This window comes from Mercenaria mercenaria, chromosome 1, assembly GCF_021730395.1.
Source record: "Mercenaria mercenaria strain notata chromosome 1, MADL_Memer_1, whole genome shotgun sequence".
In the NCBI taxonomy this organism is placed as follows: domain Eukaryota; kingdom Metazoa; phylum Mollusca; class Bivalvia; order Venerida; family Veneridae; genus Mercenaria; species Mercenaria mercenaria.
Genome location: NC_069361.1, coordinates 50,767,439 through 50,839,527, shown reverse-complemented (window position 1 = coordinate 50,839,527; position 72,089 = coordinate 50,767,439). Strand labels below are relative to the sequence as shown.

Here is a 72,089-nt window from a genome sequence, read left to right as displayed (position 1 = left end):
CCTATAGAAGAGACACACATTGAATTCAATTTACTGCACTTTATAAATAACCATTATAACATTTATTTTTCAGGGTTGATACACAGAAGAAGGAATATGCATAAAATTTGCGCAATGTAAAGTTTTCTTCCAAATAACTCGTAGATTTTACACAGCATCCAATTACATGTTTCATGTTACAAAACTACATTCCTAAAAATCATTAAAACTCAACCATCACTAAAGCTCGGCTCTTTGTTACAATTATTGGCAGTGGCAAAGGCAGAAGCTTCAAATAAGCGTAGGTACAACAGCATCAGCAACAGGTCGGCAACAGCAACTGTAGAAAGTACCAGTAGTAAGTAACGAGTAGCAAGATGAAAAGGTTTCTATACTAGTGCAATATAGTAGCGGTGGCAGTAGCATTAATTATTAATACTAATAATTAATCACTGATACTGACCATTTTAGTTTTAATTATTTAGTGACAGTATCAGTGAAAAACAACGTAGCAGCACCTTAGAGGAAGCTTTGGTATTTTAAATCAGGAATCACCACATTTTTCAGATGTACGTGCAAGAAAATTTTTTTGGGAAATCATCGTCGGGTACACACGGGTGTCTTATTATTTCACCTTTCATCATATGTAGAGTAGCGTGATAAGGAGTCAGTTGGTATCCGGCGATACTGGGAAGCGAGGGAAAAGTAAGTTGACAAATTTCTCCTATTACGAAACAATATATGAAAATGTTATATTGCTGCTTGAGCTGATAGAAAAGACGTATCGTAATAAATTACAAATGACTATTGCATGTAACACTGTTCCCGTATAGTAGCGAAAATCAATCTCTGCTTCCTTTTTGTTACAATGTGCTATTTCTATCATGTCTAGACATGATATCACAATGGTAGCTATTAGAAATATTACCTAGTAGTGGAAGCAGCTTCTAACTCTGAGAGATCGCACGTTGAACAGACATAAGTTCGTCAGCCAAGCAGATTTAAGATAAATTATTTTTTATCACTTATTTTTACATAATGTCCTTGAATTGACCTTTTCAGAAATTTGTAAGATATTGTTACTCTTTATTCTTATACATGTTTTGGGTTACATTTATTTTATTACCACCTTGTCGGAGTTATCTGAAGCTGAGTGTTTAAGACTTCTGAATTAGGATAATTTGCTTTCCCTTGCTGTTTGCTCGACCTTGCGCTATTATGTTTGTTTTACAAAAATACAAGGTCTGAAATGATGTAAGCATGGACATATAGGTAGTCTCCGTCAAAATGAGTATAATAATGTAACATGGCATTGACAGCGTTACACAGTGTTTTTATAAGGATTAATTTATTGACCAAACATTATTTTTTCACTTCGGAGAAAAACGATACGTCTGAAATTGTTAGAAAAAACCGCCTTCATCAAGTACATCGAAACTGCAGCAACAACAAATCCTACGTTTTCTTTGTTGTCTTCAACATCATTATCATATCATCATCATCATCATCTTTTTTACCGATTGTAATTAAGAACTTGAAAAATAATCATGATCATACTCATCCTTATCATCGTCATGATCACCATAATCATCATCTTCATCATCGTCATCATCAACAACAACAACATTCACTTATTCATCATTAACACTTTTGTTATCACTGTCATCTTTATTTCAGTTTCCCCGTTTTGTTATACAACAAACACAGCATCATGACTATACTTTAGTTAATATACTGATGTAGATTTTTACACCAAAAATGTAGACATCGGTCCAAATGCACAAATAGTGACTGTCAATGATCTTCCAGTATGTTGAAACAATCAATTGACAGTAGGACACTTGTTTAACAACACTTAGCATTTTGCTCAAGGGAAAGTGTTTTATTGTCAAATTAATAACTGCAATTTATGTGTCATTACATTTAAAATAATGTGACAGTTTTTTTATGTAACTAATAATGGCCGACATGCGTAAAACGCAATCGTTCATCAATCTTTTACGAGAGAAGATGTTTTAAGATGTAAGCGATGGTAACTGCCTATAATATGTGTAATTCGAATAAAAAAATAAGTAAAATGCTATTAGAAAAATCATATGAATATTAGCAGTGACCCTTTCGTTTGCTTCCTGCAATGCAATTAGACTTGGACCTTTGCTATTTATTTTTTAGATTAAATGCTTTTCATGTTGATCTGATAACAGATATTTATATGTACCTATCGGCGTATTGCCATACAAACATAATACGCAATATTTTGGTTACCAGGAAAGATTTTGAAATCTAGTTTGAGAAAATCAATATCCATCTCGCGCTGGGTAAGGGACGGCGTTCATGTCAAATGGATGTCAGTTTAGTTAAATGCTGTTCTATTCAATTTAATTTTATTTAGCTAAATTGTTGAGAAAAAAGTAATGGTCCACTTTATGGTAGAAGAATATATACAAACATATGTTAAAAGTTTGATAGTATTACGTCCTGGGTGCGTACCTGTGACCAGTAGATTTTTCTGTTACCTTATTTATCAAGAATAAAGACAACAGTTTTATAATGATAATTATGGTTTAAAGTAATATTTTAACTACAAGTCAATTTTGAGACAGGGCGATTTTAAAGATTAGGAGGCCCATTCTACATTTTAAAACGTATTACAGGAAAGTGGTGCGCGTTTCAAATCTAATTAGGAATGTATTAGATCAAATTACTGTTAACCGATTCTTTATTAGATACGTACTACAGTGACATTCGGTTTATGTAAACAAACATAATTTTCAAATTTTGATACATCGAGAATCCGCGGGCCTAGCAGCCAAGTTTAAAACATTGTCATGACGTCACTCCTTTGTTCTCGCTGTACTGTATTTTTAATATTGGACTGCTTTCAATGGGACTTAGTACAGTATTTTCCACGTGGAGTCCAATATTATTTTAATATTGGACTGTGCATCTAATATTGGACTGCACGAGGAAAACGATTTATATACAGAATTAATGTTTTCGTGTAGTCCAATATTTATCAATACATGTAGTGAAATTCCATATAGAAATATTATAATCAAATGCAAGCAGTCCAATATAATAACACAGTACTGATAATAAAAAGGAAAATTAATATCAAAACTAAGTTTTATGTATAGATCTAGATGCATAATATATATGGACAAAATCGCAAAAAGTTAAAAATAGCATTATACATATTTTGCATGCATCAGCGTAGTCTTACTCCCTAAACAACAACTTCCTCGAGCAACAACTTCCTCAATATTGTTCACGTTTCCAGTTTCAAGAATTGTGCAAGAATATATTGCTCTCTGTTTAAAAAGCAGTTTTATTAGACCAATCATGATAATTCTTTGAGGCCGTACTGTCAATGGCTTATTTTGTGAAGTTTACATGAAATGTCATAATACTTTTCAAGTAATGCTCCGGACAAGCCTTATTTTGTATAATAAAGGTTGATAATTCAAAAGCTAGGTAAGGTAGTGTTATGGTCCTGTAACACTCCTCTTTGTCTCAATGGCCTCTATGATTATGTAAAATTTTAATAAAATGCCGTTAATACTTTTCAAGTTATACTACGGAACGGGCGGACGGACGGAAGGACGGACAAAGTGTCAACTATATTCTCGCCTTTCGGGAAGCATAAAAATAATAGTAATAATCATTTACGATTTACGAAAGTTAAGTGAAGCATTACATCCTCGTATACATAGCTCATTTTTGTTATGTCACAATCCATTTTTTCCGAATTTATCCATACATCTGTACATAGAAAGTGAGACAAAAATAACTTTGTTGCCTTCAGTTTTGGTAGAATTATTTCCCCTTTTCAATAGGATGGTTTTCGCATGGTGCAGCTCATATTTTTGTTGTGGGTATTGATGGTTACAGTTTATGTTTATTTGAGTATTACATTCGTATTGAAAAAAAATGTAAAAAAAACAGGATGTTCATAAACTTTCAAAATATAAACGTTTATAGCACCCTACGAAGAACAAATTGCCTTCATTTCTTGTGTTTGAAGCCAGTATGAAGCATTTGTTCACATTTGTTCAGTCTATGAGACTGCTTATTGGAAAAGAAAAACAACACATGTACTTACATGAACCTTAGTTTTGCCGAAATATCTTTTAATTTTGTACTCGTATATTCTATTTCTGCTATTTTTTTATGAAATACTGAGATTTTAGTGAAAATAAATCTAATAAATTCAAAGTGAATGATATCAAATATATTTTTCAGTACTCCAGTTGGGACCACATTAAACAGGTCTAGTATATTCCCCGATTGGTGCATCATGCACCGATCGGTGTATCATACACCAATTGGTGTATTCAGCGATACACCAATCGGTGTATCAACACGTAGGATGCTATTTTAAAACAAAATATTTCGAGAACCGGAAAAAACCGCATTCTGATACCTTCACATGTTGTTGATAAGATCGGCCATTTTCTGACGCCACAACACTTTTTCTGACAGACTGCTGCGTTTCTTGCGTTTTTTACATTGAATGCACTGTCACATAATTATAATTCATTGACAGATAAACAAACACCATTTAAATACCCCAACAAATGTGATTTTTACCCACATTTCCTTCAAAAACATTTGCCTTAAACAATCGCAGCCATGTTAGATTCGGATCTACGCTTATAAAGCTACACAATTTTCCTAGCATCCCAAAATTTGAATGACATGCGTATTACCTTGAATATATATGGTGTACCTGTAGCGACATAATGAAATATGAAATAAATTTTCACAGTATCAGTTTTGAAACCTCGTAATGTTCAAACTTAATTTAACAGTTGTATTATCAATAAGAAGTGATATCAAAGTTAGTAACATGTTGGTTTATTAATGATATAAGCCATTATGTTATATAAATCAAGAGTGGATCAAGGAGTTTGGTTAATAATTATCTAAAGCTTTAATTTCTTTAATTTCAATATTATCTCTCCTCTGTGATGATTAGCATGGATTTAGTGACATCAGACATGTGTCATTTTCTGACTTGCTTTCCCTAGTTTACAATCTGCACAATGGCATGAGTGCATTTATTATTTCATCTTGTAGCTTATACAACACTTGCTTAGATATTTAAAAAAAATCATTATTTGCGGTAATTCTATATTTTGGTTTATGTCATTTTTTGGACACCATACTTTAGTGTAATGTTCTGACAGATGCTGATTTTTCGAGCGTTCAGGCGCCGAATCAAGGGGAAATCACTCAAAATTACCCGGATATCAACATGGCGGAACACATGCTGCAGTGGCATTGAGAAATCTTAAACAAAAATGCTTTTTAACACTATAAATTGTTGTGTACGACAATAAATAATATGTAAGTAGTACATGTAAATGTTTTTATCATTACGTTACCTAATACAATTCAAAAATAATGAAATAATTTGAAAACTTCACCTCGGAGGGTTGTTTTTTAGTTTTTCCCATGATGCGGAAATATCAAATACATGTGAAATAACGGTCAGTTGATAAATTTTGTTAGCCAATACACTGATCGGTGTATTGTTGAATACACCAATTGGTGCATGATACACCGATCGGTGCATGATGCACCAATCGGGCAATATACTAGACCTGTTAAACATCCATTGTGATAATAACTTAAATAAGAGTAGCTTAATTCGAGTGCATAGATAAAATTCATATTGAAAGCAAGTTTTCCTTAGTTTTCAGCTTCCGCCTGGCTGTTATGTTCCGTGAATTAACCGGTTTAAAGGAACGAAAATAATATCACAAGTTTAGAATGGTTTTGACTTACCAGTAGCTGTATCCGATAATATATTAAAATTGTCTGTTCTGTATAAGTCTTCTTGCACTAAATTTGAAGATTTTCGGGCAAATTCATGTACAACCCAACAAAAACTGTCATTGAACTAATAAATCACAACAGTGTATTGCCAGGCGTGTAAACAAACAACCCATTTTCTCATTTAGTGCACATGCAGCAATCATTTTCTCCAGCTGTCCGATTCCAACTACGCTTTCAGTGAAACATTATCAGTGATTATCCTAATTCGCCATACCCATGTAAATTTTAACTTGACAAAGCAAGTTTCCTTGCTCACACTTAAATAAAAAGAACATATTAATCACTTTACCCTTGCCATGAATTAAAATAAATCCAGTTTTTTTTTGTCTCTAAAATGTCACAAAATTTCTTTCCTCCAACCGCCACTTGTGATAATACTACTGCTTATTCCGTACATGTGTAAACACAATTAATAGCATCACGAGAATCCCGGGCTAAAGAAAGTCCAATATTACGAAGGCGAGAAACCCGAGAAAAACGCAGTCATGCATTATGAGAAAAACGTGCGTAAAATAGTCATGAGGTTCTACTGAGTATTTCATAATCATATAGCAACTGTTATTAAATGCGGTAAAGTGAATAAAAACCGAATTAATTTAAGAAAATTTAACGTCAATGGTTTATACGTATTTTTTTATTGGTTATGCCATAAAAACAATGTTTTAAGTAAGATATAAGCCTCAAACGATCCAATATGTAAAATACTGGACGGTCCTCAGCGCTAACGCGCTTCGGACAGTCCAGTATTTTACATATTGGATCGTTTTCGTCTTATATCCTATACATACACATTCTATGAAATCGTAATATTATTAATAATGAAAAGATAATAATCATAATAATACGAAGAACATGAATTGTAATAATTGATAGTTAAACAAAGCAATACGTATGAGAACTGGAAAGGTTATAAATATGTATATAAAATAGTTCAACATATTTTTGGACTGACATGTCAACTGGGAAATGTTAACCAGGTTTAAATCTCTCAAAATAATCTTTTTCAAGGAATACATTAAAAAGAAGTTTCTCAGGGCATTTTCCCCGAACTACTTTTGCGGGGAATTTGTACTTCCATGTTTTGATTAATAATTTACCCATTTTATAGTTTCTCATAGGTGAGAAATATAATTGATATTTTTCACTGTGAAAATACCAGAAATATTGCACTGTAATATATCAATAATTTCCCGAAAAACGTGTAAAGAAATATAGTTCTATTTCGCATTAAAGAAAGGAATATTCTTAATTTGTTTTAAAGTTTCATTTAATCATATAGCATTATCATCTATTTCAATTCTTCCCTGTTATGATGATTTACCTCCCATTACCCATAGCGCGCATCTCATTAATGCATGACAGTAGCTGTTGAAAACGTCAGTTCGCGATTGATAGCCGGAGTGCAAAGACGCACTGTGTATTCTGTGTCGCGCTGTCGTTATAATTACTTTACAAGCAGAAGGAGCTAGCGAATTGATCATACGATCCAGTGTCGTCTGTTGTAAATAAATTTGCGAGCGTTTATTCATTCTTTGCTAAAGAACTGAAATTATTAAAATTTAGGTATAAAGGAAATACAAAATGACTTGTGTTCTTCCAGTGACATCATTTCATACAAACACATTCAGCGATGAAACCAGTGTGGAGTTTAATAATAAAGGATGTGATAATTATGATTTTGAATGGTTAGATATCCAACATGTACGTTCTGGCTTTACAAATGGTCACAAATGCACCACCACATGTCGAAAAGAATCGAACTCGGATTCGTCGATATCGTGCCGAGTGAAAATCTCAAATGGAATAACTACAACCGTCGGGATATTAGATGTGCGATACGAAAACGATCAGGAGCCAGTGTTTAATGCAACAAATACGGAAAATCTAGAAAATGGTAAAATATGTTCTATCTTTATCTTTTACAGCTATCAAATAACATCAGTGAGCACATTCGCTCCCTTGAATTGATTTTACTCGCATTAAATTTCATTCATTGCACTTCAAAATAATAATTTGCATATTATCTGCATTTATAATGTCTGTTCACAAATTAAGGATTAAGCGGTATCAATATTTTATGCATAATAGTAAATAGAAGATTATTTGTCTCATGTAGGCATGATAAAGATTCTGTAAAATGTACTATTCTTAACAGAAAATCGCCGCTAAATTGATGCCATCAACGGAACAAGTGACATGTCCGTTCAGAATAGCTCCAACAGGTGTTTATATAAATAATTCCTTTTTCTATTAGTCGCCAATTTATCTAGTAAGATTACACAACTGTTAAAATTTATTGTCGTGATGTTTTTTTTCAATATCATTTCGAACTCTTTGACTTTTTATTTCTTTTAAAGACTGCTTTACTCTAGACAGTGTAATGACATTTTCACTTGGCAAAACAAATGACTCATCTTCTTTTATTGTACCGTTTTGTTGACTTTGTATTTGTTTAAATTATTTGCGGTTCAAATCAGGTGACACGCGTCTCGTTTTATCTCTGAACTGGATTTATTTCATTGTCTTCTGTTCCCTATAACCTTCATTTACCATATTGGTATTCTTATATCTTTTATCTTTATACACTATTTTGGAATGTTTCAACAACAATGCTCTTCAAGGTTTAACACTTTTCACATGCCGGATTCAAATAAATCATAAATGAAAATGTTCTATCTCTTGCTGGTAGAGAAATTAAAATCGGTTATCGCACTCATAGCATGCATCACATGTTTTAGAAATACTTGTCTCTTTGAGTATATCATTTGATTCACGTAAAGTCTTTATTACCTGGTTACTTGATGTTAAAGTATGTGTTTGTATATAAACACAGCTTATCTATATATTTTAGCTACGGGCCATATTTGTCATTTATTGGACCGATAGCTATTTGACAAGAGGTTTTCTAATGTGATGCACTAAAGTTCAAACAAAATCATAAGAACTAAAATGATCTTTCCTAAATATATTCATTCAGTCTACGGTTTTTTCAAAGGTCACATGCAGGTTCAGGTGAAAACGACCTTATTAGTTTGTTTAAAAATATATAAAGTTACCTGGGAAAAAATGAAAACTCATAGGATGTGTTAAATATGAGACATCATCAATCAATATTTGTTGCACTTTGTGCCCTTTGTAAATTCGCTATTACACATTTGAATTGTCCCATCAGCTGTGTTAGTTCAGTGTCTTACTTCCGATTGCGATTGGTGAAGGTTAAATATTCCATGGCCGATGTCCATTATTTTGGACATGCCAAGCGTAAAGAAGACAGTATAAAACATTTTACTCTAATGGGAAACAGGTGTACTAAATGTCCTTACTAAAGTAAATTTTCAACGATCGGCGGTCAGATTGTTCCTAGACCTGATACAGTTGGTCACGGAACTGGTAAAGTTGATCCGATAATTTAGGGTCATGTTGAATCATAGTCTGGTTCGATTGGATATGAGATACATGTAGTTACTTTTGTTCTCTACAGTGCTTTGTTCTTCATATATTTTAATCAGTAAAATGAATAAAAATATAATTATGGTCGAATCCAAACTTTTTGCAAAGACGTTATAAGCATGTTATAAAAAGGATCGTGTTTTCAGTACTCAAATTCACCATTGATTTGTTTCATTGAGCAATTGTTATACTCGGCATGCGATCTTGCTTGATTAACTGGTATGGTAATTGTATTTGACGGAGAAAAGGCTCTGTAGAAGTTTTCCAGTCAGCAAAGATAAAATGTTATAGCCTCCTTATGTCTGTACATGTTAAATGCAATGCTGTCTTTCTTGTGGTGGCGGCTGCTCAAGGTTATTCAAAGGAAGCCATTGATCAACATTTTAAGGCAAATGTTGAAAGCAATGTGTAATTAACTTCTCTGTACAAATGTCTTATCTTTTAAAACATTATATCATTTCAATAATTTCGTCACTCATTATATTCATTTTAATATCAGAAACGCGTTTATCATTTTCATAAGTTAACCAAGTAATTATGTATCCTTACGTCAACATGGTGTATCACATTCTTTTGCTTCTTATTCCATAGGTAAACAAGATTTGAAAAACAAGATTGAAATGTTCAACAAGACAAACGGAGAATCTGAGCTTCCGAGCACAACGAAGCACGGACACAAACGAAAACCAGACAGTACTGAGTCGGAAAAAGTTTATATTCCATCAAAACGAGTTTCGCCGTTCTTAAACACAAACAAGGAAAGAAAAGACGAAAGAAAGAAAATTTTGAAAATTTCAGTCAGAAAGTTAAAAGAAGTAAATGACCCCGAAACATTTCTTAGAAGAACAGTTCTTGTTAATAATACCATGAAGCGACTACAAATGGAATTACGAGCAGAAAATCTTAGAACTAAAAACAGAAAATATTTCAACGGATATCGGACGTTGAACAACAATTGTGTGTCAAGCTCTTATCTTTTTGACGATCCCTTTCTAAGTGGCGTTCATGAAAAAATCACAGATGATATGACAGACACACTTATTTATAACGTGTTTCATGATACGCAAAATGACAGGACTAAAGAATCTAATACTGAGGAAATTGACAGTGTAAAATGAAATTGAAATTCTAAACACAAGGCCGTGTTGGTTTAAGTCTTTCAAAATCTTCGGCAATACAAACCATAGTTGTATTAGCAATTCCAAGAAGAACATTAAACAGAATACGGTCTTCTAGTCTGGTAGAACAGATGTGCCTGTAATGTCTGTTGAGGATTTCTCTGGAAAAACCAGGGACAATACAAGTTGTATTTAAGAAACATTATATGCTACGGTGATTGTGAAACAGCACAGTCATCTTGTTGGAAGTCCTGTGGAATGACTATTACAAATAAACCCCATAAACAATGAAATTCCTTCAAGTGAGGTGCAAGTTGTTTTAAAAACGTACGGTGTGTGAAAAATTACATGAAATGAATATTTAAGGCTTGAGAAATGTCTACTTGCTGATATAAATTGTACAGATACAATTCCAGAGTATTTTCTCATAGATAAAAAAGATAATTGTACTTTACTTCAAAATGTGAAATCAAACAACATTAACTTCTTTAAGAAAAGGTTTCTTAGATAATTTGGAAGTTCATTGTCGCGTTCCTTTATAATTACGGTCTGTAATTTCCATTGGACATAAGTCTTGTTAAATTAAAATGAAACTGAACTGAGGTGTATTATACAAATTTAATAGCAGAAATTTAATATCCTGTACATTACTGAAACATAACGTGTTCCAAACGCCAAAGCAAATTGATTCACAAGAAATGACATTTTATGTTACGAATTATCTATTTCCTTGCATTTGTTTAGTTTTCTTCTACGTGTTACTTGATACTATTACACGAAAGTTCATTTTACGAAAACAAAAACGTTTATTTTTCTTTCTACAGAAAACACATGGTAAATGTAAATGTTTTATGTTTCGATTTCATAAATTTAATCAAGGATTGCTTGCAAGCATATAATTCAATTAAAGAAAACCGGTGCAGACTCTTTTTCATTGTCTATTTATGAAAAGAATGAAACACGCAACACCTTACTCGCACCAAAGATACAACCCGTATTAACAACAGAAACTTTTCTTCTCCTAATAAGGTAATATTGTCTTTTATTGCGAAACAGACGCAAGGATTCAGCCGATAACGCCAATTGTCGGTGAAACACCCATACATCTATTTTTGTTCTTTTCAAGAAATGTCATGTCTCAGAATAAACATAATTTCTTTTAATCCTACAGTTGTCCAAAATAGTATAACGTTTGCATTTTATGTGAGTTTTATTCAGATATTTGCAAAGTGTTTATGTTTCTATTCAGCTACTGTTTCCATGTATTAACTTAGAAAGTAATGTGGCAAAAAATACTTCTGAATATATTCTGTCTTTGTCAAGGTAAAATGGTAAAATGCGTTATGTTTTGGTCATAACCCTTATCATGCTGGTCATGACTGATTCTGCCTTTGCGACCAGTGCAGATAATGATCAGCCTGCAAATCTTGATCATGATCTGCACTTTTCGCCCTTCAGTCAGTATCTGTCTGGTATGCCCCCGCCCTCCCCCACTTTTTTCACAGTTAATGGTACTGTCCAAATTGAAAAATGGATGAGTTCATTATAGAAATTTAGCAGGGTAAAAAAAAACAAATGTACGTGAACAGACCATATCAATGATATCTGCTTTACTTTAAATAATGTCAAATAGCTTTTGTATTTTGCAAAGAGGGTATTACTAAATTTATTGTCATCTGATATGCCTTTAATACTAGTGTTTTAATGTCATGGTATCAAATAACAACCTAATTTATATGTGACTAGAAATGAGAAAATACATTTGTGCGACAGCTTTACAAAGCTCCTATTGTTATGCAGCTTTGTTATGCAAGATAAAATGACGGAAGAAATACTATTCCTACGTTTTATCGTCTTTTTATCCTTAAGACCCATATCATCGTTAAATATGGTAATGCAAAAAGCCTAATGCATTTTGTATTCACAACAATCTTTTGTGATTTATATTTTATTATTGTGTTCAGAAAGAATATAAACTTACTCTTTATATTTTTGGAAATGTCTCTAAACAGATCAAACAAAAGTGACAAATAGATTATTCCTGCAAAACATACAGGCCAATTAAGGGAATAATAGGCTTACCCATCATCAAGTTTTGAACCCTCTGCACCCAAAGCTTTTTATTTACAATATCTAAATTTTATTCATTAGTCCTTGCCTAAGGGAACGGTTTCACATGGAAAGAAATGACTTGTGTCAATTTGATTAACTTGTGTTAATGGAAAAGCGGTATAGCCGCCTGCCTTGCATATAAGGACACAAATAATTTTTTAAAGACATGTTTCAATACTCTTTGACATGAATGGTATATGAAATTCTGTAAAACATTTTAGATACAGGGGTGGAGGTATAACCACATGTATAGCTCTAACAGACCATTTAAGGGAATGGCAGTGATCTCTTAACACAACTGATTTCTTAATACATTCAGTCAACATAATTTGTTTTAAGCAACACAAAATGGAACTGAATAAGTGACTCTAAATGCTTGTGGTCTGACGTGGTCTCCCGAGTACGATGTTTGTACTTTCTGATAAAAATAAAAACAAAATATTTGTAATTTACTTTTATCATCAACCTACTTATATCACCAATTGAATTTCGATTTTTAAGTGACCGTTACCAGCACAATATTTTGGTAATATGGCGACTTTGCACCCGATAGGCAATCGCTTGAATCATATTATGAGCAAAAATAAGCTATAAATACGTTGATTATCTCGGAAACAATACTGTAACTAAAAACATGACATATAATTGTTTGCTATTGTTACTGGAGCATATTTGAATGCGTATTTGCTTTAAGGACTTTCGCAAATGAGTATGTGATGCAAATTAAACGAAGGCCAGAAGCGAATTTCGTAGTTCCTTAGCGGCGGTCGAGTCTAAAACCTGACCCGATTTGTCAAAAGTCACAGTCGTTCATCCATGTAGATCGAAAAAAAGTAAACGGACATGTGATGTGACACTTTTATATCCTATCCAATGTTTTATAAACACAGATCTGCTTTAGGGCAGCAGTCATTTGCAGATAACAAGGGACAGGTCACATAAGTTCGGTCTTCAGACCGTTTTTAGTCTCAAAAGTTATTGTCCTGAAACCGACATACATAACGTATAACGACTGAATTGACAGGCAGAAAATACCATGCGATGAAGAGCTATTTATATGTTATACGTTCGTTCTATTCTTACTCGACATATATCAAAATTGTAATTTTATTATTTTTCTTGCACTGGTATAAACGCTTTCTTGCGGAATTTTCAATCTCCCAGTTCTCCTCCAGTAAAATTATATTGATTAAGGTATAGGTCCATGCTTCGGAGAAAAAAAAGTTCAAACGTCATCAAAACATAGAAAGAAAACATTGTTTTACATGAAAATATAACAGCATATAAAACATTTATATTATTGTACAAAACCATTGTCAATTTATTCATATATGTATTGAATTCCGGAAAGGGACTACTTGAAGGGTCACACTTCTGGACAGTCCAGCGCCTTTAAAAACTCAACATTTTTAAAAAGCTGTTACATCTTTTCGTTTTGATGCATTTGCAACATCGTGCGAGTGTTTAAACTTTACATAACTAGGTAAAACATCGTTTTGACAATTGTTTACATTTATTTCTTTACAAATGGCATTCTTATTTAAAGGGGGGTAACTCATTTAGAACATTTCAAGTATCCAACTCTGTGGAACAGAACAATAAACATGTATCGGACAGATAAGTTGTGTGTCAAGATGCTGTTCATTCTCTAAAAAATATGTTGTTTTGTGATATACTGCTAAACCTTAACTGATGCGGTAACCATTTGATAATGTGTATTGCTATTGTATTTGGACTTTGCATGTTATGAGAAATAAATACTATGAAATCATATTGAAATAATTGACGACAAAGGTTTCACAAAATGACTTGTGTTTTATGTATTCAACCTATTAATCTAATCCAATATGGAGTTACAAATTAAGGAGATATGGCCATTTTGATTAGATAAATGCCCAAAATATAATTTAGTAATACATATTACTTCGACGTGTTCCACCGGACAGAGACAAGCACGTGTTCATCAATTTAATGCGAAACGGAGATCTCAAATTCTCATAATAAGCAATGTTGGTTGACAGATCTGAAACGATGTTCAAATAAAATTTTGTTTTGTCGTATCATTTTTGTGTTTTGTGAAATATGTAAATTGATGCGCTGTTGATTCACTTACCTATAGTAGAGACATCTATTGAATTCAATTTACTGCACTTCACAAATAACCATTATAACATTTAATCTTTCAGGGTTGACAAATAATTTTCGCATAAAATCTGTGCTAAGTGAAGTTATCTGCTAAATTGCTCGTAGATTTTTACATTGTCAAGATGAAATACCTGTACAATCCATACTTCGTGTCACAATATTACATTCCTAAAAATCTGTAAAAGTGAACCATCACTAAAGCGCGCCTCTTTGTTGCAATTACGATATTATTGAATGCAAACACACTCAGTTACCAATGTGTCTGAAATACACGACATGGTTTTAATCATATTACTATTAATCACTGCCATTTCTTTATCACAGATGTTTTAAAATCGAATTATGTAGAAATAATAACATTACTTTTAAGAATCCTACAAAAGCCTAAGCCTCTTTAAATACATTTAGTTTGCATTAACTCTTTTTTCATTTGTCCTATAGTTTACATTGCTTTTAAGTAACTTTTCATACTTGTAAGATAAAGATTTCATAAGATAATTTTGTAGTTTAGGCTATAGAACATTATACAGAACATTAATTGAGCCGATATCTGTCCAACAAACATTTTTTATATCAGTGTCTTTACGTCAGTTATGAAACCCTAAATGTCACTCTGTATTATATTCTAAAAAATCAATCTGCCAAATATATTGCAAAATCAACACGTCAATATTAGCAGGTTGGTTAGGAAATAGAAAGGCATGGTATCCAATTCGGCAAACAGGACTGGCTTAATTATCACTTAATGCATCTGTCGATAAAGACTTTATACTTTTATCCAAGGAGAAGCTACAGACGCCGGCAATTGCACTTATCGATAACTCTTACCGTATAGTTAATGGCTTACAAGATAGCTGCATCTTTTTCGACACTATTTAATACGTTTAAAGACGCTTTTACTAAAACGATCAAGTAATCAGTACATCGATTTGTTTCATTGAGCCACTGTTGTAGTCAGCATGCAATTTTGCTTGATTCTCTAATATGACGAGTGTATTTGGCAGAGAATGCTCAGTAATAGATTTTTTATCAATGAGGATCAAGTCGTGATAATGACAATTCTCTCCATTTTCTTTACATGTTAAATTCTGTACTCTCTCGCTTGCAAGGTCTGCTATTCATTGGTTAGGGAAATCCCCTGAGAGATCATTTAGATAAAAACAATCAGTGGAATAGTTTTGATCTTAAAAGACAACGGGACCGCGTTATGCAGACTACATTCAGGTTTTCACCTTTCCACAGAAATCAAAATGTTGAAACAAAAATTAGAAATATTTAAATTTGTTTATAATATTCTATAGGATATATAAAGGTTCGTTATTTTAGATCTGCTCTGCATATAAGTGACGTTGGAAAATGTCAAAAAAAAGATGCTGTGTGAACATTTCAGCGAACCACTAAAATTAACTCGTTGATCAAGATAAAAAATATCTTTAAAGGCACCTTCGTCTGTATAACGTTAACAAAGTGGCAAATATCTTTTTAAATGTAGATATTTTACCGCCGAATAAAGTGAGTACTCAATATATAATAACAATTAATATGCACAACAGAAAATTTGTCAGCCACGATATTAACATTCCAAGGGTATTCAGAAAATTGCTTCAAATAAAAGTTGATATTTAACAAGTAGGAAGAATATTACGGTACTGAAGTTGGTTTAAGTACAAACGTCTGTGTTTATCAGAACTGTAACGAAGGAAGATGCTGTGGCATCCATTTGCTGCTACTGGTAACCAATGCACATGGGCCAAAGATTAGTGTCGTGTTACAACCAAAAATGCAATACATATTAAATTTTGTTAATGGAAATGTACTTGCTCAGATAAAAAAAATGTTTTTCTATGGGTACAAGGAGCATATTTAAATGTAAGTAGGTCCATATATGGGACTAGTTAAGTCAGGTTACTCGAATGATATATAGATAAGGCATACACACCAAATGATGACAGGTTCTCGTGAAGAAAATTCTGATTAATATTTTACCAAAGACTATTTCGAAGGCTTGCAAAAGTAGAATGAATGCTATCACTTATACGAGTATCCCATTAGTTTTACTTTACCATGAAAATTTCTTCTTCCGTTATAACCTAGAGGTATCTCGATTTCTTAGCGATATCTGTAAGTCAAACATGTGTGAAAAGCCACAGGCCAACAAAATGTGAAGACCCGCAGGCCAATAATGTATGAAGACCCACAGATCAACAATGTATGAAGAATTGGAGCAAGTACAAGTACATTCGATATGAATAGCAGTGCAGGCGATTTCCAAAACAAAATTGTTATGAACATGGTGATATTGTCCATCTAGGTATAAGTGCTACTTAGACAAAAGAAGAATGAATACGTTTGAGTGATTACAACAAAAATCAAGGTACCGATAGAACAGTACTGATTGAAGGTGATTTATGTTACTACATGTATGAAAAGAACTCATTCTAAAAATGGCACAAGCGCTCGCTTTGATAGTTAGAAACCCAATACATACAGGATTTGATTCGGCTAACCATATCATCAATATGATACTGCGCTTTGGTGGTAATAACTGTTATTCATTCAAACCCCATGTAAAGTAAAAAGATGTGAAGTAAAGGCATGCAGCTGTAAATTACTGCGCCATTGGTATATATTCAAAGTATGTTGAACTATGTTTTACTGGGCATGAGTACTTGTAAGTCTGTGATCAAGTCCACGGCTGTCTCAAAGGTGGTGATAGAGTAGGCCAAATGTTCCGGTCTGTAACGATAATGACGTCGGAAGTGGTAAATTATTCCGCATTGAACTACATTGTACAGCGGATAGATACGAAATAGTTGTGAGACAGTCTATTCTTGATTAAATTCTGTGCGGTTACATAGAGAAGGTGATCACCTTCCAAAAATGATAAACTACACCAGTCGAACTTACTAGCGCTGAGAAATCAACAGATGTTCAAAGGAAAACTCCTGACGCACATATGAAGTATTCACACTCAGATAAAACAGTTAATACCTTACTTCAAAATGTGCAATTAATGTACTTGAAAATTGCCTAGAAATCGACTGCATTATAGATATGTGGGACCTTGATTAAAAGTTGGCACATACATCGTTAATGCATTCTTTGAACAATTCTTGAAATACCTATTGTTTCGACAGTGTGAATTATATTGCACTGAACTTATGATGAGAGTGATATGGAGAAATGGCGCGCGAGAGAGAAAGAGAGAGAGAGAGAGAGAGAGAGAGAGATGCGGCATTTTATATATTCTAGACAAACTGTTTGAACGTATTTATTTAACAAGTTGGTGACCTTTCTAACAAGTATTTAATACATTTTTCTATCAAATAAAAAAAACAACCTTAAAAACTGGACGATCTAAGATGGATTTTTTATAACATTATGCATTCGCCTGACTTGATTGTATAATCTCTGGAAATTATAGCATACAGTTATATTATTAAAGGACAATTCAATGAAAGGTATTTCAATACATGCATTACTTCTATTTTCAAAAAGAAATATGTTTAAGAGTTTGTCAACCACATACGTTTATGACATAAGCACAGCAGCTCAATTTTTAGTGCACATGTGGTTCGCTTGACCATAATGTAGTTCTGTTACGCAAAATTTATCTTTTCATATGGCATATACTTACTGAGAAACATAATGGCTCGGCTTTTAAGATGAATTTATCGCGTTACTCATCTCCAAATAAGGTAAAATTGACTTTTGACTAAGCTGACACAGCAATGTCATTAGCTTTCTATGCAGTTTAATGTATATTTCTCTTTTTATAGTTAATGCCGAGAAAAAACACTATTTCTTTGTGCTTCAGTTGATAATATGATTGAATATATGCTCAAGATGTACATTCCGGATTATCTAATACTTACAAATGCTCCAACATGTGTCGGATAGAACCAAGCGCGAGTTCGAAATATCTAATGTTCAAAATGAGAAATGTTGTAAATTGATAGAACTTAACGCTGTTGCTTTGCAAACGCATGCTCCTTCTAATTTTTACTGTTTTTTCCTAATTATCCAAATATAATGTTAAAGAATTAAATGATATCTGTCTGTTTAATCAATTTTATTTATCACATGCATTGAATATTTTTTAATTGAAATAGTCACTAAGACGGTACTGAAGTACTGTTTTATTTGCTACTTTGTTCGCTGTTACTACACCACAATTATGCGATACCAGTGTCTTTTCAATGTGGTAAATACAGATTACTATAGATCTTGTGTCTTATGGTAAACCACAGCTTATTTCGTTTTACATAGCTTTTAAAGTTTCAAAGTATTTCAAAACCACCATCGGTCGTACGCGCGCAGGGTAGCGTAAATTGAATTATTTAAACAAATCATCTATTTATATGCACTTCACAAATCCTCATTTTGTATGTGTCTGTCGCACAAGCTCATTGTCATGATAATTTAATTTTCTAAACTTTGCCCGCTGCATGATTTGGGTTTAAATGGTTGTAATGACCTTTTCACTTCAAATACAGCGTAAACGAATCTGCTATAAATTTCTATTTTTTCATCACTGATATGTTATTGTCTATACAATACTGAAGGAACAGATGACCTTGTCCGATTGCTACTTTTCATATGGATAAAATCGTTTAGTTTGAGCAATGATATTGTGTTTTATGGACAATTTGCATTTGAATGTGCCTGTTGCCATAGAAATATATTCTTACATATGCCCCTGTTTATATACAGAAATTCATCATCAGCAAACTATATAACATGCACTATTAATAATGGTCATACTTTGTAGTGAAATCATATTCTACACTACTTTTAGCAATAACAACAAACAGCATGCATGCAAATCAAAAAAAGAAAATTTTACTGTGAAATATTAATATACACTATCTTAGATACTTACTATATATTTGTAACAAAGCAAATGCCAAACTATTATTAAAATACATATGAGAAAAAAAATACAAAATGTGCCTCAAATCTTAAATGAACTCACATGAGTTTATCTAAATGGCCAGCTGGAAAGCAGTGCTGTAACCATGAGCTGAAATACCTTTTCATTTATGGATATGATATAATCCAAATGGTCAGCGTGAATGTAGACCGGTTAAATTAAGGCTGCTTGATAATTGATAATTCACCGTTTTGTGTTGCGTATGAACAACTTTTTGATGTGATTAGGAATGAAATTAAGATTCTGTGAGTGTCAGAAATACACTTTTTAACTTTGGCAACGGGTAATCTCCTACCTCACTCTCCCCCACCCCAGCCAAGAAAAGACACATGTAAGACTCGGTGCAGATCCAAAATATTAGTATGTTTAAAATAGAAATAAATGCTTTCGGGAACAAATGTTTTAACCGCGTTTAAATAGATGAAATACCATATATCGTCTTACACTTTGAAATCTTTTCAAATTTCTGTTATACGTTTTGCTGAAGACAGTCGATTTAATTGGAAATTATTTGAATTGTTCGAATCAATTTCGACATATTAATGGACTGCATATAATACTTTTGGCTTGTCCGATAACTTTGGACTCGGTACCCGTTTAAAAGTAAGACAGGTAATGTAACTCATTCGGTAAACATGTCTAGTAATCTCTACAAGTTTCCAAATGTTCGTGATCCAGAATTTGCAACACTCGACGTAGGTCAAATAGCGCTCAGGCACGACACAGCTACCCAAGCAGCACGACAAATTTGGTATCACTTGGTCTAGTTATCTTTAAGTTAGGTACAAGTATGCATTTTCTACCATATGATTTTCAGTTAAATCGGAATGTATTGCCTCATCAACACAAATACAATGAACAAAAAAAAAAAAAACATGCAGCATTCACACTAGTGCCATACTAAATAACTGCCAAAGCTAAGGCAAATATGTTATTAGGCTATCAAGTTGTTTCAGTTTTAGAGTTTCCCAATCGATTTGTTTCATTGAGCCATTGTAATCAGCATGCGATCTTGCTTGATTAACTGGTATGATAATTGTATTTGGCGGAGAAAAAGCTCGGAAATAGTTTTCCTGTCAGCAAAGATCAGATCTTAGTGAAAACTATTGTCTCCACATGTCTGTACATGTTAATATAATTTTCTCTCGATTGTGATGGAGATTTTTCAGTGGTAATAGGCGAAAATCCCTTGAGCAAACATTAAGATAAAAACTAATAACAGAAATCTTTTTGTTGCGATTAAGCAGCTGGCCCTGCTTCTAACAGAAAATAGTTAAGTACTGTCCGAATTCTTAGGAAATTCTTTTATTCAGTATGAGTAAGTACAAACAATTTAGTGACTGAGTAAATTGATGTGAATAAAGAAAAGCAAGATGGAGAAGACGGAGAGAGATATATAGTTTTGTCAACCCTTACAGGTGAAATATCAATGAATAAAACTGAAACTATCTTTTATAAAATTAATAAATAATAATTTCATTTACATCCACATACATTTGATAAGAATAGTGATTTACAAATTCTTGAGTCTTTAATTTATTGATTAAAACATTATATTGCCGAATTAAGAGCAGGCTTAAAGAAACCTTTTCAAGAATAAATAGATATATTTTGTCCGTCAAGACGGCTAATAACCATTTTGGGACTGCTTGCAAACCATGTATGGTTATGCACCTAAGTAGCATTCAATCCTTATATTACATTTTTACAAATCCTTGCTATAAATGTAAGTGGTTTGCTTTCGATGATTGTCTGGAAATTTAAATATGTATCGGGATATCGATGTTTTCAACATTGTGAAAAAACAGCCAAATAGACCCGACCATATTAGATCGTAATTCGCTTTACGATAAAAATACAATTACTCAAAATATTCTAAAATCCAGGGAAAAAATCATACAGTCGTGTCGATTTAATTTTGACATCTTCTGTTATAAAGTTAGTTTTAAATACAATTTAGTGTTCTTTTCTAAGATTTTGGTGTCCAAGTTTGAAAGATTTTTTCAAACGACATTTTATTGATGTTATAATTATAAATGGCCTCAGGTGGCGCGTTTAACTCGTGGAAAGGGCCTTCTTTGATGTTATTCACCTATGTTGTTCTGTACACGCACCCCCCACCCCCCACACCCCCACAAAAAAAAAACAAAAAAAAAAAAAAAAAAAAAAAAAAAAACAAATAAGGATGAATATCCAACAGATAAAGTCACTTTCCAAAAATGCATGATATGATTAAGCGTTATTTTGTTTGATATATACTTTTAAGTTTGCTTTCGTAACAGCTGAGATATGTGTCCAACAATATAACTTCAAGATACATTTAACTTCACGCGACTTGTGATGTTACTTTTTTAATGTCAAAACATTGTATAAAATATTCTTACTGAAAAGCAAAGCTATTGAAGAATACAAGAAGGTTTCTTTAGCTTCTGTAGAGACTTCGTTCGTCTAATGTATCCCCAAATAAGGCAATATTGACTTTTAAATACGCATAACTGACGCATTAATGTTTTCTGAAAATGTCAAGCAACTGCTGTAACTTCTCACAATACGCCAGTCCTTCAGCAATAGTAATAAGTGTTTCCATATTTACATTTCATGTCTCAGAATAACACTTATTTGCTTTTTGCATCATCAGAATATGCAATACTATACCCAGAAATATAAATGAGCCGTGCCATGAGAAAAACAACATAGTGGCTTTGCGACCAGCATGGATCCAGACCAGCCTGCGCATCCGCGCAGTCTTGTCAGGATCCATGCTGTTCGCTTTCAAAGCCTATTGCAATTGGAGAAACTGTTAGCGAACAGCATGGACCCTGACCAGACTGCGCGGATGCGCAGGCTGGTCTGGATCCATGCTGGTCGCAAAGCCACTATGTTGATTTTCTAATGGCACGGCTCAAAATAGTGAAGTTAATGATATGATATACGTTGCGTACGATACGATGCTTTCTTTTGATAACACAATACTTCGCTCTACAATAGTCATGTAAAAAAACAGTTTTCCTTACTTTACAATTTGATTTTTCTGTAACTGCATCTTCCTCAAATACACGCACATGTACATTCAATGATGCTAGAAATTTGTCAGATATGCAGTCATTTAGGAAGCGGCCATGGAAAATATTCATTTAAGAATAAATTGCTACTTTGATGCGTTTATACAGGTATATAACATAATGGCACTTCTTACAAATCAATTAATCACACTATCAAGAAGTTCCATTGCAGTTCATTGCCAAGTAAGCGCACATGAAAATAGCAGCCAAACCTTATATATATATTTTAACAGTAGCTTGCCACAAAATAAGTGTTTTTTTTTCTCTCGTAATTATCAGAAAATTAAAATATATGTTAGGATATCGATCTTTTGAACATTTAAATAGTTTAAAAAAAAAACGCTTATGTTCAACTGTAATTCGAATTCGCCTTCCGTTAAAAATACAGTTCCAGGTTTTTATTTAAAATGTCCTTGAAAAATCATATAGTCGTGTCAATTGAATTTTGGATCTTTACTGTCAAAAAAAAAAAACAATAGTTTACCTACAATTTAATGTAAATGGCTTCCTGGCACTGCCCGAGTCGATGTGCACCGGTCTTGTGAAATAGGCAAATCGGAAAATCATATATTTTCTTGCGATACAAAGTTGGGTTAATACCAGTAAAGACAGAAACATACTGCAAGAAATATTTTGCTAACTTATTTGGAACTGGCCACAATAGAAAGTCATAATAAATTGGGTATTTTTTTGCAGATATCGTGGCTGGCGTACGCCGAAGCGTTCATTTATCAATAAACCGGCGAGGATTTTTTTCTTGCCGCTCACGTGACCGGCATGTCCCGGGTTGAGAGAAACGAATTGGCCCACATTCTCGCGGAAAGTATCATCTGTGATATTATCACACTAATGTTGTTTTTACGAAACTAAACTTTTTTTCTTTCCATACAAAGTATGATATAGTGAATGTAAATATAATGAAATAATCTTCCTTTTGTAAAGCTTACAAGACGTAAAGAGGAATACTACTTTCAATAGGTCCCTGCGTAGCAATTACAAAGAAACAGTTAATATGTAACAAATTAACATCATTCGGCGAAAGATTTCCTACAGTGACCATCTATAATCGAGATACAGCTAATCGGACTTTCTGGAAGCAATAATCTTGTGCAGAATAATGTGTGTTCCTCAGATGTATAAACCACTTGAAATAAGTGCACTTAAATGGTTGATAGATGTCATTATTATCTTCATAAACTGTCAAATGAAATGAGTCCTCTCATTCACTGTTACAAGATCACATTCGCTCTCATGCACTGTAAACTTTAATGATCATCTGCATACGAATATTTTAAATAGAATAAATGCACTCAAATTATTTATATTTACAATATCTTTCTCGAAATATTCCCTTTGTTAGGCTTGAAAATAAAGGGTACCAATTTGATAAAGGGTTAACAAAAGTCATTAACTTTTCTTATCAATGAAGTAAACAGATTCTATCCGTAGTCTTATAAAATTGTAAACAAGATACCTAATCACATTTGAAGACGTTAAAATAGCATGCATCAAACGCACTGACTTGGAACTTCAGCTTCTTCTCTGTCTCAATCCTATGTTAACTAAATATTATTCCTTTACTGAAATTTATTCACATGTTATAATAATATTTTATGCGGCCCAGAATAGAAGACCCTGAGGCTGTTGAACATGGTTTTATAACATCTTGATATTAGAGAAGCGTTGAGAAAAGAATGTTTGGATTAGCACACTTGAAATTTAATTCGACTTCAATTGATTTGTGATGGATCCGATAGAAAAATGAAATCTAGAAAGCATAAAATGCAACCAAGCAAAGTTATAGCAGACTCGGTAATGAATTGTGCAGTACCCCTCACGCCCTGTAGCAATGGCTTATGAGCGGGATTCCATTACAAGGGTATTAAAAAGACTTCATGATCGCAAGCCTTAGTTTTGTAATTTGGCTATAACATGAAATGCAAGTTTGAGGCTTTTGTTGTGTTTGATCTCATCATTTATCTTCGTTTAACATCTATGGATGTACCAAGGTCAGGTCAGGAATGTATCAGGTTCGGAAAAGGCTATATGGGTTGAGTATTACTTTAAAGATGTTTGTAAAACCCACGACATAACACATGCAAACATCTATCTTCTGAGAAATTGAGAAACCTTTCGTGTGTATATTTACATGCATAACCTTTCGGGATTTGTTATCGTGATATGATAATTAAATGGTTTACAAACATTACGTCTTAAGCAATAACAAGGCAAACTCAACAACATAATAATAAATGAGTGTCTGGTTTCTCTAATTTTCCTTGAATGCTACTAAAGTCAGACAAATTTAAAAGTCAAGCAGGTGGTCTTGATCGAATTCATGTTTACTCAAACGAGAGAAGAAATTGAAATTGATCGTTGAATGATATTCGGAAAGATAAAAGACCGAGTAAAAAGACGTTAAATTACAAAAAGAACATACACGTATGCAAGAAAATGATCACAAGACTTCACTACTGAATTTATAACTAAAAATAGTTTTACAATAGTCTAATTATACATATGTTCTACAGCTCTTAGATACACGTTGAAGTATTCATCTTTAATAATGCCAAGTCAAGGAGGATGTGCCTGTCATGTACATTTGTTACAGTGAATGTTTTGATACACGTATACAGGTATTGCGTATGTTACTGGCAATATCATAGTTTTATTCTGTAGAACTGTTTTACTCAGATAATATAATTATAAAAGAGGATTTGGAATACATCTCCTCGAGAAATGAGATAACTTATATCGTCTGTTAAAAACCAGAGGGTGGTATCTAGCAAATTTTCTGAAATTTGGGTTTTCGTATTTTCTGTTTTTTACATCGAAAATAGGTATTGTGTGAAAATTTGAGCTCTAGATCTTTATTCGTTTTCGAGTTATTGATCAGAGATCAAATGTCGTATCTCAAAATATCGATCTTTTCTTCAGCCAGAACCAAGCATACATAGATACAATGATTTTTTTCAACTTATGTGGCAAACTATCATGCCAGATTGTATCATTCACCCATACAAGGGTTTGGTTTTCATTAACATATGAGTATATGAAACATACATTTAAACCAGAACATACCATTTGGTAGTAGTATCCTATGGCATTTATCAGAATGAATTATAATTATTTTCTCAATATGCCACAACCTAGCATCTGGAAATGCGAACTGTTTACTAGTCAAATATTGCCATATTTTGTCTGCCAGACTGTGATACATACGGCTAATTGTTTTTGGTTTTGGGAGATTAAGGACAGTATCTGCAATTTTCAAATGCCAGATTGTCTCAGTTGTCAATGATACATTTTAACAGCTCTCTTTTGAACTCTAAAAGGGCTAATTGGTGTTGATAACATGGTATATCAGATTTCAGGAGTGTATGTTTTGTTTTCAAGAATGACATTTTTTAGTCATTTTGTGATTAATAAGGGAACACAATTATTCCGAGTTGTCAGATTCAAGCAAAAAACGTTACAAAAAGGAAAAACTGGTGAAGAAATCATGGAATGAAACTGTTCAGAAATTAACTTCAAAGAAAATGCCACACACAACCAGAAACCAGCGCAAGGCAGTATCAAGCATTCATGCTCATTCTGATAGAGAGGCAGATGTAGAGCGCTTGAAGACATTGAGCTATAATGAAGAAATAATGAGACAAACGTTAATAGCAGCAAACGAAGGGCGTTTAGACCGATTCTTAAATGATGAAGGACTTAAACAGGATAAGGTTCCTGCCGATGGGAACTGTTTTTTTCCAAGCAGCATGCTATTCAGACCTTATATCAGAATCACATTCTCAACTAAGAAACTCAATGTGTACCCACTTAGAAGAAAATGCAGTGGAATATATGGGGTTCTTAATAGACAAGTATGGTCCTGAAAAAGAGGAGGAATTTGTTGCTGAATATCTCTCTGAAATAGAAAATATTAAGAATGATGGATATTGGTCAAGCAAAGTAGCAGATCTCTTACCATTGGTACTGGCAAACTAAGCTAACTGTTCAGTTACGATATACACTAGCAAACCAGATCAACAAAAGATTATTGTTGAACCAACTTAAAAGGCAAATGACGATCATAATGAAATAAAATTAGCATATATTTCAATCCCAGACATTCTAAAACATTATGATGCCTGCATAAGTCTTGCTCATGGTGACTCTGAACAGTTTGTAGCCACACCATTACCAAGTGCAAGTACTGACATACCTGATTCTAGCGTTAGCAGTGTGTCTGTGCAGCAAACCCCGAAAAAGGCTGCAAAATTTGTATCCCCAATGAAAAAGAAACTGTTCAGAAAGAGAAAATCGACACCGGAGAACTGGAAGAAAAATGTTAGGAAAAGACTTAGACTCAGTGGTGAAAAATATATATCCAGTTCTGGTAAGAAAATATCAAGAAAGTTAGTTCAAGAATGTGACTGCACAAAATGCAAATACAAATGTAATGACAAAGTTTCATTTGAGAAAAGGTGTGCCATCAGGGACTTCTATTATGGGCTTGCTTCTTATGAAAGGCAAAAGGATTTTATCTGTTCAAATGTACATGAGAAAAACACAAAAACATATTTAGACGATGATGGGAACAAAGTTGAGAAGAAAAAGCAAGTAATGAGGATATATTCTATGGAAGAAAATAATCACAGAGTTCGTGTGTGCAAAAAGTTCTTTTTGAAAACATTAAGCATAAGTGAAGCAACTGTAGCACATGCTCTTACAAAAAAGATGTCTGGACATTTTCAAGGAAGGGACGAACGTGGAAGACATAGAGCTCCGAATAAAACTTGTGAATCAAAACTGCAAGAGATCAGAAATCACATAGAATCATTTCCAACCGTGGAAAGTCATTATGTTAGAAAGTCTACCAACAGGCAGTTTCTTGCACCAAACTTAAATATCAAGAAAATGTATGAAGAATATGTTTCAAAATGTAAAGAAAATCAGTCAGAAGCCGCGAATTAGCCAATATATAGAAAAGTTTTTAATAACGAATACAACCTGTCATTTCATGTTCCAAAAAAAGACCAGTGTACTTTGTGTAACAAGTATGAAAATGCAAAAACAGATGGAACATTGGATGAAAAACTAGAAGAAGAGTACAAACTGCATCAAGAAAGAAAGAAAGTGGCTAGAGAACAAAAACAGAAAGATAACCATATTGCAAGACAGGATAGCAAAGTTAAAACTTGCACATTTGATTTACGGTCAGTCTTGTATACGCCATGTTCCCTTGTCAGCTTGATGTACTATATGAGAAAACTTTGTTGTTATAATCTCTCCATCTATAGTGCAGGTAACAAAAAAGCAACATGTTACCTATGGTCAGAAACAGATGGAAAACGAGGATCAAATGTGATATCAACATGTTTGAATCTGTACCTTTCGAGTTTGGAGTCACCAGTAGAGCATGTAATACTATACTCAGATGCATGTGCTGGGCAAAATAAAAATCAGATAGTTGCAACCTGCCTCCTTAATTCTGTCACAACAATACCAGGATTGAAAATCACTGACCACAAGTTTTTGGAGAGTGGACATACGCATATGGAATGTGACTCCATGCACTCGGCAATTGAATTTGCTAAGTCCAAGACAAAAATCTTTGTTCCAAGTCAATGGGAAACAGTTATATCAATGGCCAGGAGGAAAAGCCCTTACAATGTTTAAGTTTAAAATTCTATGACTTCAAAGATTTCAAATCAGCAAGAACAAAAGCAAATTCTAAGACTGAAAGTGGCAAAAAGCCAAGATGGAAACAAATGAAATGGATGCGTTTTATAAAATCTGAGACAGAGATGTGCTATTTCAAGTACAATTTTGATGAAGCTGAAGAATTCGAGAAAGTAAAGCTTCTTGGAACGAAGCGTCCAAATGAGACCATTCAACCTTTATATAAAGGGAAGCTCCCAATATCAAGTGCAAAGAAAAAGGACTTAATGTCTTCGTGCAAGTAAAGTGTTATTCCTATGTAATTCCATGATTACTACAAAGGATTATCTGCTAGCCAGGGTGTTAAGGAACGTCTGCCTGAACCAGATAGACAGGAAACGGATGATGATATTGACATGGATTAAGAACAGTATATGCTAATACTATGACTGGAACCAAGTACAATATACTTTCACAAGTACCTTACACTTAGGTACTTCACAGTACTTCATGTCAGTGCAGTCTTAAAATATTTACAAAACAGCAATAGCTCTTGTGTTGTAGATAATTACCTTGTTCTATTAACGGCTACAAACTCTTTTTATAACAGAAATATTTTATAGCAGAAGTATTTTTGTGGGTGCAGAGCCATCCGTGTTTTAATGAACTATGAAAAGGAAGCATGTATTACTTTTGAGGAGATGTATATGTTACAGTTTTTCTACATGGTTACATTTTTAATAACGGGCGATAGCAACAAGTATGATAAAAGATATTTTTGTGTAATGACTACGATTTGCAAGAAGTATGATATAATATAAATTTATAATGACTACTGACTGCATAATGTACGAATGCAATAGTGTCTTTTAAATGACTACTTACTGGGTGAATAATAAGGTATTCAATAGATGCCATTTATTATGTAAATCATATTACTTACCATTTATTATGTAACTCATATTACTTTTTGACGAGACCTACATGTTTATTATTACTAGTAATGGCACCAAGTATGATAAAAGATATTTCTGTGTAATGACTACAGAGTGCAAGAAGTATGATATAAATGAAATTTATAATGACTACTGACTGCATCATGTACTAATGCGATAATATCTTTTAAATTACTACTTACTGGGTGAATACCATAAGATTTTCAGTATATACCATAGGCGTAAACTACCCATGTATGTTACTTTATGTTAGATTTAAGTTCTGTGACACGTAATAAACTGTAAAAATGCATATTTACCTAATATGATGATTTCAAGTATAATGGTCTGAAATCAATCGTGAAATATTTACAGATTTGTTTGAAGGATCAAAGTAAAGTATCATCAAAGTCTTTTTTTTTTCAAGTTACTATGTTTTAGATCAAACTTTTTTGAATCAAAATAAATATGTATTACAACCAAAACACCGCACGCCAAGTTACTCTGTTCTGTCCGATAATCTGTGATTTTTTTAAAACAAACTGCATTGCCATATCAGTGTATACATAAATACTATTATATAGCACAATGAAAATGCGTGTTATGTCATCTTTTTATTAAAACCAAACTATGGCTTTGGTATATGCAATAGACTGGCCCCCAGTTTGCAAACAATATTCGCAAAAAAATGTAAAGCTATAGTATGTTATGGCCATATACTAGGTTCTGGCATATTATTCTTTATCAGATTTTCAGAAATCATGAATGCCAAAAACACGCATCTTTAGCTGAAATGTTTTGGCTGGAGAGGCGCAGAAAGAAAGTTTTATCTGCTTAAAGCCAAAACATATTATCTGAAAATGAGGTGTTTTGCCTGTAAGAAAATGCTGATAAAACTCCAAAGTTATAATGCCAAAACAAAATTGTCCAAATTTGTCCTAAGTTTAAGAGCAAATTAGTAGAAACATTTCCTAATTTCTAAAGAATGTGATTTGTCACCAAAGTACTAATAATGGTACAGAAATAAACATTTTTATACGAATGAGGAAGTTTTTTTAAGTTCCTGAAAAATTTCAAAAAAGTCAGATACCAGGGTCTGGTTTTCAACAGACGATATATTGTCACGTTTCTTTTTATTTCATGCTTTATTTCTATGAGACATTTTACGACGAATTTTTATCTCAGCCCTAGAAGATGACATGCGTAAAGGAAATTGCCGTTAAGACTTCTTGTGACATTATAAAGACCATTTCATTTCATCATATGCAGCATAACATTATGAAATTAAGAAAGGTTATCAGAACAAAGAATTATGCAAAAAGACCGAATTTACATGGTTTTACGACAAAAGCTAAAAAATAATAATCATTATTATACCCAACGTACAAGTAGATCGTCACAGATATCAAGCTACCTGCCTTTCTATTAATTGCTTACAATATTGCCTTTCAGAGATAAATTTTCCAACGGAAATTACCCATTACTTGTGGGAATTTATTTTAGTATATTTTCTAAATAACTAAAGAACTTAAAATTTCGTTCGCTATGCTTTTATAAAATTTCTATTATTTAAAATTGTATGCCCGTGGCTTGATCTGATGGTGTCGAATTACATACCGGAAACACATTTTCTTGCACTACATACAAAAGTGGGCACGCAAACGCGTATTTTCCGAAATATAGCAATATATTTTGTCATACGAGTACATGTAGAATCTTGAAAGCACAGGAAATAAATTTGGTTACCACACTGTTGAATACCCATGAACTAACAAATCCAGATGTTATTGACTGCCTGTCTGTCAAATGATTTTTTGTTATATATTTCAACCGACTGGCATTCTAACCTCCACTGGGACATTGTGGGAGGTTAGCCTGCCACTTATTGTCTCAGCCAGAAATCTTATCAGCAGAATTACATCTTTGTAGTCCACGTGGGAGACACGAGTATTTCAGATAATGGTGAAGTAAGTTCGGACTGTATTGTTGAAGCGGAAGCATCAAAGGGTCATCATTTAATGGAAAATTAATTTCTTTAAAAAATGTTTTTAACATGAAATGCTAAGTAATGACTTTCAATTGATATTCATCTTCATCTTTATCACGTAATCATTACACAGTAAAAGGTTTGATAAAATGTCACAAACGGATGTGAGAGTGTCGGTTGTTTGCATGGGGTTTGCCTTTGTGTATGGGTACACGAAAAGGTTACTTTCCTTTTGTATTTAATCATATCGTATTGCTTCAAATTTCAATACCAATACACAAACCATACACTGGAAATGGCAAGCTTATTTTTAAAATATTAATACCTGTATGATTATTTCAACTTGCATAAAAGCAAAAGGGTCGGGCCACACGTTTTGGCAACATTAGGGGGTTGACCATTCCCATTTGTAACAAAAAAGAGCATTATTTCTTCTGTATGTCACAGTAATGTAAATGATTTAGAGAAATTATATAATTTCAAAAGGTGAATAATTTCAAAGACGGAAGAAAAACACACAAAAATTGAAAAACCTAAATAATTATATCGGAAAAACTGTAAATCATCTTAAATTGTATATTCTTTCTTTCAGTTAGAGAAACAAATTTTATGACGTTAGGCATACTGCATCAATACAGTGATTCTATGATTCAAACACTGATGGATTAAAAGATGTCTCAGTTTAAAAGTAGTGTCAGCTGTACACTACTGATGTGTTAAACACTACAATTTTGGACACATTTTAATACATTTCGTGTAAAGGAAGTGCTTTATTCGAATTGTTAAATCAAATTACCTTTCCAAACAGTCTTAATTCTAAGTCCCTTCAAATATGTTGATTATTTGCTTCATCTAAGTTGTAAAATATGTTATGTATAGTAATGTTTATATAGCACTAAACAATACCCGTTTAATATCGTGCTGAATTACAATATTTATATTTTAGGGAGATGTGACCACTAGCCGATGACCACTATGGACATATACAAAGGAATGGTCTGCAAACGGTGTAAGGTCTACGCCTGATCCTGAAATACATTTAAGGACATCTGTGGTCTTTTTACCAACTGTCGGTATTATGATCTGTATTCTGTCGTTGTGATTTAACAATAAAAATAAAAATATAGTATGTGGCCTCCTTGGCCGAGTGCTTAAGGTCGCTGCCGTCAGACCACTTGCCCCTAACTGATATGGGGTTGACACCTAGTTTTGGGTGTACAGTTATGAGGAAGCCATCCAGATTGCTCAGAGAAAGCGGAGGTTCTTCTCAGATGCTCGCCCAGCCCTGTAATTATTCTTGGAGGATCATCTTCAGTGATCTCTTTCTCAACTATGAAATGCTGAAAAGTCGCCATATGACCTATAATTATTTAAATGTGCTGTTAATCCCGACAAAAATCCCAAACATATTCGTATGTCATTACTTGGGATTTCAATATACTACACAAAATAATTTATAACTATAGATATTACCATATTATCCTTAGCTGGCTATCAGTACTGATATTTCAATTTTAGATATAGTGTTACAACTTAACGTAATAATAACTATGATAAACAGTCTAATGCATTTAATCGTTAGATTGTCCTGATAACGTAAGCTATTTAAATAAATGTCCTGTCGTACAAAACACGGATGTTAAACGAATTTCAAAATAAAACAAATAATAGAGGATTGTTTTTTCTACTAATTGCTTTAAACATTCAAGATCATTAACATTATTAGATTTATTAAATCTTTATTAATAACTTAAAGTTTATTGTGTTTTAAAGTCGAGCTGATCTGAAAATTCATCTTCAGAATAATGGATTGAAGTGCTTTATTATCATTCTATTGTCATCTTGAAATAAATGACCTCAGCGTATAAGTAACTTTTATTTCCTGGAGAGATGTTGTAAAATATTCCTTGTAGTCAAGTTATAATAACTAATTTACACCAATTACTTAACAAAGTATGCTTTTAACAGTATAAAGCTGCAAATAAATTATACTGGCAATGAGATCTAAAAGATATTTTATATAAGATTAGCATAAGAAATATCCCTTCTGTGAAATAGCGGTCAGTTAAAATAACGCTGCAAGTAAATTATATTGACATAGAGATCTAAAAGATATTTTGTATAAGATTTGCATAAGAAATATCCCTTCTGTGAAACAGTTAGTCATTCTTAGGAAACCAAAGCTTATCAAATATTCATCAATTTGCAAAATTGATAAATATACTAGAGGAGCATAATTGTGTATTGTTTAAAACTGGTAGCTTATTTCTCTAATCCATACAATTGTTACAAAATTATATTGAATAAAGTATACGGGATGAAGCCGAAATATATGCATTTAAAGAAGCAGAACAGAATATTTGCGGTAAATTATAAAACCGTATAATTCATCAAAATAACAAAACGCATTTTATGTACGTTATAGATGAAATAGATTTCTTGATTCTGTTCAACGCATTTTCTTGTTCAAAACGAACAATCAAAAGAAGGTGTCTAAAAGACTGTATGATAAACATGTATGAGACCCAATGCTTTGTACTAACACATTTATGAATAAACATCTGATTATAATGGGCCTACATGGTCGAATGGTTAAGGTCGCTGACTGCGAACTACTTGCCCCTAGCTTACGTGGGTTCGAGCCTTGTTCAGAGAGTTGAATTCTTCATGTGTGGAAGTCCTTCAACTGGCTTGCTTAGGTCGGTGGTTCTACTTAGGCAGAGCATTTAATAATTTGACACCTCGTGTTGAAACTAAGACCCTTTTTCATGTGCTTGTCGACAGGTACTTCATACTTTCTCAACTTAATTAACATAAACAGATTTAATACAGGATGTGTTTTACTCATAGCTGTTCCGTCCCGTACCGGTAAGAGACAAGCACGGGTTCGTCCGTCTCATGCCGATGTTCCGTCAGAATGTCTACCTTAAACAATTTGAAATGTTAATAACGTTTTGAGACAGTTTTTAAAGCTATATACTTGAACCGAATGTGCCCTTTAATGATTTGTTATGTTTATTCTCATCGTATAAACCGTCAAACGAAATGAGCTATCAAATTCGCATTCATTCACTTTGATTTATTGAATGATTTGCACTGAAATAGCTTAATATATCATTTGTATAAATCTATTTTGTCTTTGGAGTTTTAAATACTTTCATTGTTTGATACGATGTTTATAAAGAAAAGTGTTAAGCGGAAGCAATTTTATTTAGGCTTAACAAAAGACAATGTCTGTCTAATCAATCAGAGAAAAATATTCCTTGTATAAAGCACTATTTGATAGCTTGATATAAATGTATCTGATTACTACACAAAGTCACTTTGTTGTGCATATTATCGAATTCATTTATTAATAACGTCATCAGTCGAAAGTACTCAAGGACGCTGTGCGTACTATCGAATTCATTTGGTAATAACGTCATCAGCCGTACACACTCAAGGCTGCTGTGCATATTATCGAATTCATTTAGTATTCTAACACGAGCCGATTTGCTTCCTATTAAACGAAGAAGGCTGAAAATTGTGTGTTATTATTCAACAATTCATTTTTTGACGTCACAATTATTACGTCATATATCGTTAGAAGGCAGAAAGAAATCAACAAACATCAGGCACATATTTGATGGATATCGTCAAGGACGTACATAATAATTAGAACTTGATAACCTGTTAGAATCGAAATGATATATCTCAAACAGTAATTTGCTCACGAATAAAATCATTGTTTGGAGTTTAGATGCGAAGAAATTATATCATGAGGGATATATTATTTCTTAAATAACGTCATCAGTCGTACGCACTCAAGGTTGCTGTGAATATTATCGAATTCTTTGATTAATTACGTCATCAGTCGTACGCACTCAAGGTTGCTGTGCATATTATCGAATTCTTTGATTAATTACGTCATCAGTCATACGCACTCAAGGTTGCTGTGCATATTATCGAATTCTTTGATTAGTTACGTCATCAGTCGTACGAATTCAAGGTCGCTGTGCATATTATCGAATTCATTTAGTAGTTATAACGTCATCAGTCGTACGCGCTCATAATGTAAATATGTATATTTATACCCATAGTTACCTCTCGAGATTTGTTTACACGGTAATATATGCTAATTAAACTGTTTTTAACATTCATTCTAATATGACTAGCGATGCTTAAATCATCACAACGATATTACGTTGACGTCACCTCGACGTGCTATTTAGCGCCATATGATGCATCGAGAAATAGCGCTTTCAAATTTAATCAAATATTTTACTTACATTGAATAATGTACACACATACTGAGTTGGTTATTTGCTTTGCAGAATAATTCGCCACCATTTTCGCCCAAAATGAACTCTTTCGCAAGACGTATTACCATTTCCTGTCCTATTGTGTATCAACAAAGAAGCTTGACGACCTACCATTTGGCGCATAATGTGCAAAGAAACAGTTCCATCATATTTGATCTAAATGTTACAATAACAGACATATTAGAACAGTGCTTTTAAAAGTGCTATTTCAAATTATTGCGTCCGATAGAATAAATTGTGTCTAAAATTATTTTTCATCAACCTCTAATTCATGTGGAGGAGGAGAACAGGTTTTGTCCGCAGTGACCTAACCGAAATTAAGTCGAGACAACAAACGAATGACAACACACAGGAAGTAATAACGGCACAACAATCAACAACATTTAATCGAGTATCTGGTATATTCCGTTTATTGTAGTTAAAAAAATACTTGAAAAAAAAGTCTCTGGGATCAGGTTGGAAAGCTACAGTAACTGCTTATTCATACGTGCAACAAAGCGATATCTTCTGTTTATTCGTTATTTGATATAAAGGATAATGTTGTTTTTGAATCGGCAATAAACAATGTAAAAATTATTAGTTAGTTTACTGAAAGAACAAAATCAAGCCGAGCTGGCAACAAGCAAGAAGAGGATCATAGGTTTTCACTACAGAATTATAGCTACAGGTAATGATCTAATTATACACGTGCATTTCATGATGCAAGTTTCCACAGTATATACTAGGTGTCTTGGTGCATTTGTATCTCTGTAGGTACATTTCTGTTCCTTTATGTTGTGCTACATACTAAGTACTATACAGACATTACAGAGACTATTTGAAACAAATATCATCCTAACAGGAGTACAATATACAACTAAAAATAACTAAATATATAAAGATGAATTGTTATTCCTTCTACAATAATCACCTTGTAACACATCATTTTTGTTTTGCTGTGTTCTCATTTTGTCGAAAATTGTCCTGCTATTTCACAGACATGAATTATAACAAGCAATTATTGAGCTGTATGTTCTTTGATTATAACTTTCCTGATGGACTTTTGTCATTGTGTGTTTATTTTTAGGACTTAGTGCCAGTAAATACTAATACGGCTTTGTTGGTTTCCGTTTTTATTTGCTGTTATAACTGTGCAAATATTAAAATGTAAAATATTCAAACTTGCGGACTGACAGATTTACAAAGTGCATACTTTTTGGCAGAAAAACCAAGTAACGTGTTTTATTACTTGTCGGTAGTATGACATTTACTTTTCCTGTTGTTATTTGATATATTCAGCTTTAGATGCGTTTATACACGATTTCTTAAATAATCCGTTCTATGAAAAAGTGCGGAAAGAATGTTTTGGTAGATATATTACGTTCTCCCGTAGCACTTAGAAGCACTTGAAGTATTATTAAGGTAAAGGACCTGTACTGACAATCGGGCATTTTCGTTTGAAGATTGCTTTTTTATTCATTGTAAATGTTACTTATATTTGTTACGATACATTCAATAAGCAGGTATCAATCTATTTCTTCATTTATTTCACATCTCTAGGACAATGTGGAAAATGATTCAATCACAAATTGTTTCATTGTGCGGTTTCACCAGGACACTAGCATCATAGTATCAAAATGTATAACAGGTGCCATACTTACTACAGTGTTTATAACGAAGTAAGTTTAATAAATGAAAACTTACTTCACAGGTAAAAGGATATTTCCAGCGTGAAAAGTTAGGTCATAACCCATGCAGTCATGACCATCGTGTGAAAGACAGATCTCTATCACACAATTATATAACAGTCGCAAGTATGATAAATGTCACAAGTCACCCTTCAAGCAGAAGTGCTGTTGCTGTTTGATAGGCTTTTTACGTCGTAAAATTACAACATTATTCTGAAGGGCTCCCATAATGTCTGATAACAGAATGCTTTTTAATAAAATTTAAGGTATTTTAGTGCACTACAGGAAGATGTAGATAGTAATTTATTCTGCTTATTGTTTCTGTCATCTTGCAAGAATAAAGACATTGTTAACATGATATTAAAGCTGAACTAAAATTGTGAGTTTTAAGTAATTCATTGTTATAATAATGAATGTAAATTATTGTTATACTAAAGCCATGTTGCATAAATGACATACGAATACCAATAACGCCTATTTCATGTGATTTACAAATGTATGTCATAAATTCCTTGTGGTCAATTTATGTCTTATTTACATGAATTAACGCATTTATGTATGCTTTATACACAAACTACATCAAATAGCATTAATTGTCAATAGGATATAAAAAGCTATTTAGAATAAGATTTGCATTAGAAATATCCCTTTCCTGAAACATCGTTATAAATTATGCGAGTTTTCAGTTATCATTCCTTGAAGATCAAAGCTTATCAAATATTCATCAGTTGGGAACCTAAATTAGTAAAGACGCATTGTTTTGTTTTGTCATTTTGGGTTCATATGTCAGTTTAGTTATTTAACTCTGTCATAATAGTGACATAAATTATATTTGTTAAATTTGTCAAGTAAAAAGAGTTTTAACAAACAGAGCAGTCAAAGATTTACTAGAACAGCTAAATCAGCAACACGGAATTTTTTTTTTTTTACTCTCTTTACGTGTATAGAGTTTTTAGTTTCCAAAACGCAACTTATTTTGACCAAAGTTTAGAGAGAACTGAATGAAAACTTTGCTGGACGAGTTCCACCTATCCGTTTGTCTGTCTGTCTGTCTGTCTGTCTATCTAGACATCTTCCGATATGTTGGGGCTTCCACGCTCGAGTGGTTAACTTCACTGACTTCTAATAACTTGCCCCTTACCGATGTAGGCTCGAGCCTCACTCGGGACGTTGAATTTTTCACTTTAGGAAGCCATTTAGCGTAGTAACCTGAATGCAGAAATCCTACAAGTTAACAAAATCATGTGTCAGAGTTTTATTATGTACCATATTTGTTTATTAACTTGTCTCATTTACACTATAATACCTAATACCATATGAGACATGAGAGCCATTCAGAATACGTTCGGTGTTTACAATTTGAAGATTAGTATATTGTCAAGCGAATTCATGGAAGAGCAAATGAACTTCACACTGAAAGTGAAACTTCAGAAATTTACAGGCAATGTGAAGTCATTTATTCATATTTATTTACAGTCAAACCTTTGTTAAAAACCACCTCTGAACAGAGATCACCGAGTGTTTTGATTCCCAAATTTACCATTTACAGTGTATTTCAATAAAGACCACATTTTTGGCACTCCCAAGGGTGGTCTTTATAGATAGGTTTGACTGTTAATTCATTATTATACCAAATCAAATACTAGACGTACTGTTAACTATTTCGTGGATACCATTTATATAAAACAAATCACACTGTGAAAGGATCCCTACATTTAATAATTAATTTCAAAACATGCTTCATTTTTGCCGATATTAAAGGCGGACGTAAACGGAATTTTCATCAGCGCTTTTTACACACCAACTTAAAATCCATTTCCAGTTGTTCACGTTTAAACTGTTTACCACATGCGTAAATTTCATGTTTCATGTTTGGTGCTCACTTTGCATTTATAGATATACCTAGACTTAAATTCAAATTGCCTGTGCTAGACCTACTTGACTGAATGATAGAATCACTGACTTTTAATTACTTGGCCTTCATTGCTTTAAAGACTTTGAATCCTTTCTGAAGATCTTTGGTGTACGCCCATGCTTTAAATAGTGATCACCGGTACCCCCATTAAAATCTTGAAAGTGGGCATATGACATTTATTTTGTCAGTGAGACCTTAACAAGAAAACAGCGGAGTCAGAATTTGAATGACATGAACACTAGATAACCATCTACTAAGAGAATAATCTGTGCTCGGTTTTATATTGCGTTTTACAATTGAAGTAATTTGATAAAATGGATGACTTGTCGTTATAATACGCGGAAATAGAAAAGGAGGGTAAATATTCTGCTCTTTAACTGCTGTTGTAATCTTTTAAAACCATCATTTAAATAGAAATTATATCAATTATTGATAACCAAATCCCTGCGGTTTTTCGAAACTCTTTATTCGTAGCCTTCGGGTCATAATGATATAAATACCTGACCCTTTGATATCAATAATATCTATTTCCAACAAAGATGCCTTTTGAAGTGTTTGCTTTTTTACATTAATTAATCGAAATATGTATAAAATTAATACATAATAAACAAAAAGCATCTATTGTTAATAAGTTGTAAAGAATATTTTAATAAGATTTACATCAAGATTATTCATTTCTTGAAAATGGTTTTTCTTTTATCATTCCTTGAAAAACGAATCTATTCATAGATTTTCACTGAAAATATTCATGCACAGAAGGTCTATCTAGGCCGGTCTATATTCAATACATGTTTGCCGATGCTATGCAACAAAATACTTAACGAACGACTTTCCGACTTTCCGGCCAATAGTAAAACTTATTTGCACCCAATCCTTCGGGCCTCGGGCAACAGTTTTTACTATATTGACCGACAACCTGTCCAATTAGTTTAGGCTATAAGTTGATCGTAACATAATCAAAATAGTTGAGAAAAAAACAACAGTCTAAATGTAAAGTGTTCTAACAAATACAACAGCATAAAATAGCATAAAGGATATACTAAAGCCTGAGGAAAAAACTATCGAAAATAGAACAGTTGTTCCAGCGTGTATAAGTATACATTTTATAATAATATAATATTATATGATTTTTACTTTTGCTGTCCCTCTTGCAAACAGAGTGTAAAGACTCTGAATTAAAATGTGCAAGAAGATACGCGTGGAATCTTAATTATCCCAAAAGACATACAAAGAGCCGCGAGCTCAAGTGAAAAGTTGGTTTAAGAAAGTCTACATTCTATCGCATCACTTTTTGTCACTTAATACACCTGCAAAATAAAAAAGATAAAGGAATGGAATTGTTAAGTATTTTCTGTTTCAAGTCATCGGTGTATTTGCTTTGATAACATTATGTGAATTGGTCAAGAATTACTTCCAATTGCCCATATACCATGCATTTCTTTATCTAACAGAGCGAAAAGACACAAATATATTAAGACTTTGCGGGTTTTGAGTTACAGAACTAGATGTATCAAAATTGAAAATGACGGCAGGACAATGACTTGTAAATCATCTATGACAACTGCGTATACGCAACCATTAAATGGGAAATGTACAGAATTTCAAAGCAAAATCTATGACAACTTTAATTACATAAAATAAATTGGATAGACACGGAGCCTCCACATTTTGGATTGCTATAATGGAACCTTCATAATGGGAAGAGCTACGACAAAGAATTTAAAACCGGTGAAAGCACTAACACAATTGGAAAAGCATTTACCAGGAAATTATTAGTTTTTTCTTTTTTTCTCTTGACTTGACGAATAAGTTGAATGGGCAACAGATTGGTATTTACGAAAGTGCAGTACATGCACAGAATGCAATAAAAGCACTGCAAAAACCTTATATGAACCGTATGTGTGTCAGTGTGAACGCTCTCTCATTGTTAATTTAATGATATATACGACAAGGTTAAGCAGTATACTTATTTTTCATCTTTAAATATAATTACTGTCAGCTTTCGTCAAAGACGGTTATTATGTATTGATGCGATCAATTTAGAGTAAATCTAAATTCAACAATTGTCCTAACGGTATCTTGTTAAACAGAACTTAGTTATTCTTCTATTTCCGTTACTGTACCTATTCCACTTGGGGTCATCATCGTAAATTGCTGTTACTACTGTTTTATTTTTCAAACACTTTTGAACATTGTATAATAAATACACGTGCTAACCTATGCCTTTTCTATTTAGTCTTTAAACACTACAACTGTCTTCCAGCCATTGTTCCTTGTTCCATTTTTCATATAAACATAATGTTCAACGGACAATTTGACAATTATCATTCACAATGCCGACAGTTCTTAAATCAAACTAGCACTTTTTGCCATTTGTTGCAGTTGAACCATTGGGGTTATATATACAGTATATATGTATAAGTTTTTATGAACCCCACGGAAATTACATTACGCATCCCTGAAAAATCAAAGCAATACTTGGTGCATATTTTGCAGCCATCGAAAAAGACCATGAGATTGCCAAAACGACTGTAAAGATACCATCTGAGATATCTTGCTGATAGTGCTTGTCATTTTATTGATTTACCTTAAACAGTTTAACCCTTACCCTGCTAAATATCTAAAATGGACCGGTCCATCATTCAATTTGGGCCATACCACTTATTATTCAAAGGGGTGTTCACTGAAAAATTACTGATTGAATAGCGAACAGTGCAGACCATGATCAGACTGCACGGATGTGCAGGCTGATCTTGGTCTGCACTGGTCGCAAAGGCAGAATCACTTGCCGCCAGCAGGCTAAGGGTTAAAGATGAAATAATTCTCATCACTTTCCCCATCACATTGTCTCGTTGAAACAATTGTGTAACCAACATGCAATCATAATTAATTAACTGGTAGGATAATTGTATTTTGCGGAGAAAACAAGAAAATATTATAGCTTTATTGTCTGCATATAACGTGTATTATCATGTTTTTTACCTCGGTATGTTTTAATGTTGATTTCAACACATCCGTTTACGCGAAGGCTAATGTTCTAGTTTTAATTGAGGAAATCAGATTAGCAAATATGGACGAAACTTATCTGTTTTACTTTTAACAGGAATGAGCGGTTTGTTAAAAAAAAAGACAAAGGGCGATTGATCTAATATTGAGAATAAACACAATTTTATGTCTAAAAAGTTTGCTCGGCTAGTCAATAGCCAGCACGCAGCAGAGATCCCATAAGCCGCGTCATGAAAAAACTAACATAGTACATTTGCGACCAGCATGGATGCAGACCAGCCTGCGGATCCATACTGTTCGCTAACGGTTTCTCTAATTGCAATAGGCTTTGAAGGCGAACAGCATGGATCCTGACCAGACTGCGTGGATCCATGCTGGTCGCAAATGCACTATGTTTGTTTTCTCATGATGGGGCTCATATGATATTTATCACATTCAAATTATACTACATTAGACCGGAAGACCGGAAGTTACGATGTTATTCATGTAATAATGACATGCCTTTAATGATTTAAACTTATCCATTAGCCATCTTTCACTAACATATTTTATCTTTGGATATTTACTTTAAATGTATTAAATATGTATCAAATGTATTTAACTTAACTATATATATAAATTAAATTTGCACATAGAACTAAATTCGTAATTAAATGTCATGCAGTAACAGTTGATTGTTAAAAAAAATCTACCACATTTATACTGTGCGTATCTACACACGTATAAAGTGAACATAATACATTGGACTTTTAATACACATAAACTTGCTTATTTCATGTTCACATAAAACTATAGGAAGTAATTGTCAATGTTTTTAAATCTAATATACCTTTAATTTAAGAGTAGACGGGTTCATGAAGTGTCTATAAATTGACTTTATATTCTATTTAAGAAAGTTTTGAAGCGCTGGTCCTGGTCAAGTTAAGAAACAAAGGCAACGTTTATATTCTTATGTACAAAATGTAAGTACAGTAAAACCTGCTTTCGCGGTCACCTCTAGTAAGCAGCCAACCTGTCTTAAGCCGCCAGTGTCTCATTTTCCAAAATGGTCATTTATTCTATAAGTTACCTGCATTAAGCAGCCACCTGCTGTAAGCAACCACTTTTTCCCACTCCCTTGGCTGGCTGCTTAAGACAGGTTTTACCAGCATGTTATATGGTTGCAATGTGCGAAGAGTTCTTCTTTGATTCAGATATTAAAAGTTGAATTTCTCAATAAAAACTGTACGACCGACACTTATGTATAAACATTTTTTTCAGCACGACTTTGTTTTTGTTTTTATTTGTGTCTTGTTATCTAAATATCAAAATATTTAGTGTACTATTAGTAAACTTATCGGGGCTTATGCAATCATTGTAAATACAGTAATGAATTATACGTAATACATGTACTATAAATAGCCGTATAGGGTTAAACTTGTAATATACTACTATATTTAAGTCGATTTTCTATCGCGCTGTACAAGGATATAAATAAAAAAGAGGGTAATTTTGATTAGATTACTCGAAGTTTTCAAATGATTCACACAACATTTAAATAACCAGATGACTTAACCATTTTCAAAAAATACACTGTGTGAACGATTTTTGTTTTCATTTGTTGATGGAACCTGTGATTTCCATAGGATCAATTCTTTCAATAGAATCCGCTTTAAATCTGTAAGGTATGTATATTTGAAACAAAGTACAATGTACTTTTATTTTTTATTATTTGTTGTTTAACTTCCCTGAATATTGACGTTAAAGCTCATAAAAAATTCCTATGATTAAATTGATTTATAATTTAACAGCACAAAACGCAAAGATGAAACATCGTTTGATTTGATTTTCCACACTATTCAGTTTTAGCTTATAACCATGATTTATGGAACAAATTGTCTGTAACGCTTGTCTGTTATATTGTAAATAATTTATAGCCACGTCAACCATGTCAAACAATTTATTAATCAATGTGTCTGTTTCTCCCTGATATTGTCAATATAGAATATGATTTCAATCTGTCTCAAATATCAAAATTTGTAGAAAGTACAATAACGACTTTGCTTCTATATTTGATAGTTGATCTAATCACTTTCTAATTTAGGTGGGGAGAGACGTGGTAGCAGGGTGAAAGTGATTTTTGCACTTTGTAGTCAGTTTAACTCTGTCTTTCAATATTTCAATTGACCTAAATGTTTCACAGAAGTTGCTCTGCTATACACAGTGATTACCGTACTTTAGACTAATGTCAGTACATTTTTTAACTTTGATTTTAGGACACAATAATGTATCAACAATTTCAGATTATGATAAAGCAATTTATTGCTGCCCTACCAGTATGTTATCAATATATGGTATTTTATTCCATTTACAAATAAACCTTTTTTCCTGACGGCACGCATGATGTAAATCTATAATATAATGTCATAGCTGTATATTTGTATTCATACATTATTCAAAAAGGTACGTATTCAGTAGCTTGTTTCTTTATCAAACAATATTGTAACTATTTTAAGTATGTTTATTTCTATGGTAGACATGTTCAACAAAGCAGAGACTATAAACCTTAATGCAACGAAAGTGGGAATCAAACGAAAAGCAGAATTGACGGAGTCCCATCTTTCTATTCCATCAAAACGAGTTTCACCATTTTTAGAAACACCAAATGAAAGGAAAGATGAACGAAAGAAAGTTTTATTAATCTCAGTTAAAAAGCTGAAACATTTAGATGAAGCGAAAGACTTTCTTAGAAGAACAGTTCTTGTTAATAACGTAAGGAAACGTCTACAAATGGAATTTCGAGAAGAAAATCTTCGAACTAACACATATGAAACATATTGTGGAAAGGCTTTCAGTGGTTATGGTGTACTTAACCGCAATTGTATTTCCAACTCCTGTTTGTTTGACGATCCCACCTTTAGTTGTTTTCAAGAGAAAATCACAGATGATATGACAGACACACTTATTCAAAACGTGTTTGATGATCAATCTAATGCTATGATTCCGTCTTCCGACATTGGCGAAAAGTTAGATCAAGTGCCAGATGAAATTGAAATTTCTACAGCAGACTTAGGTCTGTTAACTTCCTTCAGGTGATATGTCAAGTCAAGTTCTAGTGACATGAGCGTCTCTGATTTAGCATCGAGAAAAGAGTAAAGGTTGATTAAGCAATAGAACTGATATGACGGAAATGTTTGTCGAGATAGTGACAACGGCAATGCAATGAGAACAGTAGTATAAGTTTGCCGTTATGACTGAGAAGTCATACAGATAGGCAAATGTGTCAAGGAAGCAAAAGAACTATCTATTATCGACCTACAACAATGACGTAGAAAAAAAAGAATTACACTTTGAAACCATCGGGGAAGAGGAACTGTATAAGCTTTTTTCGTTCTATTTCCATTCGTATTTGTGTTATATATGTATACTTGTGAAAGTCTGACTTGATGTTATTTTCGAAATAAAAATGTTTATACTAAACCATTGAGGAAAGAATATAAGCCATGTTTCAAGGTATCCATTGACAGTAACAGAAAGAAACAATTTATACGTAACGTGAAAAAAAAATGAACTTGAAGATGTTTGGAAAACTTGCTACACTCAAGGACTGGACCAGAAACCATTTTCATATTCCTTCAACACATTCATGTCTGCTATAGACATAAATCATAGCATTCACCATCTCAATGCTTTATAAATTAGCATGATCAGACAAACAATGTTACATATCAGTTAATTTCTTGAAGAAGTTTTACCAAAAAAATCCATATTTACCGCATTAAAATGTCGTTCTTCACTTGCAGGAAATACTTTGCAATCATACATATAACGCCAATCCTGATAAGGAGATATTGGCTTTTAAATACGTGAATGCTAGCAGAATAGCAAATGTGACGCAAGAATATCAGACTGATAAAAGCCAAGCCTCTCCCTTTGTGCCATTTAATATAACATCATATCGATCCATTTTGCCTTTAAGTACATTTTTAGAATATTTGTGACATGTATTTCTTTTGTTAATCCCCCGCCACAAGTGTGTGTGTGTGTGTGGGGGGGGGGGGGGTTATAGGAATAATCTCCGTCCGTCCTTCCGTAACACTTTCATGTCCGCTCCATATCTCCTAAACCCCTTTTTTCATGAAACTTGGGTCAAATGATCACCTCATCAAGACGATGTGCAGAACTCATGAGTCGGCTTTGTCGGCTCAAGGTCAAGGTCACAACTCAAGGTCAAAGGTTTGAGTCTTCCATTTTGTGTCCGCTCTATATCTCCTAAATCCCTTGAAGGAATTTTATAAAATTTGGGTCAAAATGATCACCTCATCAAGACGATGTGGAGAACTCATAAGTCAGCCATGGTGGCTCAAGGTCAAGGTCACAACTTAGGGTGAAAGGTTTGATACACTGTGTTCCTTTGTTTGTTCGTTTTGTCCTTGGCTTTGTATGTGTGCGCGTGTATGTGTATGTTTGTGTGTGTGTTTGTAGTGTGCGCGTCTGCGTGCTGTGGGTTTCGTTTTCGGGAGGCTGCGTTTTTGGTATGTGGCATTCCCTGTTTGATATTTGTCTTTGTTTTTTTTAGCCTTCCGTTTTGTGTCCGCTCTATATCTCCTAAACCCCTTGAAGGATTTTCATCAAACTTGGGTCAAATGATCACCTCATCAAGGTGATGTGCATAACTTACGAATCAGCCATGCCGGCTCAAGGTCAAGGTCACAACTTAGGGTCAAAGGTTTGAGCCTTCCATTTTGTGTCTGCTCTGTATTTCCTAATTTCCTTGAAGGATTCATATGAAACTTAGGTCAAATGATCACCTCATCAAAGCAATGTGCAGAACTCATGAGTCGGCAATGCCGGCTCAAGGTCAAGGTCACAACTCAAGGTAAAAGGTTTTAGCCTTCCATTTTGTGTCCGCTCTATATCTCCTAAACCCCTTGAAGGAATTTTATAAAACTTGGGTCAAATGATCACCTCATCAAAACGATGTGCAGATGCCGGCTCAAGGTCAAGGTCACATCTTAGGGTCAAAGGTTTGAGCCTTCCATTTTGTGTCCACTCTGTATCTCCTAAACCCCTTGAAGGATTTTCATGAAACTTTGGTCAAATGATCACCTCATCAAGACGTTGTGCAGAATTCATGAGTCAGCCATGTCAATTCAAGTTCAAGGTCACTGCTTAAGGTCAAAGGTTTACCCTTTCACTATCCATAGCAGTGGCGGGGGATTTAGCTGTCTTTCAGACTGCCTTGTTTTATAAAATTCGCAAGCAAAATAAATGACATGTTATGAAATATAAAAAAAACAAATATATTTTGTAACAGCCCCAATATACATGTTGATTTTAAGACTCATAAAAATCGACTTAAACTACATTGATTCTTATAAGATAGTAACCAAACTGCTTGTATCACATTACACATGATAATAAATTTGGACTCAGTGTTGTTATAATTATCCTCTGTCCCTTCTTGCTCTTAGAGAATATTCAGTTTTACTGCTATAATAGAACTTACTTGAGCCGGTGCTAGGGGCGTGATGTTTCGCACTTCATTTCCTCTGAACACACTGATCAAACCTAGCCTGTTATTTGTTTTTGCTTTGTTGCGACCTATACTTCCAAAGGATCTTCTCACAACTTTTATTGGATATAATGATTTAATAACTGATCCATATATCATATAACGAGAATTCACAGAATATATGATTTATTTTGTCTTCTTGTGACAAAATTGCTATAAAATCTCTAGAAGGCACATACATTGTATTTCAACAAAAATATGTATTATGTGTCATACTTTAATGAAATTGTGATTTATTTGTCTATTGAATATCTTATAAAACATCGAATAAATTTTGTAAATATTCCTTAATTACAAAGCACAGAATGCAAGCTATTAGAATAGCAATCGGATCTGTTCATGATTGGTAATGGATGTTACAATATCCAAAAAGAACCCTAGTATCGTTTCAAGCGGAACTATATTATGCAGGTATACTCAAAGATCCCATAGGACCAAAATTTATAAATACACTGCGCCAACGTACGGACTGACATTTTTTTGCCATATTACGACACTTCAAAGACTGTGTTATTATGAGAGTCAAATACATCTATAAGAACATGCTAAAAATGATCATGCTTTGCATGAACAGAACGCAAAAAAGCAAAATGATACTAACTTAGGTTTATCTATTTTATGGTTTAATTGAGGGAGGATAAAACCAACAACACTTGGCAAAAGTACAAACCGCCAAAAGTCTCTTGACGTCAATATCTTATAGAACGGCAGATCACAAAAGAAACTCGTTTATCTCAAAATTCCGGCTATCTCGAGGACATGTGCAAGTCCTTTCCCGAAAACACATACACAAAATATCATTTTAAGACGAATTTCGGTTATTTCAAAATAAAACGCTCGATCCCTTTGAATTCAAGATATCGAGTTTCAACTGTATTTAAATCTAAGTGAATTGTAAACAATCTACGCATAGCCTCGTGTATATGCTTGTTGGTCAACAGTCATGAACTTCAAAGCCAGTTCAATATTACACTATTCTTGAACTGACTACATGGGAGGACGTTTTCGTTCGTTTCTAGAGTGGCCAGTTCTGTATTCATGGCAATGATATCGCGCTAGGACAAGGACTTGGTCCAGCCCTGTTAGATGTTGTCTGATTTTTGGAATCCTGAAGGTGCTAAAATTGCAATTACGCAAACATACATAAACGCTATGTTTGTCTAAAGGATATAGCTATACAATTACTAATAGACAAATAAAACTTTTTGAACCTTTCAATAATTTTGTACGTGCGTTAGTACAGGTATGTGCTTTATGCAGCAGTTTTAGAGTGGCAGTAAATTAACTATATCAGAAAGCAGCAACTTCATTGTCTAGAAGTAATGGAATTTAGCAGACATTTTTGTAGATTTTGCAATCTATTAAACAGGCATGTCTTATTAGGCCTGCCTTATTATCATTAAGGGAGATACTTTGAAAGCGGATGTGATTAGCCGTTCAGTAATACTTAAGGTGCTTTTAGACATATTTGAGATAATTTGATCTCGGAACAGTTTGTGGTTGATTTACCGTATAGCACTGGCCAATGACGTTCTTCAAAGTTGTACCCGACAGCAAAAGCACGGACGAAAGTCCAATAAGTTATAATTAAACTCAACAAAAAGTTTGAACACATTTTTCCTTTTTTCTTACGGTGATATTTATCTTTTTTTGTCTGGAATCTTTCTTTCATAGATTTACGCTCATTCGCCCTCGTTTTCATATTCCATTCAGTTAAATCAGTGTTTCATGTATTGAAAAGATGTGCACTCTTCGGTATATTTGCAGTACTTTGAAATATTGGATGAAAGCATCAGATGCAATTTGCTTTGTGTGCAATTCGTTGCTCTGGTTACATGCCTCATACTTCAAAATGTGATTATTTATGGTGCAGTATCAGAATGTAATAAAATAAGACCTTCACGTAAATAGTTTGACGATTATTATTATTAAAGAAATAACGATTCAAACATACTGGCTTCCCTCATTTGCAGTCAAGGTATTAAAGACATGCCACACATTTTTTATATAAAAATAGTGAACGGTTTATGGCCTATTACATGAACAAAATGCGATAGGATCCCAGGATGAATAAGAGCAGTCAAGCAGATAGCTTTAACTCAAATCAAAACTTTTAAAAAATAAATTGTCCTCTTATGTTAGAAAACTTACTAACTACACAACTGCCGTCCCCTGTGAGTATCGTGGACACTGTCTTGGACACTGTTGGTAGTTGAATAGATCAAGTATTATGTTATGTTGAAAGCGAAACGTTTTTTAAGAGCTGCAGTACTGAAGAATTCATAACATTCCAAATCTATTATCCGCTTGAATAAACAATGCGTTTGAAAATATGATAGCTTCCTAATTTCCGCGTTGTTCTAATCAAATGGTTGTTAAATCTGAATGAGGATTGGTGCATGGCATGGAAAAAAATATATGTTTTTGAAGCTCTTGTTCTTAAGTTCTATGTTTACATAAAATAATTGTTACAAAGACATCTAGCCTTAAAAACTATTAGCTGCAGAAACAGTATAAATTTTAAAATGTAAGACTATTGAAAGCAAAGAAATACTTTTATAATAGCATTCCAGTATGATCTAAATGATGTTTAATTTACAAATGTATATGCGGAAAATGCAGATTGAATTTTGGAACTTTTTAAGATTGGTTTATTTGTCTGAAATTCTCGTCTCACCTATATAATTATACACGTCAAGCAAATTATTAATCAATTTGTCTGTTTCTCCCCGTACGTAATTGTCAGAGAAAGATTTCAAATAAAAGGCCAAGCTGTCTGAAATGCGTCCTTCATTCTATATTCAGAGGTTTTCAGTTTCTCGATTACGTGAGTAGAGGCACGATAGCAGATAAAAAGTGGTTCAGATTCTGTAATCAGTTTAAAACATCTTTTGATGTGTCAGTAACTGACCTTAATATTTGACAGAAGTTTCTCGGCTATATCCCTCCGACATATTTTTATATATTTTTAGAAAATAGCTTGTACCACAAACAGATTTTCATCAATTTCAGAAGATGATCTGCGTATTTCTTCTCTATCAACAGCTGATGACAAACAAAACTTTTCTTTATTTTCTTTTTAAATTACATGTACAAATATAGAAGTAACTGCTTCTCAATGGTAAACATGATGTCTTAAAAATAACATCTATTTCAAAGTTGTGTTCTTGTTTTCATAGTTTAATAAAACATGTTTGTATTGTATATCTTCATGTCTTATATCTTCGTCAAACAGTATTGTTATTTTTTTCTCCCTAAATAGAACTTGATATCATTAGTGCAGTGAAACAAGAAGTCAAAAGAAAAGCGGAAGTGACAGAGTTCGACAAAGTCTAAACTCCACCAAAATTTCTAACGCAGAAGTTTACTTAAGTCTGTTCAGTTCTTTAGATGACTTAGAAGACGTTCTAGTAACAGGAAGCATGCTTAGTCTAGCTAGTTTAAATAAAATAACTGAAATACACGAAATGTCTGTTAACAGGTGTTAAGAGATATTGCCAGTAATTATGTATACTGACTTCGGCAGTGTACGTAATTCTAAGAACGTTTAAACAGATAAAATACTAGTTTAGTATCTATTCAAACATATGCAGCACCAAACATGCAATGAATGAACTTACTTGAATATGTTCGCAAAACAAGGTTGCCTACACCATTAGTAGACAAGACGTCATGATCATATGCCTTCAACACATTTGTGTCTGCATTTGACATGAACCGTAGCATACTGACCTCAGTGCCTTATAGAGTGTCAAAATCTATGAAATATGTTAATGATCAGGTGATTTCTGGAGACGGGCAGCTGGAATTGAGAATGAACGAGCGAGATTGCAAACAGAGTGGGTTGAAGACAAGATATTAAATTATCTAATTATCGCATGCTCCAAAGTCGGTAGAGAAGTTCCCTTTGCTCAACAAAGTTAAGGTAAAAATTTACACCTGAGGCCACCATTGCATGCTTACATAAAATAATTATTGACCCCCGTTACAGGAGGGTGATATCCCTACCGTACCTACCCTCAAAGGTTGAACAGCATTGTGGGTTCAAAAAATGGTACATCCAGTGAGGTCGTTACATTCCTCTGTCCCTTCGAGCATCAAGATTAATGATATTTGGGTACTCAAAAAAACTTAAATCCAAAATAAAAAAAGCGCCAGAGGCCATCATGTCATATTTACATTTCTAAAGTGTCCATACAGAGACACCTCTGACCCCCTTACAGGAGGGGTACCCACTTCCATACTAACCTTCAGAGCTGATCGAAAGATCATGTCATTTTGCGTTATGCCTGAGTCTCTTCATGCGTTAACATTAATTATATTTCGGTACTCAGAATTTAGATCAAAAGATGCACCAGAGGCCACCATTTCATGTCTTTATCTGAAAATTTCCAGAAGGAAGCTCCCAGAACCCACTTATAGTTACAGGAGGGTATACCCCTTCCTGTACCTACCCCCCCCCCCCCCCCCCAACCCCAAACACACGCACGCACACATACAAACACACACTTTAGCGAGGGCTTCACCCTCAGCTTATGCCACCCATTAAAATATTCTAGAACCAAGCCTGGTGTGCATTCATACTTACATCTATAGAACATCACATTGTTATCAAAGAAATACGAGCTGCTCCAATTTCGTCTGTAACACAGTTTTGGATCATTGTAATTGATAATCCTTGACTGCTGTTGTACTTGCCTTTCTACACGTACGCTTGCGTTACCATACATCGTTCATGTCATGGAACACAGCAGCAGGCGACCGAAATGGCGCTACATAATAGACTTTATTACTTATAAACAGTAAAAGCAATATATTTAATAACTGTTGCGAACTATTTATGTACATTAATTATTTACCGTTGTTACGAATAATGGATATTATATATTCATATGTCTTGTTATACGAAATACTTTATTAGCTACCTCTCAGCGTCGAAAGCAGTCATTTTTAGCAATCGTTAAATATCCCTCAAAATACTAGTAATAAAATGTCTATTTGTGTAGCATAAAGACTGATGTGATCAGAATGGCATAATTAGGTGACAAAAGATTGCACTCATTATGCTTATTATTGGAAGAAGCAGACTTTAGAATAGATATAAGTAGGTAAATAATTGAAATTGACCAAATATCACAACTTCAGACCCATAAGCTGAAATATGATAGTCAAATAATTTCCTCTTTTTCTCATTCCGCTATTTTTAATCTGCTTGGGAACTTGTAGGAGACTTATTTTGATTCACTATCTAGTTTTCCTTATTACATTTATTGTTTTTAATTAAAAAAAGGCGACTATTTTACTTTAATTGATTTGCTGTCCTTTACAATACTGAAGGGTCATGTAACATGCAAAAGTACTTAACCATTCAGGGGCATTTAAATAGTCAGCAATGGAGAAAACAGCACAATTGTGTAGCTCTTATTTTTAACTTCTGAAATGTAAGTATACGGAGAAATCATGTTTTAGGATTACTGTAACGGACAGGTATTTATGTGGGGGAACCAGCCATGTTCCAATACCGCCTCGTGTCGGCCGCCATCCCCCACCCACTCCCCTCCATCATACGGAGTGCGTCGAATCGGGCATACATAAGAACTTTTTCTGCTTACTTACTTGACAGAAGTATAAATGTTATATCACTCGTAGTAACAGTTCGGAATTGTGCTTAAGGGTTGGGTTCCGCAAGATACCACTGAAAACTTTTGTTACAGTTGAACCTTACCCGTGCGCGATCCCATAAAATCAAGCCGCAGCAATGTTTCAAATCATTGCGAACAAATGTACAAACAAGAAGGGTAGGTTTGAAAGATTGTTACATATTCTATGTAATATTCATAATTATGAAAAAAGACATATCTAAAAGATTTAACCGAGTTCCAAGATCACAGCCTCCCCATATATGAAACTATATATTTGTGTAAATAATTGACACAACAAAACACACACAACATTATGAAACGATTTAAGACACATTGCATCCATTACAAAATAACTTCTCTAGTTTTTTATCTTTAAAATCAAACAGAATTCAAATAAACGTCGAGCGAATTAAGTCTGTAGCAGGTGGCCTTCGTCGATAAAATGTAACACGCTTCTGAATATTCAAAAACTACATTATCTTTGCAAATCACGAGAAACTGAATGCAAATTGATATGAAATATTGCAATTACAAAACAAAGTAGAACTGTGAGTATTATGTATCAATGAATAAATACAGAGTAATACTAATATTTTATCTTTTCTTATTGAGAACAGATAATGTTTTAGAACAGATATTGTTCTTTATACTGAAGTGTGAATATAATACCGTAAAACTAGTAAACTACGCCTGTGAAAACGAAACCAATAAAAAACAATCCTCGTAAAATTTACAAAGTTTTTAAAGTACAATCGAACTATCATTTATAACTAGGGTCGGCTAATCATTATTCTAAAGCATGGATAGTTAGCTTAATAGTTTAGACAGAATACTTTAAATCCAGAAGTCCTATGTTGCGCGGAGTGTGATTCCATGACTGAAACAAAACGTCCAAGGTCATTAAACGCCTTGTTTATGGAGAGAACAGTAATGATGCAGAACCCACGTGTAAATTTGCCACCACTTATAATAGTACATACAGTTAACGTAACAGCTTGTAATTAACCAATTGTATCTCTGAATAATTAACAAAGATATAACCAATACAATACTACGGACTGCCCGATGTGTTTCATTTTTTGTATAAACTGAGTATATTAAAAAGCTGTCAGCTTTAGATATTTTCTACGATATGCGTTTACTTTATGTGATATCTTGTAAACGAATTTCTTCCCGTCACATGTATCATGCTTCTGGTTATTTAGCGTATGCGAGAAAACGTCAGTTCGCGATTGATAGCTGGAGTGATAAGACAGGTTGTACTGTCATAATAACAAGTAGGAGTTTATGTATTGATTAGCGGAACTTGTGGTTGTTTAATAGTATCGTTTATATCGTCAGCAAATAGATTTAGACTGTGTGGGTTATAACAGTTTAACCGTTTGCTGTTGAACTCATTAAATCATAATTACAAAGGCGTTTACATGTTTTTGCATATAGAACCATTAACCAGGATTAAAGAATATTTATGACAAGTTAGACAATTTTGACAACTTCTGAACAACCACAATCTGGATTATCTGATTATCAAGTATCAAACAGAAGCCAGTAAGGGTCCAGTCGCATCGCGACCAATGAATATCAAAACATGGAGTCTATTGGTGCTGCAAACGGGAGCATAACGGGGAGAGTTGTGACAAAGCATTTGAAAACCGGCGGAAGTGCCGCATACATAGGGAAACATTTACATTATGTACCTAAAATGGGTAAGCTTTCTTTTTCTTCTTCAGCTGTAAATTAGGATGAATAATCAACTGTGTGCAATGGTAAATACTGAAACAGATAACATGCATTTCGTTTAATTAAATGCACCAAGACATACTTTGCATGGACTGTGTTTTACATTATCACTGTAAGTTGTTAACACTCTTACTTAAAGTACGACAGGGTTAAGAGGTATCAGTCACATTCAAGGTTAACTAAGGAAAATAAATGTCAATCTTGCATACTTACGTTGACGTAAAATACAGGATTTTTTACATCCTGGTTCGCTGCACTGTTCTTATACTTGTCGTACGTGCGCAATGTAGCGTTAAGTAGTTTTCGTATTTTCATACAATGTTATATCAGTATATTAGCTATAAAAATCTTATTGTCTCAGTTTATTGACCGTAAAATTGACGGATAATATTCATTTCAGGTTACTTCTTTTTTATTTTCTTCCGTCACTGTACATAACCAATTCTGAAGCATCATCATATAAATTTTTCGGTTTAAACTATAATTGTAATTAGCCATTTAATTTTGCCAATTTATTGTCAAAGTACATGGTAACCTATTCTCTTCCTGTTTACTTTTTCTAAATATTACTTAAATGTTAACTTTGAGCCGTGCCATGAGAAAACCAAAATAGTGACTTTGCGGACCAGCATGGATCCAGACCAGCCTGCGCATCCGCGCAGTCTGGTCAGGATCCATGCTGTTCGCTAACAGTTTCTGTAATTCCAATAGGCTTTGAAAGCGAACAGCATGGATCCTGACCAGACTACGCGGATACGCAGGCTGGTCTGGATCCATGCTGGTCGCAAAGCCACTATGTTGGTTTTCTTATGGCATGGCTCATATCATCGTTTGGTTTACAGCCAGTAAAGCATTCACTTAAAAAAGTTGAATTATCTTTCACCATTGCGACTGCCTATTTCTCACTTGTGCAAACTCAATTTTATATTCAAATGAAGGTCACATGTTGCAGTTGAATCAATTGAATTTTAATCAGCCGAAACTTACATATGTATTAAGTTGAAACACATTATCAATATCTTTTGAATATTCCAGATAGAGAATCTTGGTAAGAGGTTGACTTTCTTGATGCGTCCGAAATTGATATTAATGTTTTACGGGTGTTGTACGTATATAAGCGCTGTTCAGTTTCCCTCAAACACACTAACTTTTGTCAAATTAGTTTGGCACATAGTTAAACAGTTCAGCATTTTTTGAGTGTTTATTCTAAGGCGGTATCGCACTACAGAAGTAGGTATTGTTTACAGGAGCAAACAAGATGTATATTATATGTCCTATATTTTGTGTCATGTGTCTATATGTTAATCAGTCGCGTTTGTACCTTTGTTACTTGCTTCTATGTCAAACAAGATTGTTTACATGTTGTTTTGTTTCCACAGGCATATGCAACAATAGAGAGTCGAATAGCCATAGTGCAGCGAGCAATGGAATCAAAAGAAAAGCGGAGGTGACAAAGTTCGACGATGTCTTCATTCCATCGAAACGAGTCTCACCATTTTTAAACACTCCAAAGGAACGAAAAGAAGTACGAAAGAAAGTTTTGATAATCTCAATAAAAAAGTTGAAAGAGTTGGTTGATCCGGAAGCTTTTCTTAGAAAAACTGTTCTTATTAATAATACAAGGAAACGTTTACAAACAGAGTTCCGAGAAGAAATTCTTCAAAGTAAGAGTTATGAATCAAACAGAAGAAGTTATCGCAGCGGATACGGTGAACTTAACCATAGATGCGTGTCAGACAGTCATATGCTTGGTGATCCTCTCCTAAGAGGTGTGCATGAGAAAATCACAGATGATATGACAGATACGCTTATCGATAACGTGTTTCATGATATTGCAAATAACAATATTCCCAATACTGATATTGGAGAACAGTTAAACATAGTGTCAAAAGAAAAGGAAACGACCATTGCAAAGGCTGACTTAGGTCTGTCAACTTCTTTAAACGGCTCAGAAAGCAAGTCGGATCAAAGTTGTAGCGATAGGAATATCACCGCTGTAGCATCAAGAAAAGAGTGTAGCATTCTAGTTTCATTTAGTAACAGAACTGACTTGCAGGAAATGCATGTTGACAGTTGTGATGAGAAAGTGACATCACGTATGTGTAATGTGAACAATAATACAGAAAATGCCAAGAATGTTTGCAATGATCATTATCAAGCCATGAAGATGGGTATAGTTTCAAGGAAAGCTATAAAACTATGTTATAATGATGTTACACAATCACAACTGTACAGTGATCAAGACATAAAATTTGATACATTACACCCACAAAATCTTGAACAACTAGAAAAATCAAGGTTGTGCGAGTAAACCATTCATCCGCTGTAGCAGGTGCAGTCATTTCTTGCATAATTTAAAGGAGAAAAAAATATAGAATTGAAGCTAGATGCTTTCAATGTTTTGACCAGGTTTCATTTAAATAAGTGCATTCCTTCAAAACACTCTTGGCATTTGACAACTGATCTCAGTACCAAGCAAACCGATCTCAATGTCTGATAAAAGTGTGATGACGTTTGAGGGAGGGGAGCAAGATATTATACGTAGCCACAAGAAAGTGGAAACTTATAAACTGAGGGTGGGACAAAAAGTGTAAACCAATTTGTGTTGAAATTATTTTTATTTCGAATTTGTCAGCGCATGCTCATACTGATTTACTATGTTTATTGACATATTAGGGAAAGAAAACCGTGTCTTTAATACTTTTGGGAGCCAGTTTTTGGTTTACTGTTTTCTTTTAATCATGTAATGTATGGTATTTTAAGGGCCTTGATAAATCGTACTTTATTAATAAAAACAATATGAATACAAAAAATACTTCATTACTTTAGACATTGCAAATGGTATTGTCTAATTTAGTTCTATATTTCAAATATAATTCATGTCTGCATCTATTAAATGATAAAGGATATTAAGTGAATGAAAAGTCAGTTATGTTTAACAGTCTAAATAACATATGTTCAAATTGCAGAAAACCTATTGCCAAATAAAATCTGTTTCCAAACCACCGATACTGAACGAATCGACAAGACAAAAGAAGTAGCATTAATATATGAGATTTAACAGCAGGAACTTTTAAGATATATTTTTAAGATTGATAATGTACTGCAGTTTGTCCCCACCGACAATTTGCGATAAAACAACATTTGGATTATTAGCATACCGTAGCAGGACCAAGTTTTGGGAAAGGTATTGACTACAAATACATGTAGTTGCTGTACTCTACGAGCTAGCGTTGCTTTCATATAATAACTAGAAAATGCTTTTGTAAAAAAGCGCATGTCTCCCCCAATGCAAAGTCCTATAGGCAAGAAGTCAATAGGGGTCAGGAGCCAAAGTCAAAGAGACACTGATGGTTGGCTGCAATAGGGATCATCTACTTGGCATGTCCAGTCATCCCGCTAAATTTCAACACTCTTGGCCTAGTGGTTCTCAAGTCACTGTTCAGGCTCCTGTGACCTTGACCTTTGATCAAGTGACCTCAAAATAAATAGGGGTCATTTACTCTGCATGTCCAATCATCCTATAAAGTTTCAACATTGTAGGTCAAGTGGTTCTCAAGTTATTTCCAAAAAATAATTTTACATGAACAGGCCACTGTGACCTTGACCTTTATAATAGACTGACCCCAAAATCAATAGGGGTCATCTACTCTGCATGTTCAATCATCCTATGAAGTTTCAACATTCTGGGTCAAGTGGTTCTCAAGTTATTGATCGGAACTGGTTATCAATGTTCAGGCCTCTTTGTCCTTGACCTTTAACGGAGTGACCCCAAAAACAATAGGGGTCATTTACTCTGCATGAACAATCATCCTATGAAGTTTCAACATTCTGGGTCGAGAGGTTCTCAAGTTATTGACTGGAAATGGTTTTCCATGTTCAGGCCCCTGTGGCCTTGACCTTTAACAGAGTGACCCAAAAATCGTTAGGGGTCATCTACTCTGCATGACCAATCATCCTATGAAGTTTCATCATTCTAGGTCAAGTGGTTCTCAAGTTACCGACCGGAAATGGTTTTCAATGTTCAGGCCCCTGTGACCTTGACCTTTCACAGAGTGACCCCAAAATAGTTAGGGGTCATCTACTCTGCATGACCAATCATCCTATTAAGTTTCAACATTCTGGGTCAAGTGGTTCTCAAGTTACTGACCGGAAATGGTTCTCAATGTTCAGGCCCCTGTGACCTTGACCTTTAATGGAGTGACCCCAAAATCGATAGGGGTCATCTACTCTGCATGTACAATCATCCTATGAAGTTTCAACATTCTGGGTCAAGTGGTTCTCTAGTTATTGATCGGAAATGGTTTTCCATGTTCAGGCCCCTGTGACCTTGACCTTTGATGGAGTGACCCCAAAGTCAATAGAAGTCATCTTCTTTTCATGACCAATCATCCTATTAAGCTTCAACATTCTGGGTCAAGTGGTTCTCTAGTTATTGATCAGAAATGGTTTTCAATGTTCAGGCCCCTGTGACCTTGACCTTTGATGAAGTGATCCCAAAATCAATAGGGGTCATCTACTTTTCATGACCAATCATCTTATGAAGTTTCAACATTCTGGGTCAAGTGGTTCTCTAGTTATTGATCGGAAATGGTTTTCAATGTTCAGGCCCCTGTGACCTTGACCTTTGACGGAGTGACCCCAAAAACAATAGGGGTTGTCTACTCCAGCAGCCCTACAACCCTATGAAGTTTGAAGGTTCTAGGTCAAGTGGTTCTCCAGTTATTGCTCGGAAATGAAGTGTGACGGACGGACGGACGGACAGGGCAAAAACAATACGTCTCCTGGGGGAGACATAATGATATTGTTGTAACTTGTTTGTAATCCTTATCTCTTCCATGTTCCATGGTAAATTGATACTCGCGATCGTGAAATGACATTCATGAATGTTTAATGTAGTTGTTACGACCATTATATATCTTTGCTTATATTATATACGTATTAGCTTGGATTATTGTAGGAAGGGGTCAATAAGAGTGTAACATTAGTCCCTTGGGTTTCTGGAACACTTTGCGTAGGAAACGAAATGGAATGGAACCACTGTTTTTATCCTTCGTCGTACAAGACGACTAAAAGGGTCTGAAAAATTGATTTTGCTGTGTCTCTGTGATTCCAGTTTTATACCCTATAATCTTATTTCGATGTAAATGACATGTGAAAGTTATAACAGTTTTAGTCCGGTTTTGGTGCCATATAACCTGCACTGTTGGTGCGCCATAAAATCATATGTAATTAATTTTGATCAAATTGACAAATCAGTTTTTTTTTGTTGCATTCTATGCTTCTAGGGGATCTCGTTACTTGGTTTCAGTGTCGTTATATTTTCTGGTTCTTTGTGATCATGGAGTACATTAAATGGATGTGTAATAGAGTTCCGCTTAAGCCGGTGCTAGGGGGCGCGAGAGGTGTTGCACATTTCATTACCGCCAATGAACAGACTCAATCAAACTGAGTCTGCTCTTATTCTTTTTAGCTTACCAGAGCACAAAGTGCTCAAGGTGAGCTATTGCGACCGGTCATTGTCCTGCGTCCGTCGTTGTGCGTCGTGCGGTGTTCGTCGTGCGTCGTGTGTCAACAGTTGCCTTGTTAACACTCTAAAGGCTACATTTATGGCCCAATCTTTATGAAACTTGGTCAGAATGTTTGCCTTGATAATCTCTAGGTCAAGTTTGAAACTGGGTCATGTGGAGTCAAAAATCAGGTTACTAGGCCAGATAAAAGGAAAATCTTGTTAACACTCCAGAGAATTGGTCAGCATGTTTTTCTTGATGACCTCTAGGTCAAGGTCGAATATGGGTCATGTGGATTCAAAAAGTAGGTCACCCGGTCAAATCAAAGGACAAGCTTGTTAACATTCTAGAGGCCACATTTATGACCCTAACTTCGTGAAACTTGGTCAGAACGTTTGTCTTGAGGATCTCTAGGTCTAATTCGAAACTGGGACATATAGGGTCAAAAACTAGGTCACTAGCGAGATCAAAGATAAATCTTGTTAACACTCTAGAGTCCACGTTGAAGTTTGAAACTCATGAGAATTGGTTAGAATGTTTACCTTTAAATAATGACTTCTATGTGAAGTTTGAATCTGAGTTATGTGAGGTAAAAAACTAGGTCACCTGGTCAAACCAAATGAAAAGCTTGTTAACAATCTAGAGGCCACATTTATGACCCTATCTTCATTAAACTTGGTCAGAGTGTTTCTCTTGATGATTTCTAGGTCAAGTACGAAACTTGGTCATGTGGGTCAAAAACTAGCTAAGTGGGCAAGAGCAAAGGAAAATCATGTTAACACTATAGAAACCACATTTTAAGTTTAAAACTCATGATAATTGGTCAGAGTGTTTGGCATGATGACCTATAGGTCAGATTTAAATCTGGGTTATGTGGGGTCACAAACTAGGTCATTCAATGAAATCAAAGGAAATGTTTGTTATCACTCTACATGTAACATTTATGACCCTATCTTCATGAGACTTGGTCAGAATGTTTGTCTTGATAACCTTTAGGATAAGTTTATAATTTGATAATTTGGGGTCAAAAACTAGGTCATTTGATCAAATCAAAGGAACAATTTGTTAACAATCTAGAGGCCAGAGCTATGACCTTATCTTCATGAAACTTGGTCAGAATGTTTATCCTAAAGATCTCTAGGCCAAATTTGATACTGGGTCATGTTGGGTCAAAACCTGGCTAACTAGGCCAAATCAAAGGAAAATCATGTTAACACTATAGAAACCACATTTTAAGTTTGAAACTCATGATAATTGGTCAAAGTGTTTGGCTTGATGACCTATATGTCAGATTTGAATCTGGGTTAAGTGGGGTCAAAAACTAGGTCATTCAATGAAATCAAAGGAAAAGCTTGTTAACATTCTAGAGGTCACATTTATGACCCTATCTCCATGAGACTTGGTCAGAATGTTTGTCTTGATGACTTTTAAGATAAGTTTATATTTTGATCACTTGGGGTCAAAAACTAGGTTATCTGATCAAATCAAAGGAAACATTTGTTAGCATTCTAGAGGCCAGAGCTATGACCCATCTTCAGAATGTTTATCCTAAAGATTTCTAGGCCAAATTTAATACTGGGTCATGTTGGGGTCAAAAACTAGGTCACTAGGTCAGTTCAAAGGAAAAGCTTGTTAACACTCTTGAGGCCACATTTTAAAAGGACCCTTCATAAAACGTGGTCAGAAATGTTTATTTTGATGATTCCTATGCCAAGATGTGGGGTCAAAAACTAGGTCACCCGCTCAAATCAAAGGAAAAGCTTGTTAACATTATAGAGGCCACATTTATGACCCTGTCTTCATACACCTTGGTCAGAATGTATATCTTGAAGATCCCTAGGTCAAATTTATAAAACACCTCTAACATTTAGAATAAACCAGTTTTCTTTTAGTTTCCCTTTAATCATACAGAAGTCAAACAAACGTCGGGAAAATTTAATCTCTAGCAGTACATGTAATGCACTACTTCAAGTTTAAATGCTCCTGTTATTCAAACGCCACATTATCTTTGCACAAAATGAGATAAAAAACATAAAACATACTTCAAATTATTCGCAAACTGATATGCAGTATTAACACCAGTACGTTAGGCCATTTGTTCAACAGTAAGTGAAGATCAAGTTTTATGCTTAATCTTTAGCCTGCTAAATTTCTAAAATGGACTGGTCCATCATTCAATTTGGGAAGTACCATGTATTATTTGAAGGGGTGTTCCTCGAATATTTACAGACTGAATTTAGCGCCAGTTATTATAGAAATACAGATGAAAAACATTGTTCAACAGAACGAAAGAATCAAACAAATATCGTTGTAAAAGGAGTGCAGTTAGTGATTGCATTTATGAACAAACAAAGAAGGATACGCTTAATACAATACTAAATTTTAGCATGTTTCTTTGTGTGTTTTATTTGTATTCTTGTTGTTATTTTATATAAGCGGAGTATATTTTCAAGTGATCAGTGTTAGAAATTTACTGAGATACGTTTCCTCTAAATGATATATAATACAAACGAATTATATAGTGTGCACATCTATATTGTATCCGAATTACTTCCCATTGCCTATTGGCTGTGCACCTCGGTACGAAGCGTATGCAGGAACGTCAGACTGTGTTTTCTCGAGCATGTCTTTCCCTTATGAATCATTGCTTTTTTCCACTTGAACCATGATCCCCACCAATTCCATTTGTCTGCCCCATGCATTTTGAATATTATTAAATGTACTTATTGTTGTATTTTTGAAGCATCCTATCTGCTATATCTTTCCACTACAAATTCTACTTGTTGCGGGTCTGGCTCTAACCGTTTTTGCAAAAATCCGCGTTTCCTTTAAATCCACCTTCACCTTTTATTTTTTGGTAGACGGAGTGAAAAGACATGTCGTGTTCTGTGTACTACTCTGTCAGAATGATTATTTCTACACAAGCAGAAGCAGAAGGAGATGGTGATTTATTAACGAACCTAGTTGTTGGATAACAGTATCCTCTCTCTATATATATTGACTTCTAAGGTTATGGGAATTTAATTGGAAACTATTGAAGATATCATGGTTATAAAGGCGGTACAACAATGGTATATGGGTATTATCTATGACAATTAAGTGTACAAAAACATTCAACTACAGAGTAAAAGAGATACAATATATCATTTATGACCATTTTGAAATGTTAAATTGATAAATACGCAACATCCTCATTCTGAATAGTCTAATTATTAAGGGTGCTCTAACTCTTGTCATACAGAAGCAGGTACGGTTTCATCGACATCGCGCCAAATGAAAATAAAAAAAAAACCGGAACCTCTGCTTGCAAGAAAGGAGAATTTGAATATGCATAATGAGAAAGGGCTGCAATCTCGAAAATGTTATACCTGTATACGGTTAGCTTCTCTTCAGTTGTCACGTAAAATAAATGAGTATCTGAGTGGGATAGCGTGCGTTTCAGTTATCTAAATACTGACAATGCATGAATATATCATCAACCTATCTGTATAAGGCGTTCACATCGTAATAAATGTGTAGAGTTAAGCAATACCAATCTCATTCAGGGTTGATAAACGAATGTGAACGCCACCCAACGTTGTTACCTTTGTGCCAAAGATGGTTCTTATGACTTAGTCTAGTCGGTTGATTGTAACATTTAATAGAAATATCGTGGTAATAGTTGATCTACAAGTCTACGCGCGCAATGTAGCGTTTAGATTTCTAATTTTTATATTCCATACTCTGACATAAACGGACTTCGTAAACGGATTGCGTACTTCGGAAATACTTCAGGGGTTTTCTCAAAACATATTTGCGCTAAAACTTTATTTAAAGTCAAACAACTTCTTTGTTTTGTTTCGACAATTTATAAATATATTCTGCGTAACTAAAGCTATGGAATTTATTTTATAAATATGATGATAACAATTATAACTAAAGGTATTTCAGACTGTTTTTCTTGCCCTAATAAGCGATAGGAACTTTAAATGTAATCATCATCGCTAGTGTCACTGCTTACTCCGAGTTCCCTGAGTATTTCTGGAACCTTTTTGGTCAGAAATCTCCTGTACAAACCTGGTTTTCTCTGACTTGTTCTGACAGGGATCGTCGGTTTCGTCTCCTCCGATGTACCGGCCGATTTTGCTGACCACCTGTATCATTTTGCAAAGCATGCACTGGTCGCTGAGGCTGAGCTGCCTCGGCATAATTCTGTACAGCAGGTGCTTGTAGCGGAGTCTGTGGCTGTTTCCATGCAAGGGGCGCAGAGGTCGAGCTTGAGCTTCATCAACGCCCTCAACATTTACTGGTCGATTTGCATCATCATCATCATTACTTTCGGTGCCGCTAACTTGTTGCATGAGCACTTCACGTTGATCGACTGGTTGTTGGTTGTTATTATTTGGAGGATGTGGTACCAGTCTACGTTCTAAATCTCGAACACGTCGCACATGCGTTCTGAAGCGAAAATTAATTCATATTTTATCAAAAGAAAATTCTTCTTCCATCGAATGAAATAAATCGTTCATAGCTGTCACAATAATATATTAATATTTCATAAATAGCACGAGGCTTACATTAGGAAATATATGTAGGGTATTGCCACTTGGCAGTGCCTTTGAGTTTGACACTACATATTGCCAAAAGATACATCCAAGGACGACATTATATTATTACGTTTGGCAATGTTTGTGTTACTCAAGGTCGTATCTTACTTATAATATTATAACGAAACTACTGACTTGTACAGACGGCCAGTCACTTTATGCTATGTTACTGTTTGTGGTAAAAGCTTTGCATTTTCTGTAATGTTTACATTGCGAGCACCGTAAAACAACTAATAGTGACTTCATGTGCACTATTCCCCCTTTTTTGTTTAGTCCTTTTTAGACTTTTGTGTTTTTTATTTCAAACATGGAATTAGAAGAAGCATTTGTTATTTGTATTTTGTTATATTTGCACTTAGTCAAACGTGTCAACTTAACTACCATTCACCATTGTTAACATTTCTGTTAACGATTTTCACGTGTCATCTTTCAGGCATGTGCGTGTTTGTTATTCAGTTACGAGCAGATTTTCAGTAGAAATATTTCCTAGAATGTAATTATACTTGAGGATTATTGATCGTCAGCTGGCTATACTTTAAAACAGCGTAAATTTTAGTTTATTTAAATGTCCTTTTCGTTTCTTATTTGAGAATGGTATATACTTAGAGTATAAAAATCTTCGACTGGTTAGTTTAGTAAATCAGTGTTCAAATTTGTTTAACATCTGAAACGCATAAAATACAGAATGATACTGCTAGTTTGATATAGTTTTTTCTTTCAAATTGGTAAAACATGACATTTTCAAACTTAACCTATATAGAACTATTTCATATGACGTATTTTATACTTCTACAATCATTATTATCACTCTTGTTATGCATGCATACTTTAAGAATATTTATGATAACAAGTGTTTCTTCTCATTCTAAACATTTTTTTTATATTTACTCTTAAATCTATCTACCTCATATGACGTAAAACGTTTTGCATAGTAACACAAAATTCTTTGTATTTATCATAGACGCACTTCATGCAAATATTTCCTCAAGCCAGATTCATTAGAATTTCACAGTTCACTACCTTTTGTTTAGCCAGCTGATTTGCAGTTAACACAATTTTAACATTTATTTTGAAATGTTCAAGGCCATGAGTCACACATTTGGTTTATATAAACTCGTTTATAAACGTGGAGTAACATTATTATCTAAATATTTACTGTATGTTTGGACTTGCTATCATATGATATAGATTTATATATTTTACAACGATTGCACCTCACAGAACAGTATTAGTAATTTAATATCTGTCCTCATTTAACATGCCAAAGACGAAACAACATTATAGAGCTCGGGTTGATTAACAGATTCATATCAATCTAACATAACAGCAAACTGACACTGATAAAATATTTTTTCACTTTTGAAAAATTACAACATAGCAGGAAACATCTGGATGAAACATTTCGTTCACTTCGTTAATGTAATCCCTGGATGGTCACACACATTCTTTGATGTAGGTTGTGCAGAAGTTGAGGTAGCCATGACGTTATCTCTGCCAAGAGAGCAAGGCCGCTGACCCTTTGAGAATGTTAGGTTTCAATAATCTAAAAACCAAACCGATAAATTTTGAGGCGTTTGCTTACCGTGCTATCTGTGAGGAGTTAAATATTTAGCGAAATTCGAGGTACATTTTACACAAGCAAAATTTACATGAATATTGTATTAATATATAGATATTTTGCTACACTAAGCTTTGACTGCTAACATTAAGCCGAACAAGTAGTTGATATTCAATGTTAATTGTCAATACTAGATTTTTGACATCGATTGCTTTCTTGAGCATTGCTGTCATCAAAATGTCGATCTTACTTGATTAACTGGAAAAATAATTGTATTTGGCAGAGAAAAAGAACAGTATATGTTTCCTTGTTTGCAAGTAACGCGACGTTATAATGCTTCTTACCTCTGTTTATGTGTTTATGTTGCAATGAATTAATCACACTCTTGTACGTGAATGCGGATGTTGTTATGTTGTTGTTTTTGTTCTTTTTTTTTTTGAAGAAGAAAAAATATTTGAAAGTAGTTTAAGAAAAACTATCTGTTAGATGGTGGGGATTACTTTATTTACACTGTACCGTGACTTTGGAACATAGTGGGGGTAGGAGTGAAGTTAGGTGCGCACCATTTACCCATTTAAGCTCCCCAGTGGTGTTTTTGCCACTCGCCGTTCCAAGGCGGTGCCCGTCTATGTTTCTTTGTTTGTTCATTTGTTTGTTTTTGGAACGTGGCATTCCCTGTTTGATACGTATCCCTGTTTTTTTTTCTTTTGAATAAATTAATGAAGTTATATTCTGTCGTATCTGTGTTAACCAAAGGAAACGGCAATTATTATATTGCTTTGCTTTCGGACAAATTAAGAAAATCATGTTCAATAGGAACATGTGTCATTCTCACACCTATCATTATTATCATTATAATCATGCAACATCAATGTAAATGGAACTATTGAATAATGATTTATAATGGCGAATGAGCTTATTACTTTAAGTCTAAAAGGGTACTGGTTACTTTATATCGGTTACGAGAACTGAAAGTTAAATGAGGAGCACACTACAAAGATCCGTATTTATCGGTATATCTACAAATTTGAACAGTTACTAGTACGGTAATATAAATAAAATAAGGGTAGTCTGATTCATGTGACATCTGTACCTCTGTACTCTGATCTTTGAGTTTCTGTGTGCACATTAATGCAAATATTGTAGCCAAATGATAAAATCTTTTACACACAAAATTGAATCATGTTATATGTAAAAGTAAAATTGTTTTATTCGGGCGTAAGGTCAATATAAAAACAATACATCAGATCATATAAAGTATATATTAACTATTTAATCCTGGATTATTTCAAATTAAGGTCGTTCTGCTTGTTTGGATTTTTCTACAATGTAGAATATGATTAATCTCTGATTTGTCAAAACTCTAAAATATACTTACAACATTCGGCAAATTAAAAAGGAAGGACCGTGTGCTTGATATTTTTTGCTAGATTAATTTGAAAAATTTGGACCTCACACAAGTTTAAATTTCATAATTAGCGTCTATGGGATAATCACAATTTGACAACATTTTCGCGAAAAGAATTTTTTTCTATAATGTAGATTTTAATGAATCTTCTCACAGTCATAACATATGGTCTATGCTATGGTTAAATGAAGCGTGCATATAGGTCTGTGTGCTTGGTTTTGAGATATTTGCCCATGATTTAAAACGACTGCACATTACAAGCCGATTTTAAAATATTACTTGGAACTTTGGAAATATTCGAAGTGTCGAACGTTTTGATATCATACTTTATCTTTAGAAATATATTTACGCTGCCTTTTTAATCAATTTACTCACGGGTTACCATTATTTATCAAACGATTTATATTTCCGTATAAGGACGGAGGAATAGAGCTCATTTGAATGACCATTTAAGCTGACATGATTGCAATTTTTTTGTTAGTTTTAAAAGTACATAATCATATCGTTTGTAAAACTAGTGCATGTTTAACGCACGTTTTACTCCTTATAGATTTCATTGTACAGGGTAACGCAACAGTTTTCTTTTTCATTCCAGTGCTATAAGGCTTTCGACCAGCGTTTCTTTGTCTTTCCTATTCATCCTGCTTTAATTTCAATACGTTTAGCAGTTTGCAATCTATTTCGCTTTACAAAATATGTTGCTTTAATAAAATGACTCAGATTGATCGGCCATAGACTTGTACATTTTAATGTATCAAATGCCAAGACTGTTTTGAAAATCTATTTCATGATGATTGAAGTAAATAACAAATAAATTATGATCCACCAGGAAATTCACATTTACTGGTCAAACTGATGAAACAAAAACATGGACAATTTATTAACAGTTTTGGCTGATTTACTCACTCTGTTATTTTTAACAGAATATTTGCCATTAGCAACTTTCAAGTCACTACTACGACAGGTACTTTTCCGACGATTGTTGCGAAAATAGGCAATTAAACAAACTTTGGTTAATATTAACACTGCATCAACACTAAATAAATATTTTATTTAAATGCATGCTCCTCTTTATAATTATGTAACTACTACATGCACGAGCTGGCGCAAAATCTATAACATGTCTGTTGCCCTCTTTTGTGTTCCTTTACTCGACGGCAGGTAAGTATGTATTTCATGCACCACCACTGATTGATTTAAGTGAAAAGACATTAAATTTTATGGAAGTTTTAATGTCAATCTTACGAGCAATATATTTCCTTGTTAATGTTTAGTGTTCTTTCGAATATATTGATAACTTAAAGGCTAACTGCATCTTAATTTCGACAACAACTATTAATTATGTATGATGCTTGAAAGTGCGCAACACTTTTCAAAGGTGAATTTAATGTTAAGTTGGGTTTTTTTCTGGGTTTTTTTGTGTGTATTTTTTCCCTTTTCTCTGTTTGCAAATAGTGTGTGCATATTTATAGTTGATGTTAGACAATTTTGCTTTTGAATTTCTAATGTAATATTTACTATTTATAAACACTGCATTCTTTTAGAAAGTTACAGAAAATGATAATGAGTATAAAAACCAATTTGCTTGTAAGGGCGCAAATGTGCACCGCAATATCATATTTCAGTTCAAGGAAAGTTTATAAAATTTCACAAAGTCATAAGCCAGGATTATTTGAAAATTGTTATATTTTCTGGTTCTTTGGGATCGCGAAGTCTATTTAATCATTTATTTACTAGAATTGGTCTTTAACCGGAGTTAGGGGGAGTGAATGGTGTTATACGTTTCATTAACAGTCAAGGACATACTCAAAGAGAGTTAGCTATTATTTCGTTTGTCCCCGTTCTGTTTATAGAGTATATACGCGTCATACGTACAAGAACACTATTACATTACTTCTAATTCCTACTGTTGTACATCAATATTTTATTGATTCGCTAACGCTGTATAATAGTTTCTGGACAAGATGATATTTACCTGCAAAATTTGATGAAAGTCTTTATTATCATTATAAATTTAACTAATAAAAGGTTATTTGCCGCATGTAAGAAATACATACTATGTTTTGTTTATACAGCTTTACAAGCCATATTACCAGAATCCTTATAAGGTAATATTGGCTTTTAGAAACCATTAATGCAGCCATAAAGCTGAAGCCAGACTGTCAGCCTGATAAAGTCAATCCTCTTCTTTTATGCCATAAAATATAACGTCATTAAAATATTCTATATTTTTTGTTACGCTTCCTTTTAAACGTTGTGCTGTTTATGCAATAGACTTTGTATAAGTCATACAAATCGTCCCCTGAATATTTGTTGGACATTTTAATGTATAACATAAATGACACTTGTTTGTTTGATATGAACATACAATACAATACGAATGAATTACATGCCGACAAACCCGGCTATGAAATCCATTGAAATACATTTGAACTACTACATGTCTTCTCCTAAAAAGTGTGCTGTTGTACTGTGTTAAAAATTGAAAGTTTTATTGAAACTGAACTTGAAATCATACGAGAAATTTGTTTCAGTCAGCAGGTCTGCGAAAACATAGACGGAACTGCTATTTCAATACAATTATAAGCAGCTGCAACGCAATCAAACAGCATAATAGTACATTCGGTTAACTGGAGTCTGTTCATGATATGTGCAGCACCCTAGCCTCCTAGCATCGGATTAAACAGGACTCTATTATTTGGAAGTACTTTAACATTTTATTTGTATCTTTTTTTAACCTGTTTTGACGATGAAGAATTACGTAACTGCTTCAATACTAGTAGATTTGTAATAGAAACAAAGTAAACAGAAATTTTGTCTGAAATACCTGCTGTTGTGCAGATTTCTTAAACAAACCCACTTACATGAAGAGGTACATTTTTGTTATATCCAAAATTGACATGTAATTGAATTTTCCTAATCCTTACCTTACGTTGAATACAGACTGGTGATGCAAGCGATTAAGTCGTGCAATATTAATTTTATAACACAGAAAATGTAGATACATGCAAATAGTTATGTCACGTCAGTGTTTGGATGAAAATGGCATTTGCGATTATTTTCATAAATCTGAAATGCTTTGTTCACTAATTTTGAATGTAGTTGCAATGGTCTATATATTTCGTCACATATTAATAGTTGTATAGTGTGATATTGTTTTTTAAAAATAATTAATAGTATAACTGAAAAAAAAAACAGCGACATTTAATTCAGTGTCTCATTCGCCTTAGATATCACAAAAGTCCGGGATTTTAATATGTAGCAGGTAGTCGAGAACCTCATAATTGGCACAACAAAGCGAAAAAAGAAGGATACAATGATGATCGTTTATAAAAAATCTCAAAAGTCTAATTCATGCAGATTATGGTGTATACATAGAGTACACGTTTTATTTTGCAACAGAATGCATAAAAATAAGCTATATTCAAACTTTGGTTAATATTAACATTAACATTTTATTTGAAATGCCTGCTCCTGTTTATTGAATATATGTAACTACTACATGTAACTACTACATATACGAGCTAGCGCCAAATCTATAACATGGCTGTTGCCCTTTTTGTGTTCCTTTACTGGAAATATGTATTTCATGCACCACCACTGATTGATTTAAGTGAAAAACATATGGAAGTTTTAATGTCAATCTTACGAGCAATAGTTTTCCTTCTAATGTTTAGTGTTCTTTTGAATATATTGATAAGACTGAGAATGAATTTAATTTCGTCAACAATTGTTAATTATGTATGATGCTTGGAAGTGCGCAACACTTTTCAAAGGTGATTTTAATGTTAAGATTTTTTTCAGTTTTTTTCTATTTTTTTTTTTTGGTGCATTCTTTTCCCCTTTCCTGTTGGCAAATAGTGGATGCATATTTGTAGTTGATTTTAGACATTTTTGCTTTAAATTTGAATTACTAATGTAATATTTACTATTTATAAGCACTGCATTCTTTTAGAAAGTTACAGGAAATAATAATGAGTATAAAAACCAA

At 33.8% G+C, this 72,089-nt stretch overlaps 2 protein-coding genes and 1 long non-coding RNA gene across 3 annotated transcripts; all 3 read left to right on the top strand.

Annotated features, from left to right (window-relative positions):
• Positions 1-7,194: 7,194 nt before the first annotated feature.
• On the top strand, positions 7,195-12,225 carry LOC123538186 (uncharacterized). Its single transcript, XM_045322155.2, has 2 exons — positions 7,195-7,714; positions 9,862-12,225. Exons 1-2 carry the CDS (start codon positions 7,402-7,404, stop codon positions 10,386-10,388), a joined length of 840 nt encoding a protein of 279 aa, XP_045178090.2. The 5' UTR covers positions 7,195-7,401; the 3' UTR covers positions 10,389-12,225.
• A 31,323-nt stretch (positions 12,226-43,548) lies between these two features.
• LOC123538195 (uncharacterized) lies at positions 43,549-47,515 on the top strand. The gene is made up of 2 exons (XR_006683674.2): positions 43,549-43,764; positions 44,616-47,515. It is a non-coding gene; the product is annotated as an uncharacterized LOC123538195 (long non-coding RNA).
• A 6,886-nt stretch (positions 47,516-54,401) lies between these two features.
• On the top strand, positions 54,402-58,031 carry LOC123545598 (uncharacterized). The gene is made up of 2 exons (XM_045331922.2): positions 54,402-55,002; positions 56,416-58,031. The coding sequence occupies exons 1-2, from the start codon at positions 54,885-54,887 to the stop codon at positions 57,345-57,347; spliced, it is 1,050 nt and encodes a 349-aa protein (XP_045187857.2). The 5' UTR covers positions 54,402-54,884; the 3' UTR covers positions 57,348-58,031.
• Positions 58,032-72,089: the final 14,058 nt, after the last annotated feature.

Bases quoted from the DNA above. Each gene is read 5' to 3' on its own strand.
- LOC123538186 (XM_045322155.2), top strand. From the start codon at position 7,402: ATGACTTGTGTTCTTCCAGTGACATCATTTCATACAAACACATTCAGC. The intron at 7,715-9,861 runs GTAAAATATGTT...CTTATTCCATAG, and splicing joins TACGGAAAATCTAGAAAATG to GTAAACAAGATTTGAAAAAC.
- LOC123545598 (XM_045331922.2), top strand. From the start codon at position 54,885: ATGGAGTCTATTGGTGCTGCAAACGGGAGCATAACGGGGAGAGTTGTG. The intron at 55,003-56,415 runs GTAAGCTTTCTT...TTGTTTCCACAG, and splicing joins ACATTATGTACCTAAAATGG to GCATATGCAACAATAGAGAG.